The following is a 71,893-nucleotide window of genomic DNA, read 5'->3' on the forward strand; positions in this document are numbered from 1 at the left end:
ATCTCATGGTGGAATTGTTGTAGGACTGTTGTAAGGACCCAGGCCCATCAGTTCTGAGGTCTGAGCACCATGGGCTGTTTGTTTTAAGGCTGGCTGCTCATTTGAAATGCAGTATTTACCAATAACTAGGAAATATTATTGGGGCATCTTGCAGGGCACATAAAAGAAATCTGTGTCCTGCCCAGTTTAAATGAATTCAGCTGCTGTGTTAGGGAGGATTTTTTTATCCACAGGTGAACCCTGTGAGATTCCAAAGGCAGATACTGAGGAAAGGGAAGGAAGGCTGTCAGATACAGGCTGTTCTGCAGGGTAGGAGAGAAAAGGATCAGATACCTGCAGTGCATGTAAAGGAACAAAGGTGTGTGTTAGGTTAATTATTAGGGCTGAAAATACATTTTCTGTGCTGCCTTGGAAAAAGTGGCAGGGGAAGGAGATGTAGGAAAGAAAAGCTTGGCACTCATGGGCACTGTGGCACAGTGGAGAGGAGTCTGGGTGCCAGGGGGAGATGGAGAAGGCCACCAGTAAAGAGCTTCCAGTTCTGAGGCTCTGTTCTCAACTGTTCAGCTGCTTTGCACATTGCAGAAATAACAATTATTGTTTATCAGGAGCCTATCCATCAGCTGATGCCTCAGCTGCCTCTCGAGATCAGACTCTAAACCAAATTGGGCTGCTGCTCTCAATAAAGAGATTTTTAATCTGTTTCAGAGCAACTGAGTGACACTGAAGTCATTCTAAGGTTAACTGGGAAGGAGTTCTGGGAAGCTGAGGTTGTAGGAGAATTATTTGTACAAACAGTGTCTTTTTTCAAATAAAACCAGTCTGAGGGTTATGCCTGTGCTTATTAAGGCAGAACAGTATGAAGAGAGTTTGAAGATTGGAAGCAGATCTTGGTGCCTGCCCATTAAACGCCTGAGACATGAGAACCAACTTTTTAAACTCTACTTTTATGATCGTCAAGTCTGTGACAGGTCAGTGTTTAGTCTATTATCTTATCAGCTAGTGGCTACATATTCATTGGAGAGAGATGAGCTGTCCATTATATGTATTTTGTACTTTTATGATGAAAGATAATTTGTGTAAAAGCATCCAAAGCGTAGGCATTTTGGGATGCTTTTAACATATCAAAAGAATCTGATCTGTATCTGTCTTTTTCCTCTAGCCAAATTACTCACCAGGAATACTGATTCTTTTATTTCCTTTTCATTCATTTTCCATGCAGACTGTGTTAAAAAAAAAATCTATTTTCTTTATTTTCTTTTTATTTTTTATATAAGGGCTGCAGAGTAGGCAGTGGAGGGTAAGACACAAAAAACCCCCACAGAAATAAGGGCTTTTTGTATTGTCTTTTAAAATTTGTTCCAAATATTTATTGCATCAAATGTTGGTATAGATGGAATGTTCTTCTGCTCCTTCTATACATTTTCCCCAAATGTTCCTTCATATTTCCCAGAGTAGGAAAATTTAAAGTAGCAAAACAATCTGGAAGGGATTGGCTTCTTTATAAACTTCTGGTTTGTTATCAGGCTGTTTTGATTGAATTGATCTTAGCATGTGTCTCCAGTTATCCAATAGAGAAGATGCTTCTCTGTCTGCCAGATTGGAAGCTTGGAGCAGTGTTAAGTAGCCAAGTGAGTTAGGTCTTGGGGTTGAAAATCTCCTTTTTCTGGAGATTTTTTGGTGAAGCCAGAGTAGTTTGGAAGGATGTTCAGTCTTTTGAATCATGTGGGGTTGTGGAGCTATGCCACAATAAAATCTTTGACCAGGAAAAAGTATTGTTTGACTGGGAAGCTGTCTTCCACTGTTCCTTCTTTTCCATATGTGGAAATACACGGTTGCCATGGAGTTGTAGCAGGCTGGTCTACTCATTTTGCAAGTCTCTCAAAGTTTTAACCCTTTTCAATTTGCCAATCTGCCCCTTTTTTCTTCTTGGACAGGAACTCTTGGGTTTAAGCCTTTTGACAGCTCTCTTGCTTTCTTTTTTTTTTTTTTATTTTGGGTTTCTTAAAGTAAAATTACATAGATGTATTTCCAAGGGAACCATGGATACCATGGGCTGTGAAGACCATTGAGATTAAAATCACAATATAAAGGATCTAAAAAGGTTCAGAGCACATCAGCCTGGTAATGATGATGTCAATAGTTATTGTGTTTATTTTCAGATGTTTTAAAGAGCACACACAATATGTCTAATATGTCTAATATGTTGTCTTGAGGAATATATCAGGAATATATCATAGGAATGGCTGATGGCTTCACAAAGCAAGGGAATTTGTAGCTGTGAGCTTGAAGTGTTTGTTTATGCTCTGGGTCTTTGTGTTTTAAGAAAATGCTTCATTGTCTTATAGCACCTTTTGCTCCCGAGGGCTTGCTCCTGATCAGTCAGGATGAGGAGTAACTGCTTGATTTAAGCCAGAGATTCATGGCAGTTTAAATCCATGGTGAGGTCAGTCTCTGGCTCAAGCAGGTGAGGTTTTCCAACAAGGTTTAGCTGCAGTCTGCAGCTGCTGGCCAGGGGAAAGAAGCATCTCAGTGGAAAAAGGAGAATAACAAACCTCCTCCACTCTGGGTCCTTCCTCTCTCCTTCCCCTCTGATTTGGGGTGACAATCAGAGTTCTTCCCTCAGTCTCATCTTCCTACCATGTCACTTCTCTTGATTTCTGGTTTCCCCTGCTCCCATTTCTGCATGTTTTGACATTTGCCTTTGCAGCTCAGTTTCCTGGTTCCTCTTCTCCTTTCTCAAGTTTGTCTCCTCCCAGAGCCATGGAGTTGTGCTGCTCAGATCTGCTCCCTGATTGAGCTCACCCTTGCTCTTCCTCAATGTGCCTGCAGACAGGGCTCAGTCCATAGCTCCTCCTGAGCTTCTCTTAACCCCCTGTAGCTCTTTTCTTGTTGATTCCAATCTCTTGCTCACTGGCCTTATGGGTGAGGTTATGGCCTTTGTGTGAGGTTTGGGACTGGCTTCTCCAATTTTTACCTTCTCTCAAAGGGCCATCCATCAGAACAATTAACCAGCTCTCCTTCCCATTGCAGTAAGGAGGAAAGGTGTTCCTATCACTCCATAAGTGCTTGCTTTACATGCAAAAGTGCATGTCTGCATTTTGCCTTCTGTAAATAGTGCTGCATTTTTAATGAGCTTGTCCCTAAGTAACAGATTGTGCCGCCAAATGCTTTAAATTTCTGTCTTTTCAGATTCTAAAATAAGTTTTTGCTGACTTTTTGTTGGTAATGGCTGAAGGGGATGGTTTTCAAAATATGCATGGCTGGCACCAGCTGAAGATTGCTTTTTATTTTCCTCATGCTGAGTGTGCTGGCTCTTTTCTCTCATTTATCCCAGGGAAGCTTGTTTAAATGTCCCTTGCATACTGTAATTGAATCCACTGTAGGAACTCAAGCTTGTAGCATCTTTCTCTGGGCCTCTGGAACTTCCTGGGGGTGAAAAATCTGCGTTTAATGATGAACTCTGCAGTCTGAAGCCTTGTGTGAGAGACTACCCAAGGAGTAAGACAGGAAATGTGTCACTGTGCTCTGTTTTAATTCAGGAGGTAAATGAGGGCAGCGTGGGTCATGGCCATAGGTGTCAGCTCCAGGCTGAAAGGCTCAGCTGAGCTCCTTGGCTCAGCAGTTGGAACAACAGCCCATGTGCAGCCTCTGCCTAGAGCTTGTTCTGAACTGAGAATTCAGAGTGAAGAGAAACATGTTCTTACTCTGGAGTTTCTGAAAGAGGTTTGGCAATGTGAAATCCCAGGGCTGCAATGGTGCCTTTGGAATTGAACTCAGAATTAGTGAGTTAAAGCTATTCAACTGTTTGATTGTGGGGCCAACTTCCCAGTGCTCAACACACTTTAATAATGCCAGTTATCCTTCATGGATGTCAACAAAGTCTTATCAGCTTTTGCTTTTTAAGAATCCAAACCCACCATGCTTACAGATATTTCATTTTAAGCACTGTAATATGGGAAAACGGCTTAAGGTTTTGCTTTGAAACAGGGAGTTTGAATAGTTTTAGGTGAAATATAAGAAATAGATTTTAGAGAGATGGTGCACAGTTGCTAATGATTGTATAACCCTGCTAGGCCCAAAAGGTGTGAGATCTGAGAATAACAGCTTGTCACCTGAGGCCAGTGTGAGCATAAGGCTGGGATGTAACTAAAGTAAACACAATAGTGTGGCATAAATTTTATTTTTCATGGTGGTAGTGGTTATTTTGATGTCACAAAGTGAGAAAGAACTAAACTTACTCATAGACATAAGAGATATGGGTCTGACCTGGTAGAGAACTGTAGCCTGATAAGGTTTCTGGCATATACAAGAAACTCTGGCATGAGATTGGAAGAAAGTGATGAACAAATTGTCTCCTGGGAGAACTGAGGAGGGCCAGGATGAAAGGGAAAAGAGGGGGAAGTGGATAGAGTCAAAAGAAAAGAAGTTGTGCAAGGTGCTGAATGTGAAAACAATAAGCTTTGATGTGATGAACATTGGCTGGGAAGCAGAAGGATCTGAGGATGGCAGAGAAGGTAGGTGACTCTGGATAAATGGACTGGAGGGGATGAGGGCAGAAGCCTGGAGGGGAGAAAGCTTCAGTGAGGCAGGCGTGAGATGACTGAGCCTTGGCTGAAAGGCTTCAGCATTGTAAATTGGGCAGGAGGATTTAATGGCAGCTTTGACGTCTGGGAGAAGAGGGAGGAAGAGCTGAAAATGCCCCCAAGAATTTGGATCTGTGAGAAGGACATCGCCACTGGCAATGTGGAAAGGAAGGAGAAAATGCATTAAGCCCCCAAGGCTGAGAGTTCAGAGGCTGAAATTCTGAGCACACATGAAGAGTTTGGGGGCAGCAGGCGCTGACTGCCCCATGAAGCCCCTCTGGAGCTGGTGCAGAGTGTGGGTGGTGAGCAGCTTTTCCTGCAGTGGGACAGGGGGGTCACACTGGTGTCAGGTCACTGTGCCAGCCACAGAGCTCACTGGGGAGCTGGGAAGGAGGTGTTTTAAGGCTAAAGTGGATTTCCCACTCCCAGAGCAAAAGGGGATGTCAGGGAAATAATGTGGCTCCCTGTGACAGCGATTTACTCTGCACCTGGAGTGTTGTTCTCATGCTCTGTCCTCATCTCCTCTGGCCTGGCCGACTCTCCCTGCTCCATGTGGAAGCAGGCTCTGCCTTCCAGGCAGGACCTGCCTGTGGGGAAGTTGTGCCAAGGCTCTGCCTTTCCTCCAGTGTGTGTGATGCTGCAGTCCCTTGAGTGCCTCCTTCTCCTTCTCTTCACCCTGTCTGGTCCAGGTTTTAAAGCTCCAAACCTGATTTGGTACTTTGAGGGAGATCCCCATGCCCATCATGTGGGTGCTGGGAGTGTGCACATAGAAGGACATTCACTGCCAGGCCTTGGGGACTGTGCTCTTCTTCTGGCACCATCCAGAGTTTCTGTCTTCTGGGTACATCACAAACTGCAATTTTTCTTCTTTTTTTTTCCTGTTTTGTTAAGCATTTTATGGCTTTTCTTAGGCCACATGCAGAGCACAGAATAAAACATCAGCTGTGAAAAGGAGACCAAGGTTGACCTTAGGACCCTGAACTTTTTGTGCCTTTCTCCTGTGGATTTCCCAGGCTGTGACTGTAACAAAGCTACAGATCCCTTTCCCTGCTCTTTTTCCACATCTGGTGTGTTTTCTCTGGTTCACATAGACCAGAGGCTGCCCCTCTCCTTCTTCCAATGCACACCTGGCCCTGCCCAACCTGCACCTCTGCAGGGCACTACTTTTCAGTGCAGCTGTTGTCAGTCTGGGTCTTTTAAGCTCCAAACTTTGAGGACCACAGTGTGTCAATGCCTTTGAAAAACTTGGCTAAATGGCTTTATAAATGCAAGAAAATGAAATGGTAAATGTCAATATGTCTGTGGTGAAAATGTGAGTGTTCAGGGATGCTGAAGGATGGCATTTCACAGGGAGCTTCTCCCACTCCTTTTTTCTTTTCTAAGAATGCCCAGTTTTTTCAACAAGCCACTTTCAAGCATGCAGACAGTGCAAGATCCTGAGTTAAATTTATCCTTTCCACAACTCCACCGACTTCAATAGAGTTGCACCAACACTTGTCCCATCTTTTGTAGCTGATTAATTTATGTTCATTTTACTTCTCCAGTGCCAGTGAAAGAATTTAATAGACTCTTATTGTTCCCTGCAGATTCCCCCCCTCTGTGCAGAGAGGCATCAAGCTCTTCTGTGGGTTGGCATTGTTGTTCTTTCTCTTTTTGATTTCCTTCATGGAACAGAAAGAGATTACACCAGGGGAGCTAACTGTGTACTTGGCTCTCCAGGGAATTCAATACACGCCTGCAATTAACCTGCATTGAACTGGCCATTGGATGTTGCTATTCCCCCACAATAAACACAGATGGGAGGCAGTTTTGACTGAGTATTTGTATACTGCAGGTTGGCACAGCTCAAGTCAAAATAAATACAATTTCCAGACGGTTCCGATCCCTGCCTCTCCTTTCTGCTTTTTTTTTTAAATTTTATTTTGTTTTTGACAGAGGAAAGGAAAAATCTGAATAGTATAAAAAAGCCCTTCTTGTTTGTCCCCCAAAATAAATATTTCACCTAAAAGCCGAATTTATTTCAAATCTCAGCCCCATCAGTCTGTCAGGAAAACAGTAAAAGGGGAGAACAATTTTAATCAGGGTTTAGCAGCAAAAATAATTCAGTGGGAGGGAAAGTACAGTTTGGATTGCACTTAATATCACAAGCTCTCATCTTGCTGGTGCTTGGAACATTGTACAGCTTTGCTTGTCTCATGGGCAGCTTGAGTTCTGAAGATTAAAATAAGATTCTGAAGGTTTGTGGGCGAAAATACATCTTTATGTGTTTCTCAGGCTAGAAAGTGAAGAGAATATGTTCCAACTGAAACAGTTTTTTCTTTACTCGTTTGAGCAGGGAAGGCTGTGGGTTGGAATGAGCACCTCATTAGCTATTAATTATTTTCCTCATTCACAAAAACAAGAGGCTTCCTCCATTGCCAAAAAATGGCTTGTCTGTAGGAAAACTTGAGTTCTGGGAAGATTAAAAAAAAAAAAAAAAAGTAAGCAAAACAAAGCACAATTGTTTAGTTTAAAGAAATTGAGCTAAGCATATAAAAAATCTGCCACCAGGGTCAGACTTGATGCCATGTGTATTTTTTTTTTTCATTAAAGGAGTGCAGATTTTGAGCCCAAGCTATTATTTCAGGTGACTTGAGGCCCTCCGGGGGCAGCAGTGAAATGGAAAAGAGCACGGCAGCCTGCTCTTGGAACTGATGCTCACTGAATCTGAAAGGTCATGTCATGTTTTCTGGCAATTGACTCAATGGGTTTGGATTCTACAACATAAGGTCGGGCCGTTTTCACTCAGCACATGTTTACTGGGGAATGTGCCTTCCAGTTGTTTTCACATTGACCTTATTACCCTGCCACACTGATGAGCCTGGCACAAAACCTACTTCTTGTATTGCTGTGTGCAGCACATTCCCTCTCCCTTTCCTGCCCTCCAACGTTGTTACTTTGGGCTGCAGATGGAGGATTTGGTGTTTGCATTTCCCCTCACTTCCCGTGCCTCTGTTACAGCACAGATGTGCAGCAGCCCCTTGACTGCACACTTTGGAGGAACAAGAGGGTGCAGTGGGATTGCCTGGTGTTTGGCTGCCAGGTTTTGCAGTAGGAAGGCTGGGGAGGAGAGGAGACTCAGGCTCTGGGCTGTACACTGGAGCAGGAGGGTTCCCAATCCCTTCCCAGTGCTCCTGCAGGAGATGTTGGCCACGAGCTGGACAGGCGCTGGCAGGGCAGGACCCACAGCCCAGGGCTGGGATGGGCTCCACACTGAGCAATGTTTGAAGGGATGGAGGCAGCACTTCCCTCCCTCATGGTAAATCTGCTCCTTGATGCAAATAAACTGGCCAAGCTTTGCAGGGATAAATAAAATACTGCTGCTATTTCTGCGAGCGCATTGGCAGCTCTCTCTCATCGCAGCCACACAAGTTCTTGTGCTGAGAAGACAATATGTGTCTCTGCCACCTTTTCAGGCTTAAAAAAGTGTTTTGGGCTTCTGTCAAGTTTAGGAGTTATAAATTAAAGACAAGAAGTTTATTATTACTTGGAACGCTCCCATGTTTTAAACAGTTTGAGACAAAAAGGAGCTGAGACATTTGAAAAACGTTGGTAGAAGGAAGGAAATAAGCCCATGAGTGCTTTCTTCTGTGAATGCATTGCTTAACCTTGTCCTGCCACCTGGTTGTCAACCCTGTGGCTGCGCCAAGAAGGAAAAAATGTTGTGGTGCTTTGTCATTGTTTGGACATTGCTCTTTCAGTAAGGTCAGAGCACACTTGCAGCAAGTCCACAAGTCAGAGAGCGAGGCACACTGTGATGTTACATGGGAGTGTCAGGACCTGGAGAGATGAGAGGTTTGGCTCTGGCTTGGACTTTGTTGTCTGGGCATGGCACTGACAGGTTATTTTTGGAGACAACCTCACAGCCTGCAGCTCAGGAATGCTGTGTAAGATGTAGGGATCAGTTTCTACCCTGGGCATCTTTCTGTCAATAAAATGAGAGCCTGCCTTGAGAGAGGCTTCAGGAGTGGCTGCTACAGCTACCAGGATAAGGGCAGTGGCAGTGGTCTCTGCCGTTGACCAGGTGGATTTTAAACCAGAAAATGTCCCAGGCGTTATTTGCCATCAGGATAGCTTTTGTCTGAGTGTTGCACTCTAGGAGGGAAGCTGCTGGAGAACAGTGAAGGAGAATTCCTGGATGCTGTGGGTTGACTGGATTCCTAATGCAGCTATGTCCTGCACATGCTTTGTGCTGGTGTTTCAGTGTCTTCTCAGGGTGCAAAGCTCCATGTGGACATACTCAGTGAAGCACTGGAACAGGAACCTTGAGCTGTGTCAGGCTCCTGCTGTGTCTCAGGCCCATGCACAGGCTAAGGGATTGCTGAGGAGGAGGAGGGTTAAGGCATTAGCTTAGCTCAGAAGGTGCTGATCATGCTGAGGAGACACACCAGCCTCTTTGGGACTGGCTTCCTTCCCACCAAGGCAGTGGGCAGTGTAGAGAAGCCTGTAATGGCAGATTGTTCCCAAAGTGTCACCCAGCATGTGGCTGCTCATCCAGAACCTTTTTAGAACCTTAATTTTTGCAGGACATGCAGGCTCACCTGGTTCAGCAAATCTACCTTGGGTAAACCACTGCCTGACTTCAACCCTCAAATGAAACTTTCTTGAACAAAATCCTGGTTTTCGTCTTTACGAAGTGAACCCTGTGTAGTGAAGAGAGTGGACTGTGTGAGCAGAACAGCTCTAGAAAATACTTCTGAAACTGTATATTCTAAAGTCTGGAAATTAGTATTCATCTCAGCAAGAGGACCAAGGCAAGGCTTGACAAATACACGCCCATTTAAAAAAGGAATAAAGAGTCAGTATAAATTCCCCTTATTTTACAGTCATATTCATGATACTATTTGCTTTGACTCCTAGAGTTCAAATCTGTTTTCCCAACAATTTTGTAGTGCTGCATAACATATTCACTCTGAGTGGAACCATTTTAGTGGATCAGCCTGCTGATTTTGCAAGGGCCTGAAGGTAAAACTCCTTGGAAGAGTGTTCAGGACTGAAGTAGTTTGTCTTGGTAGGAAAAAAATCCAGTATAAATGGTGCAATAGCCTTTCTTAACTAAGATTGCAAATGCCCTGTGGCTGGCTGTTCTGTTCTCACTTTAGGTGATGGCTGTGGATTAAGAGCCTGAGGCTTTGGCTAACATCTATAGGCAAGGCAGTGCATCCCCAGGGTCTAATTCAAGGAAAGTTGTGCAGGTGTGATAATTAGCAGTTTCCTGTTAAAGCTCCACAAATAAGCTCTAATCCTCAAGGCACTAGTCTCCAAAACCCCTTGCAGGTTTGTTTTCAGACCAAGTAATATTCATCTGTAACCGTTTTTTTTTTTTTTTTTTTTAATTGCCCAAGCTGCCCATTTAACTACCCTGGGCCCACTGGCTCAGATTTTGCCGAAAATCAGATGTGAACAGGGATTAATGGTTGCAGTTGCTCACACTGCCAAGCCACCATGCCGAGTGCAACCTGCCCTTAAATGAGGCTGAGGTGTACAATAGTTGAGTCAGAGCTGAATGGAGCACCTTGGTTTCCTCTGTTATCCCTCCTCGCCCTCCAAGGCCAATAAACATGTCATAAAGGGAGGAAAAAGTGTGAAAAGTTAGGAAGCAAAACACAGCCCTTAATGGTCTCTACATGTGCTGCAGCACCTCCATGTGAAAGTTGAGGTACCAGATTTTTTTAGCACTTGGAGGAAAGCCTGGCTCCCCCTCCCAAGCACAACAGAACAGAGACTCCCAACACAAGTGTTCCTGGGCAGAATAACATTGGGAACGTGTGTGCACAAGTGTGTGCGTGCGTGCACATCTGCAGCCAGGGAAAAGAGAGAGAGGAGTGTGTTAATTGCAGTGTGAGCACATGTCAGGCAGCAAAGGGAAAGTTTCTCAGATCCCATGATCAGCAGGGCATCTGAGGACTTTAATGTTTTTCACAGTACAATAAAACTACCAGTGCCAGCTGGAGTCTCCAGCCAAGCTGTGTGCCTTGGAGCTTAGATGTTTCACATCACTGAAGGCTACATAATACTTTCAGCTGGCATTGCATTCCGTTTGATATGTCTGGGGATGGAGATAGTTAGTTAAATAATCACATTGGCTGATGTGGGAGCTCAAACAATGGGCCCTTCCCCCTCTCTCCAAACACGTTTTGGGAATATTAATTTGGGAAGAGGGGCACCAAAGCTTTTTATCTCTGTTTTCTTGATCTGTTTCTTTCTTTGTTTAGCCTCTAAGTGTTGACAGGTTGTGATGATGTTACTTCTCTTGGTGTGAATTTTTGTGAGACAAAAAGAAGGATCTGGTCAGGTTTTTCAAACAGATGAGAGATAAGTCAGAGAGAAATGAGAACTTCGAGGCTTGTTTGTGCTGAAGTGGAGAATTTAGCCTCGGTACTGGATAGTGTGGGTTCAGGGGGTTGACTAGGAAACCATTTAAAATAAATTCAGTATGTGCTATCTCTTCAAGTTGCAAGTAAAAAAAAAAACTCCAGAAGTTGTAAACATGCAAAGCACATGGCAAAATAATAATAATTTTACTATTTAAATGTAAATAAAATATACTTTTTCCAGCCAGGACCAAGTCCTTGGTCTTTTAAAGTCCCTTTAAACCATGAAAACAGCACTGGGGTGCTGAGGTATTCATGGAAATATCTGCCTGGTGATGTGACTCCGGCAGGTTTTGGCCATGCCATTGTTTAGGTGATCATAAGCCAAGCAGAGATGGCGAGAGAGATGCTGCAGGGACAAATAGTTCTCTAGTATTTTATTATCTAGAGCCTTTGTTGAAGTATATTCCAGATATGTTTTCTAGTGTTTCAAATATGCAAGATTATAATTCTAGAGACAGATTTATGGGTCTGTTGCTTTTGGTGTAGGGAACTGAACTGGAGATGATGGATAATTTTGCTTTCGGAAGTACTGAGCTACTCTGTCATCTCCATCAGGATTGTCTAGCTGTGTCTTTTCTTTCTTCTAGAGTTTTTGTGTGGGGATTTTGCAGAACCTTGACAACCTAGACAGATGACATAAAAGAAGCCATCTAGCCATTCTTGGACTTGCTTTCTATTTATTTCTTTCATGTCTCCAGACTTCAGTGTTGCTACAACATAAGTTGTAAGTGTGCACTTTTCCCTGACACAGAGAATTTTCTTGCAAACTTTTGACAAGGTGATAAAACCTGTTTTCTTGGCCTCACTTTGTTGTACAGTACTGTGTGAGTGCATGTAACCCATGAAAATCCATTGCAATCTCTGGACTGATGTTATGCAAACAGTTCTACACCTTCCTGTTTCTTTTCAGTGCAGGAAATTACTCTTACAAACAAATACAGATCATAGCTATAAACGTGTGAAATACAGTCTGCTGACATTGCCTGCAAGTGATTAGGTTAGAAAGCCAGCTCCTCTTTGGTTCCTATCTAATCAGTGGAGAAACCTGAACTTGCTTTTAATGTCAGGTTTTGAATCACTCCTTGGAGAAGCCTGTGTCCTTCCACTGTTAGGTAATGATCTCCAGGTGAGACACCTCCAGTCATGCCAAATTTAGGTGGTGTGCATTCAGTTGTACCTATCCTGTCTGAAGAGACTGAAACATTCATCTGATCACAAGGAGGGTCCTATGAAGAAAATGAGGGGTTTCAATGAGGTGTTGAAGTTGTTAATCTCTCACTGCTCACTGCCTGCATGGCTGAGTGTGCCCTGTCACACACTGAAATCACCTGTGCACATGCAGTCACAAGCTCTCTTGAGCTGTAAGGCATGGCATGATATTTAAGAACAGCATTAAGAATTATGCATGAAAGACAGGACACTCCTTATTTCCTGGCAGCCCTTCAAGTCTTGACCTTGTTCCAGGAGGAATGCAACCTGTGAGAACATCAGCTCCTGCCAGCAGTGGCAGCTCGGAGAGAGCAGCACATGCTCCATATGCTGGAGGAGTTGTGAAAATCCACAGAGCAGCATGTGCTTGTGCTTGAAAAGCAGCTGTCCCTACACCTCCACTGTGATGGCAGTGCCACTCTTCACTTGATATTCTCCAGCTCCTCAGTGCAGGCGTGGTGAGACCTTGGGGTGTTGGAGCTTCCTCCCCACAGGTTTTCAGCAGAGTGTGTGCCATCAACAGCCTTCTGGATCAAGGTAAATATTCAAGTGATCAACTCTCATTCTTCTTACCCCTGGAGGTTACTGATACCAAAGGACTGCAGTGGGAAAGGAGCTGATGAGGTGGTGCTGGGTCACACAGATCTGAACAAAGGACTGGGATTGTCTCAGTTCACCCTCGATATCTGATGGGATTGGGAATATCTTCCCCTTCAGACTCCAGCAGCTTGTCACATGAGGCTATATAATGTCCAGCTAGGTCACTCTGGAACCCCATCAGATGCCCTTTATATTTTTGCACTGACTGATTTAAAGGGTCAATCAATGAAATCAATGGCAATGAATATGGGACAGCAAAAAATAAATGTTTTATCACTCAGCACAGGAACTTGCTGTCATAGGAGGTTACAGAAGCAAATGCTGTGGATGGATATCAAGACTTGAACTGTTTAGTGAGATTGCTGATCTTTGGAAAAAGTTACACAAAAATATCTCTAACACATCTGTTCTGCTATTGCTTTTTTTTCTTTTTTTTTTTTTTTCTGGTACTGTGTAGCATAATGTACATTAAGAATAATTTATTTTGTTCTGAAACTTCAGGCATAGGTTGCCCTGAAAGGCAGGTCAATGGCCTTCATGCCCTCCGGAGTGTGAACTGGGGTGAGTGTGATGTGCTTGTCCAAAACCTACTGGCTCTTTATTGCAAGAACGTTTTTCCCCCTCCATAATCTACCCTAAGCATCCCCTCTCTGTCTCTGCATTACTGAGAAATTCTGTGAGCAAAAGGCACCTTTGGATCATCAGTGCACAGTGTTTCTCTGCAGCTACTAGATGTGAACAATAAGCCATTTTCCCTGAGTTCTATAATGAAAATGCCCTCTTGCATTCCTAAGTTTGAGTCAGTATCTCTCTGCATCTCCTTTAGGTTTTTCAGTTTGTGAAGCCATTTTGATGGACTGGAAGTTATCCTGCCCTGACCTAGGTGCTGTTTTGCTCCAGGCTCAGTGTGTCCCTTGTTGTTAATCTTATCATAGGAAGCCTTGAATAACCTGGCTGGAGTCTCTCAGTGATGAGCAGTAGGAGGTTATGCATAATTTTGGTCATGAACTCTTGTACATGGAACTACCCTGTGACTGCTGGCTTTGACTCCGTGTATGTAAAGAATTACAAGATTCACAGTTTCTGCCTTCTGGATCTACGGGGAAAATCTTAAATTCAGCAGAGAATTCTACCTTTTAAATTTTTTTTTCCCTACTACTGAATCATCTTCCAGCTTGTAAACAAGGTCTTTTATCAGAAACAGGCAACACTTCCTTGAACTTCAGAATTTCTTCTCCCTAAAATTCATGTGTTGCTACATAAACATTCTTCCCCAATGCACTTCTGTCCTGAGGCATTTCTTGTTACTAACTACCCTTCAAAGAACTCCTAATTTCAGAGAAGAATTAACTCATCTCCCAGGCAATTTTTGTTTTTCTTAAGTCTCCTTCTCATGCTTGAATACTACTAATCTGCTCAAAGTTGCTGAAATCCCCTTTGAAGTCCTTAATGATATCAGTGTGTGACCTCTTCTTACATTACAAGCACTGAGGTTGCTATAAGAGACAAAAGTGAGAAGAAGAGAAATCTTCATTTGATCCCTGTCCTTGATAAGCACAGGCTCTGGCATTCTGGGCTGTCAGAGACAGAGGTACCATTTAGCAATGGTAAACAGCAAAAGAACAGCAAAAGCTGTTTGGAATCAGGTGGTATGGTACATGCTGAGGAAAATGCTCTGGCAGGCTGCAGATCTAGAGCCACTGATGGAGGTGGGTGAATTCAGAATTTCTGGGTTGGATCTCTCTTCCCAGTCATGGCCCAGCCTCCCTCTGAAGTTGTGTAAATTCTTTGTGTTCAGAGTGCCTTTGGTGGAGTTCCACAGGTTTGTTTTCTGTTACTTGAAGAACAATCTCCTTTTGCTTGTTCAAACGTAGCTTTCACAGGCTTTATCTCATGGCCTCTCATCTTTACATTGGGAGAGATACTGAACAATCAATTTCTCTCCAAGCCCTTCAGACCACTCATGATTTTATAGACTCCTAAAATAAATTGCTTGGCATCTCTTTTTGAAGCTGGAGTCCTGAAGAGTCTGTGTGATCCTTCCTGATAGAAGTTTTCCCTATTGTCTCCCTGAGTCTTTTCCAATTCCCTTTCTGATGTGAGTTGTCCTCATTGGAGAAAAGTGGGATTAGAATCTGGATTTTCTTGTTGTGGTTTTGACTCTAAGGATGTGTGATAGTCCCCTCTAACATCTTCATGTCTACATTTGTGTTCTGAGGGGTGCACTGTGTCAGTGGTGTCAGATAGCCCTTGTTAGGTTATCCTTCATCAGTTTTTAGGACGCAGAGCCAACCCAAAGGAAGATGAAGGTGAACGCTCCGATGACACCCTGATCACAAATCCTTGAAAATGAGCTGGGATGATGATGTTTCTTTAAACTGGGCTACACTAATGATCTTAGCAGCTCTAATCTCAGAGCCAGTTTTACAAGCAATCCTTTAGAATGGTTTCAGCAGGACCTGCTGACCAGGGACCATCTGCAGTGGCGATGTGCGACGCGCTGGGTAAACGCAGTTTGTTTTCTGAAGTCCTGTGTCAGCCATCTGCAGCCATTTATCTTGGTTCCATCCCCCTGCATGCAAAACACTGTAAAAATGAAAAAGCCTACAACTGGCACTGTGTAATTTTTGTGCTGCCAGCACATCCCAGAATGTGGACATAGTGCCCTAAGGTGTTTTTTTTTCCTATGGGAGGCTTCATTCCACAGCAACCAAAACACAACTGGATCCCAAAAAACATCCTAAGTATTAAAAGACTCTGGCCTGTCTGCTAATTGAATCTCCAGCTCCTATGCTACTTGTTAAAACCCTTGAGCTAATAAAGCACTCATCCAAACTCTGACCTTGGGCTGACAAATGCAAAAAATCATCCAAACACAATCGAAATCCGTTTAAAGATTGAATTCTGGAGAAATTAAAAAAATAAATAGCTGAAACTTGAAAATAAAGACATGGCCTAAGGTAATGTTCACTAAAACTTATTTGAAATCCTCAAAGTTTTCATGGCAAAGACAATTTTTAGCTTTGCTATTAGCACTGGAAGTTAAATCTCACTGTAACTTGGCTGAATGAGATGGATTGCATACTGGCACCTCTAGTGTAATTTGAACAAGCAACCCTGGCATTAAGGACCAATAAAACCTGGGGTTGTTTCTGTTAATAACCTTCACTGATTAAATGAGAGATAAGGAATGAAGGGCTTCAGAAATGGAAGTCATTGGATGGGCCATTCAGACTGTCTTTTCTCTGCTTCTGAATTGTCTTTGGCAGTAGGAAATGTTATTACAGTTTTCAGATTTACAGACAAAACATGAACCAACAATGACCAAACCTGCTGGCTGCAATTCTAATCAACCACTGGGCTTACAAAAGGAATCTCTGACTCTTTTCTTCTCATAGCTAAATTTTTTTTTCAGTCTCAATTGTGTTTGGGAACAATCCACAGATTGATGACTTAGGCTGCTCTGTGAGCCAACTAATCTTAACTCTTCTTCTGAATTCTTTTCAGTGCTAGTTGGGTAATACTTGCATTGAGTTATAGCAGCCTCTTGCAACCCCTTTTCACTGGTGTGAAGCTGTTTCAGGTTGCTCAAACCTTCTCCAGCCTCAGGGTAGGACAGGGAAAAGCTTTGGGTGTTTCACCTGTTCCAAGTGCTCTAAACATTGTGCTAAGATGATTGAGGCCTAAGCCCCAACAACACAGTGTTCTCCTGTCCTTTTCAGTCTGTCCTGCTCATGAATCTCCTCTTTCAGAGCCCACTCTCACCAGTCTGGCTCTGAGTTGCTTGGCTGTTCCCTCCCTTTTGGTTCATATTTGCCCCTTCTGAAATGAATTTGTCTCTTCTGAAGTGTCCCCACTCTTGCAGCACAGCCTTGTGTTTCCACTGCATCCCCTCACTGCCTTGCCTGGCCACCCTTGCTGGGACAGCTGCACCATATCTTCATTTCTGACCCCAAAAACCTGGGGAGGATGAGGCTGCTCCATGACAGTACTGGTACAAAGCTATTTCTGTAAAAATGACAACAGTGATAAAGTAATGTGTTCTGTGCAGAGACTTTGCCAAATGTAATGTTGTGACTGGCTATTTATCAGAGCTAGAGGCTATTTATCTGTGATGTTATCCACACAATTTTTTTTCCAGGAAAAAGACATTTCTATTAAAGCTTTCTTTTATTAAAAAAACCCAAATACCCACAGAGCTCTTCCACTTCCAACATGGGGAATTTTTACCCAGTCCTACTTTTTCTTTATCTGTTTCTGTAGACTTTATTTACCTGGTAGCATTTTTTGCTATGTGGGATTTTTTAGTCCTACTTAATTCAAATTATAATAAAGTTACTTTGGAGACTTGGAGTTGACTCCCATCCTTGCCAGAAATTTCGTGCTCTCAGTTCTTGACCTTGAAATGAGGGACAGAAACGATTCCTGTGTCCTTTTGGGAGATTAGAGGATGATTTTTCAAGGTTTTACAATCCCGTAGCTCATGAAATGTGTGTGGTGCCAAATTTAACAGAATTTCTGTTGTTGGTCCTTCTCTCTGCTGTGGTAACCTGAGAAATACCTCAATAAGGTGGGACAGGGTGTGCTTTCAGTAAAGGGTGGAAGTGAAGATGGCTCTTACCTTTCCTTGAGACCATTAATTATTGTTGATGAGCTTTTCAGAGTCTGGATTTTCACAATATTCTTTCAGAGCTGGGGACACAATTTGGTGACAGAAAAGGGCAATGGATTGCTCAGCCCCTGCTAGTGCAAGAAGTTTGGCATCCCAGTTTAGTTTGCAGCATTTATTTCAGTGCAAAGTGGTTTCATGGCAAGCAGTTTCTTGCTGTCAAAGGTACTTTCCATCCTTGTCATAAATTACAATGAGCTTTGACAAGTCCTTCAAATTTGGTTCCCCCTCTCCTCGCCCCAATGTGTTGCAAAAATGGCTTGATGGATATTTTGAAAGTTGACAGGCCAGAGGATGTTTCTGAATTAAAATACATTCTGGCATCACAGAAACCAAGAGGGAGAAAAGGGAATAATATGAAATGTTATTCAAGGATGTTTTTGTTCTACAGCAACAAACTGAGCTTTTGAATATTATCTTTGATGAGAGGAGAAATCTGGGTTTAAAAACACAATTCTGATAACATTAGTGAAGCTCTGTTAAAAATACAGCCTGCTGTGGTTTTTAAAATGTTTTAAATGACACTTTGATTCTGTACATATTTCGTGTATTTAAAGCAGTGGGATTCTTATTAATTGATTTTTTAACTCTTCTTTCTCTGTTGCATTACAGTATTTTTCAGTACTGTGTGCTTACTAACTCTGAGTATTCAGAAACAGTGAGATTAGACTGTGATTTTAGTTTCTAATCACTGTTCTTCTTGTGTGTTTTTTTTTTAAATTTCATTTTTCAAATGTATAATTTATTTGGTTCATTGTTATACATCAGGAAGATGCCTTGATTATCTTCTTTTCATCAAACCAGAGCACATGTTCTTCATATGAATCTCTGCTTTGATGTCATTAAAATTGCATTTTCCCCTTAGAAAAGGTTTTCTTAAAGTTATAATTTCTTTTGACATGAATTTAATGCATTAACATCACTTCTATTAATGTAGCTGGATGCAACATATAATAAAATCCAGTAAGGTCAATGCCTAGCAAAGAATTTTACGAGAAAAGGCATTTGAAATGTGATGTTTGAAAGTATGTATTTATTTCCTTATCAGTGGTTCTAACAACAGTTAGGCCCAGCTGACAAGCTGGAGTAGACTCCTCAATTTAAACCTTAATTCTAATATCTTGTGGTCCTCTTTCAGCTTCAGCTGTCTTCCTGCTGAAGGCACCAGCCTCCAGAAATGGGGCTTTTAGTGAGAAAATGTTGCAGGGCAAGGGGAATCCTTGCATTAACTGGGAATTTCACCCAAGTGGAATCTGAGCAGGAAGATCAGGGTGTGCCCCATGAGCCAGGGAAATAACGGGGACAGTGCTTTAGGGGACAGCAGAATGTGTTTGCTGGGAATTCACAGGCCAGGACATATCCCTGCAGTTCTGAGTGTGGAATTTTGGTCAAGGCACCAGCACTGTCCCCTGTGCTTTTTGAAGAGTGTCGTGCCCTCTTTGGTGTCCATCTGGATGAGCAGGAGAAATGCAGATTGGCCAAGTGTTTAGTTTGCCATTTGAAGGGTGTCATTTCCTCATCATGCTGCTGACACACACAGAGCCTTCTGGAGCTCGGTGTGGAGGGGCAGGGAGTTACCACTCAGCAGCATCAAAACTTCGTTTCCAGATTTTCTTTCTTAGGTTCCTAATTCCTGACTGAAAGGTTCCTAATTAGACATTCCTAATGTCTGGAAATGCAAATATGAAGCATTACTGAGGTGAAAGGAGAAACTTCTCCTCAAGTTGATGTACTGGGGTATCAGCAGATGGAGAACAGAACCCAGGCCCTGATTTGTGCCTGCTGAGAATCCATCCTGTGCTTTGCTTTGCCACTCATTGCTCTGTAAATCTAAGTGGGAGCTTTTCTTTGCTTTTAATTTCTTGATTTTAATTTCTTGATTTTATTTGTTGCCTTGGCACTGCAGCTTACATGACTGGACAGCTTTCATAAAGTCCCTTGCGAAGTCTCAGCCTGGTGAGGTGCTAATTAAATGAAAGTTGTGATTAAAGTGGGACAGGGAGGGAGAGTTCAGGGATACCTTGTTTATGCACTCATTTAGCTGATGACTTTAGGGAAACTAAACAGGAAAGCTTCAAACAATGAAACCAGAAAACTTCTGCTAACTCCTATTTAGTAATTCTCAAAGCTTTATTGATTCAGTTGGGATGCATCCTCAAATGCCAGGGATGGATCTAAGGTAAGATCTCTTGGGTCTTCAGGAGTGTGTAAAAACAATAGCAGCTCCAAGGTCTTGGGTACAGAGCCAGTCCTTCCTGCCTTCAGCACAGTGACTAATCTCACCAAAACTGTCCTCATCTTAACTCTTCTCTTTTGTAGCTGCTTTGTTTCATGCTGCTGTTACCACTCTGCACAATCAAAAGGGCCTTGTGACTGCCTGCTATTGAGAGCCAGCTGAAATTCTAAGGTCCAAGGAAGCTATTCAACAAATTTATCTATTCATATCTCTAATCTCCTAACAGTTCCTGGAAGCTTATTTCACATTGGCCTGTGCATCTTACTTTATATAATCATTTCAGGTCAGTCAGAATGCATCACTAAATGTCATGCTCTTAAAATTGTAATGGCAATCAAAAAAGGGTTATTTGTTCTGAGTCCTGAAAGGAAGAGGCTCAGCCATTTGTATTCACCTGGTGCTTTGTAAACAAAGCTTTACCCTTGGGCTGGTCAATGTAATGTCTTTAGATGAAAATGAAGATCACAACTTGTTAGGTGGTGAGAGAATCAAGTAAACACCCTGCACTCTGAAAGCTTTATGTAAAGGACTTATGTGTGTGGTTTTTTTCTTTTAATTACGGTGTTTTTTTAAGTTTGGGTGTAGAGCTTAATACATAAGCAGATGGAGTAAGAAGAGTAACTTTGTAAACTGCTGAAAGGTCAGGAACTTATCTTTCACTGAGGTGAAAAAAAGAAAAATGGTAAACTGATTACGTTGAGTCTTAGTTTTGAATTTGCTTTGAATTCTGGAGGAACTTTTTAGGTTGTTGGATTCATTTTTGCCATGGTACATATAAAAAAAATTCCAACAATTTGGTATTTGGTTCTATATCTCAGCAGTGTTGGGAGCACTGATAAGTTTGGCTGAACTACCTTTGCTACACGAAGGCTAGAAAGGGTGAGACAGCCCTTTTCTGTACTTAGATCTGAGGCTGCAACAAGGAGAGACAATCAGAAATCAGAGACAGGAACCAGAGCAGAAATGAAGGGTCAGGACAGAGCCTGAACAGTCACAGATCTCTCAGGTTCTCCTGGGGTGGAAGAAGCTTCAGAAAATCTGTTTTCTCCAGTCTGACTTGCTCCTCTGCCTGGGTTGTGCACTCCAGAGATGCTGGTGGCCCTGGCCTTGATGATGAGACAAAAGGGGTTTCATCACTTACTGTGGCCTCTTAGCTGGAGAGGGTGGTTTGACCATTTGTAAATAAATCTTCAGTGCTGCTGCTCTTCCCTTTATCTGTATCAACTGAGAACTGAGGAGTTTTATTCTGCTGTGTTAGAAAGATCAATGTAGGCAATAGGTTGAAATGGCACTGTCACAGCATGCCATGACAAAAGCCAAGAACAAAAGTGAGATGGAATCTGGGAGTTCACTTTGAATCTGCCACTGTTACCAGAGTTTGGGCCTTGCTTTTGTATGTCCCCTGCTCCCTCCAGGACCTGCAGCTTTCCATCATCTTGTCTTCTTAGTGATGGATATTGCATTTGCACAAAGGAAAAAACCCAGCACATCAGAGTGAGAGGAGGCCCAGTATAGTTTTTTTTCTCCCTCAACACTGTTTTCAGGACCTGAAATCTGGTAGATACAGGGGCCCAGAGCTGTTACATGAGGACAGGATCGATTCAGTCAATCAGAGGGAAAACCTACTGTCAGGCTCCCAGACCTTTAACCTGCTCCTCAGAATTATTAGAACTCCCAAATCTCTTTGCAGGCCTTTTCTATTAGACAGATATTCCCATGTTTTGATTTTTTTGCTCCAGAAGTAATTTTTTTTATAATTACCTTCATTGAACTGCACTTACCATCTGTGAAGTGAGAGGCACTTAAATGATTTATTAGCCTGGGTTCCTAAAATGTGCTGAACAGCCTGGGATTGATCTTGGCTAGTGACAACCACGGGATACATGACAATGGGTAGGTGGCCAGTGCTTGATGGAGCATCGTGCTGTGCTGTGGGTCTTGCTCTGTGGGACTGTGTTGGCTCCCTTCCAGTTGTACAGATCAATAAAAGGCAGGTGTGCCTTGGCTCAGAAATACAAAGAAATGTCTTGAAGTACAGTTCTCCTCCCAAAAAAAAAAAATCATGGGGCACTGTACCTCTTCTTTCTGAGATAACTCCCCCATAAAAGGTTCTAAAAAGCTTTTGGCAGCAAAGTAAATCTTTCTGGAGTAAAAAAATGGATTCAAATTCATTCTTGTCCGTGTTCTGACTAAAGTCCTGAAGGCTGATTTTGGTCCTTACTCTGTTTCTTCTCTTGCAAGTGGCGTCCATGGAACGTAAGAGGCTTTCACAGCTTTCCCTTAGCCTGTACAAGGTGGTTAATGCTCAGTGGGGTTTGGCAGAGCGTGCAGCACAAAGTGGATCTGGCTATGAACATCACTGGCAGGCAGTGAAAGGCTGCAGGTGTAAGCACTGCTCAGGAGGGGAATATGGTTCCTAGAGAAGCAGGACACAGGGAAGAGGAGTATCTGCCTTTCATGCAAGCAAAATCCTGCCTCTGGTAACAGGCAGGGGCTCCTGACTTACATCTCCAGCTGCAATCTCATCTGAGCAGAGGCTGTGAGACCCTGCTACTCACTGAGCTTCCTCTTGTAGCAGAGACTCACAACTTCTGCTGACCTCAGAACTCAGCAGGAGCTGAGATGAAGCAGCTCCAGCCCTTCACAGGGATGAGATGCCACCAAGCAGTTGATCTCACAGATGCAAGTGACTGCAGGTGAGCCAGAGCCTGCTCCGTGCAGATTGCCTGGAGGATCTTCACAGGAACATTGGCAAGGGAGAGGAGGCTGCAAAGCTGCTTTTAGTGGTGGGACCCTGCTGGGGGTTAAGCATCTGCCTTCCCCCTTCACTCAGCACAAGCTAACAGAGCAAAAAATCCAATTCAGACACAGTGTTAAACTCTCTTCCCCACCCAGTTTAACATATGCAGAGAAACGCAGGACTGAGCCCAGAAAGAGTAACAGGAGGGATGTGTTGGTTGAGTCCAAGCCATGGAATAGCTTGGAGCAGTGCTGTGGTTTCACAAGAGGGCTCCAGCTCTGGCTGAGTGTTGCAGTGGCAAACAGAAGCTGTCCTGTGGCTGGCAGCTGGCAGAGAGGGGACCTGTGGGGCTCTCTGAGGACAGGCTGCAGACAGCTCGGGGGCTGAGATGATGCAAGCTGGCAGGGATCAGCTACAAAGCCACCCCAGGGCGTTTCTGTGCCCCCAGCACTCCCCTGCTGCCATGGGCAGTACAGACCATGTGTGCTGTCCTGCCTGGCACTGCCACAGGGAGGGCACAGGGCTAAATCAGGCAGCAAATGAGCCAGGAGAGGAAAAGGAGGTGTGAGAAGGCTGCTTGGAGAGGGTGGGGTTGGTAGGGAGCTCTCCCTGTGCTTGGGCTCAGCCTTACATTTGCAGGGTGGTTAAAGGCCTGGAGGTGAGGGGGAGGAAAGCCTCACCATGGGAAGTTGTGCAGTGTGAAGGGTCTGATCTGAGCTCCTGAAATTTCTGGGATTTAGGTGCCATGCAGAGCTGCACAAACTGGCACAGCTGTTACTATGTTTGTACTCTGTACTTAGATGATATTAATCCAGGTTTTGGAATCTGAGCATGCATGTCTACCTAGATACAGGGCATTCCTCTGTCTTCTTCTGATTGCTCCTAGAAGCTCAGTGCACCACTTCTACTTTAATCAATGTACAGCTTCACCTGCCAGACAGTAGATGCTGATGAATTTGTTCCTCCACTTTTCCCATGGTTATCTTTCCTAAAGCCAAGTTTCTCTTGTTTTACACTACCTGCACTGTAGTTGTTTTTCCTCTATCCTGAAATGCCCTGAACTTGGAGTTAGTTCAAACTCAGCTCCGTGTTTATGAGGGTGAGGAGAGGTCAGACTTGGTTACCTTAAGGAAGCACAGAAAGAGTAAAGGGAAAAGGAAACCTCAGGTAATGCTCCTCTCTGCTGGCTGATCCATCCATATGCCCTAAAGAGCAGCATGTGGCCAGACAGAGTTGGTGAGAAGCAGAGACAGATGGCAACATGTGATCTGGAAGGAGCACAGGGTTTTACACCCAGTCAGAGATGCTAAACCAGAGCCTGAATGCTCGTGATTCTTATGGTGTAGTTGACATCATTCAAATATCAAGATTTAGGCTGGCCCCTACTCCAAGGATTAATTTGGTTTCCTCTTTATTGCAAATCTGGCCTTGTGCCATAAAATGCTTTTCCTTCTGACCTCCAAATGAATGAGCAGGTCCAGTCACAGTGGACAACAGCACAGAGGAGACAAGTGGTGGAAGGGACAGATTTTTGCAGGTAGCAGTTGAAAACTTTAGAGGATATTTTAGCCAAAACTCAGGTCTTGTCCCTTTCATTTCACAGATCCTCCCCTGGCCCCTCAGCCTGGGCTGCAGGAGCTGATGTATCAGTGGAGTTGTGTTTGCTGGAGAAATTGTTCCTGAGTGACACAATCCATCCCATTCCTGGGAGAGTGATGGACGCTCTGTTTGCCACAGCTGGGCCCTTCCTTCCCCTGAGCTGGGTCAGCAGCAAGCTCAGGTGAGAGGTGCAGGAGGCTTAGCAGACCCTTCCTGACCTGGGCAGGCTGGGGGTGAGGGGGAGGCAGCACAGCTGCCAGCTCTGTTCAGGCTTCCTTCGTGCTGCTGCTGTCCTCAGATGCAGAGGGCTTGGCAGTTCAAGGGAGGAGAAAAAACAAACCAAACAAAGAAGTGAGAAATGGCTGAAGAAAGAGAGCAAAATATTTTTGAAGCTCTGCAACATCAACTCACGAGCTCTGCCTCTGCAGGGCACAGCCCAGTGTGAGCTGTCTTTGGGAGGGTGGCTCACTTATCCTCAATAATTAAAGGAGGGATCCTTTCCTGCTTGCTGCACTAAAGATGAGGGAGGTTTTATCTGTGCTAACAGTGCCAGTGACATGTTCAGAATGCTGTAGCACATTTCTCTGCACATGCAGCAGAGGAGAGGGCTCGTGGCAATGGGCCAGAACCACTTGGATCATTTTACCAGGGGCACCCCAGAGACCAGGGAACCCCATCAAGGAGTTTGTGTTTCCAGTCTGTGGCACCCCACATTGTGACATTCTGTTGTACCCCCACCTCCCCCATTACTTCTGATGACACCAAAAATCATTGTTGTCTTCAGACATGAAAATCAGTTTAACTCAAGCCAGGGTCAAACTGCTGTCAGTGTACTTGGATATATGTTTCAATTTTGTTTTGTCACCCTGTGAGTTGGAAAACTGCAGATCTAGGTGAGGTGAAGCCAGAATGATAAACTTTATTTGAGACTGTGAAACAAAATTGGATTTCCACAGATACTGGTAGTGTGGGGCTGTATCCCTCTCCTCTTTAAAGTGCAATCCTGCTTCTCTATATTGGTTTTAAATAATTCCATTCTGCAAAACAGGAGGGCTTGAGAAATTTCAGAAATAATTCAGGCAAAAGCAGGCTTTCATGCTGCTGCTGTCCATGGGATTCTGCAGCATCCTGGTGTGATGTGTGGCTGTGTGTGTCCATGTGCTTTTTTGTACTTGCCTGCAAATGCACAGACACACACACACACACACCCACCCTCTCTTTCTGTATTAATTGGTTATGTTACCCAAATACCTCCTAGGGAACTCTCTCTTTCTGTGGCTCTGGTACAATTTGTTCTTGAAACTACTCTAGGAATTGTACAATCCCATGTTAAACACCCCCAGCCTGACACAGATACAGATTGAAAGCTGATACACATTAAGAAGTAAGGTTTAAGCAATTGTTTTTTCTGCTCTCAGAATATTTTCTCCTGATAATTCATTTCTCAGGAGTGATTTAGGCCCTTTCTTGGGCCAGGAGGAAGAACTGGATGACCTCATATGGGGTTCCTTAGAACCTCTGCATCTGTAATTTTAAACAGAGTAAAAACTGAGGAGTTCCAGCAGAGCTGTTCCAGGTCCTCACTCCTCAGTTCCACCCCTCAGGCATGGGCCAGTCTCAGCTCGTGGTGCTGCTCTGTGGCTGCTGTCACAGATCCATCACAGTTAACACAGGTTCTGCAGGGTCCCAGAGGAGCTAACCAGGGTCAGCATGGCCCAAATTGATGGGGCTGCTGCACAGAGGGCATGGAGGTGTAGTGAAGATCCTCAAAAGAGCAGTTCCTCTTGCCAGCATGGGGAGAGGTGTAAAGACAAGGCTGTGCAGAGGTGAGAGCTTGTAAACTCTCAGCTCCCCCTGTCAGTCACCATTTCAAGTGTTGTTTCCTCATCTCCTGGGGCAGGACATCTGCTGATGTTAACCTTTCAGTAATACACTGCCCACCACGGCATGTTAGCTTCTTACCTAGTGTATTATTTCTCTTCTATGGAATTAATGTGTTTCCCAAACTGCCAGTCTCTTCTCCAGCCCAGAACACCTGCATTTAGCCTTTGCTCTGCTGTTCTGATGGCTTGGGAAGTGTGTTGCATTCAGCATGACAACCCCTGCATGCTGAGCATGACCCAAATGCTGCTTAGAGGTGGCAGCATCTCCCAGGGGAGGTCCTGAGTGCACCCAGGCACAAACCCTGCTTTTGTGCCTTAATGCTGCTGCCAGAACACTGCTGATGCATCTAGTATGGAACAAATATTAGCCATTGGGCATTTCTCCCAGAATGTCTTCTCTTGTGCATGGAGAAAATCACCCCATATTTATCTGATTTGTGCATAAATGGAGTGGGTGGTGTGTGGGGAGAATATTTCAGGTTGTCTTCCATCCTCCAAATTTGTGAAATACACATTTAGCTGATGTCTCCACCTAATGAAGATATTCCAGATTTCCAGCTTATTAGATTTCTGTCATTTTGTGTCATTGTTTTCATTTCCACAGTACTTTGCACAAATGGCACCTACTCTGTTTGCTGTCCTTCTGTCTGACTTGCTCTGTTCCCTGCTGCATCCTCTACATGAGAATAGATGATTTCTGGGGCTTTGTCCTCAAAGAAGCACTGGCCAAAGCTCTTTGTGCCTCTGCACTTGTTTGCTTCCCTCTGCTCCCCAGTGTAAAAGCCTCCCTGGTTTGAACAGCCATTGGGCAACACAGCAGAGACATCTGTCCTTTTAGCATGAGCCTCCCCCATTGCAGAAGTGTCCCCTTTTCCTGACAAATCTGCTCTTTCAACCTTCTTCTCAGCCAGGTATTAAACCTTGGCTTTTTTTTGCCTCTCTTTCCAGTCCTGCACTGAGTTACTGGGAGTGTTTTCAGAGAACACTCATTGTCTCCAGTTTCCTTTTCCCAGAGCCTTAATTTTGCTTCCAGAACCTCTTTCCTGCCTTTCTGTGTATCATTTGTGCCAGCATGGACTGGGCTTTTCTGCAGTTCAGACTCCCAGGAGTTCTGCTGCCCCAGCCTTGGCAGTCGGTCCCCGTGTCCCTCCCTGGGGTCACAGTCCCAGCTGCCTCTGCTGATGGTGGCACTCAGCTGCAGGTCTGGCCTGTGCTTTTACAGAGGAGCCTTCTGTCTGTCTGTGGGGGAGGCTGTTCCAGGTGTTTGCTCTTGCTTGGCACTCCTGTGGTGGTGCTGGCTCTCATGTCTCAGACCTGGGTCCTGCTCAGGGTTAACTTAACTCAAGTCTGCAGAGCCCAGTGCCTGAGTCACTTTCTTGAGTGCTGGCACGACTGATTTGAAACCAGAATCAGCTTTTGGAGTGAGTGATTGCCTTTGGCAGGAGGCTTTGGCTTAGCAGCCCACCCTCTGTACATTCTGACACCTGGAGCAGCTCTTACCAGGCTGTTCTCCAAGCAGAAACCTGCAGCTGATGGGCACCTGGATCTCATGGACAGGCTCCACATTCCCTGCTCCTGAGAGGTGTCACAGCCTCACCTCACCAGCCCTGTGTGGCTGATGTCTGACATCTCCTGCTGCAGGAGGTGAGCTGGGCTGTGACCTGAGCACAGGGATGGGCCCAAGGCAGTCTGGCACTCTGGTAGTCACTGGTTTTCTGCAGGATTTGGTTTTCCAGGTATGTATTCTTCTGGGATTTCTGACAATGTCCCATTGGGACGTATGGACTGTTGATTTTTATAATGAGCTGACCTGTAGTCAGACACACCTAAAGCAGAAGATCCACTTAATCTAAACTGAAAGGTAGAATTTGTGGTCTTCTCTGGTTTGTAGTCACTTCAAGGTGTTCAGGATCCTCTGTTTTCTGTGACAAATCTATGTCAGTGTGCAACTGCTGCTTTTTACATTTTTCTTCCCTTTTTATCCTTATTCTCTTCCCTTCCTCCAAGCTGCAGACTATGCACAGAGTCCCTTGCAGAGTCCTACCAGCCTTGAAGGCTCATTTGAATTCAGCACACCCCATTGTCCTGCTGAGTGTTCTATCAATGTGCCAACTCTGCTGTATTAACCCAGGAGCAGGGGAAACTGCAAGTCAGTCAATCCTTGGGCTACAACAGCTTTATTTTATTTAATGAATTTTGAGTCATTTTATGGTAGAACTGGGCTGCAATTCCAGCTGAGCCCTTTGTAGCCTGCACATTCCTCTCTGCTGCACACCTCTGGGGTGTGCAGCCAAAAATGTAAATTAATGAAGACAAAGAGGAGAGATGTTCCTGACATGGCTATTCTTCTCTCTTGTTAGAGCACTGATGCTCAGGCAATACTGGGAGAAGCTGCAATATTATCACTTTACTCATCAGAATAACCTTAGTCTTTTTCTTGGGCAGACCAGTGGCAAGTAGCTATTGACCAGCTTAACATATTTTAGAATTTCTGTCTCTCAGGAAAATCACCATTTCCTTCAGTACTTTGGTATGCAAGATCGTAAATTATCTTGTAAGACTTTTCTTTCCTTCTAGACATATCTAAAACATCAAAGGTATCTTGCTGAAAAAATAAGAAACAATGAGTCAAAATCAGAGAGGTGCACAACTGGCATATGTCTGTGATGGTGGTCCAAGTTATTTCTTTTTTAACTTTGCCATGTTTCTCTGTCTCGTGTAATCATAAATAAGTTAAGTACTTTGCAATCTGTGGAATGTGTTTTTTCACATGACCACCATCTGGGCTGCTATTTCTCTGCCCTGTTGTACCTCTCTGTTTGGGTTACTGATAGTTGTCTGTCTGGTACTGTTTGATTTTAGCTTTCTCCCTTGGTTCCTCAACAAGTTACAAGTAGACACTTTCCCTAATTTTATCCTCGAGGTTTACACTTCTCTTAGCCCTAACAAATGTATCTGAATTCTACAGTTTATTCCTGTCAATACACTGTGTTTTACTGTTAACAAGTGTTTGTCTGCAGGAGGAGATATCAGTCAGGAATAACTCTGGATTATCACTCCATGGAAGCTCCTTTGCCCTTTGGAAATGGATGCAGGGTATTTGTACTGTTGTTCCAGAATCTGTGTCTTGTCAGGGAGCCTTCAGACATACTTAATTTTCCTCCCTCCTATTTGAACTCAGTGCCCTGTGTTGAACAAGCCTTAATTTCAGCCTTCATCAAACCTGCTTTCTCTTTCAGCTGAGATTTTTTCCAGGTGCAGTGGTACCTGAGGTATGGTGGAGATCCATCTGTCAGGCTGGTTGTGTGTTAAGGGCTTCCTGAAGTTGATGGAAACCACTCCAAGGACAATTGAGCCAATCCCTCAGAACACTGAACCAAGCAATTACCAGATGTATTCCAGGCTGACACTTCCTTAACCCTTCTTTTATTCTATTCCTTATCCCTGTATAATATCAGAGTATCTTTTTTTTTTTTTTTTTTTTTTTTTCTCTGAGCAGCGTGTTCCTTTTGTGCCTTTTATGATTCTGAGAGGAGAACAGGTAATTTTGAACACTGAGTCACTCTCTTATGCCTAAGTACAAGGTTCTTCCCCCCAGCTGAGGACAGGGAGTTCTGAAGCTTCCTGAGGCCTTGGTTCTTGGTTTGGTGTGTGTGAGTGTGATGTGCTGCTCCACTTGGCTTGCTCTGCTCATGGGTAATTTGATAAGTGATAATCATGGCCTGCAAGGAGTGCCAGCCCTGTCATTCATGCCACTCCAGCTCATGTCTTCATTTTGTCTGGAAAAGCCACTGTGCCAGCTGCTGATGGACTTTCTGGCCTTCTCTGCTTAAAATAGGCACTTGTCCCTTCAGCTCTTTTGTGTAGGTGAAAGGAGTTGCACAAGGTTTCAAAATTAAATGGTTTTGTTTATTTGATTTTATTATGTTTTTTCATTCCATGATCTGGGGAAGGAGATGTGTGCCACAGGTCTGTGGAGGGTAGAAGCCTGCCCATGGATTTAAGCAGACTGTCAGAACTCAAAGTGGTCTGAGGTGTCCTTACAGATGAGGGAAAGGACAGAAAAGGTAGCAGCTAAAAGCACAGAGGACTCAGAAACACCAAAGGAGCATCTGTAAGCCCTGACTTCATTCCAGCAGAGTGAATCTGCTTATCTCAGTTGCCCATCCAAATGAAAATACTTGCATTATATTTTGTTACAATAAAAGCTGAAGCTGGAAGATTCCATGGCCACAGTAACAGCCAGTTTGGCAACATCCTGACCACTGCTCTTCAGCTCTTTCCCCTTCTCCTTTTGGTACCTCTGTACTCCCACTCTTACACTAATTCCTACCATTCCCATTTACCCTTTGCCTTTCAGCTTCTGGCACGTCACTTATTCAAATTTTGCTAGTCCAGGTTGATCTTTGAGGTAGAGGATGTGAACCTTGTGAGACTGGAGAGATGAGGTTTTACTGCACATCACTGAAAGGCAGACATGGAGATTTTGTGCTGGACTTGTCCCCCAAGAGTACATGGGGCCCTTGAATCTTCAGGTACCTGAACTGACTGTGGTGAGAAGTTTTGAGAACATTTTGTGGTCATCTCAGAAAGACCTGCTTGAACTTGGCTTACATCAATTAATGCTGTATTGTCCTTATGTCCCTACTGAGAAGATCTGGGGGGTTTGCTGTTGCTGCAGTGTAGTTTTCCCCTGCTCCATGGAAGTCCAGTGTCCATGGTTACTGGGGACAGTAACTGATAAGAAGGAAGATTCAAAGCTATTTCTTTCTTTCTGTGATCAGAAATGCAGCTCCCAGCCCAAAGGGAGCTGTGCAGAAAAGGAAAACCTGCAGGAATGATTGTCAGGAGGTGTGTGACAATGTTCACTCCCAGCATTTGTCCCTGTGCAGTGATTCAGTGACCTTCCCTTGCCTTGGTTTGGGTGTGCTCAGTGCTGATCCACACTCAAACAGAAAGCCAGGCTCAGGAGGTGCCACGTGTCTGTCCCCTCCTGGCAGTGTGCTGGAGCTCCTGGGTTTCCAGATTGGATTGCAAAGATGCAGGAATAAGTAGCCTTTGGAGGATGCTGCTACTTTAAACAGCAGGTCTGTTTTGTTGCTTACAGACACCTGGGCTCTGCAGGAAATAGATTCAAACCTGTGCACTCGGCTCTGTTTTACCTTTCTGCACTAACATTCTTCAGGTTTTAAAAATTCATTAAAACTTTTGTGTGCCAGTTAGTAAGAGGAGCAGATTGCTCTCACAAGTGGGGAAGCAGAAGACATAGGAAGGGGTTGTATGGGGCTTTGAGCACCCTGCTCTGGTGGAAGGTGTCCCTGCCCATGGCAGGGGGGGACCAGATGAGCTGTAAGGTCTCCTCTAACCCAAACCTGTCTAGGTTTCTATAACTAGGCTCAACATTTTCAGGTTTTTGGGTACTTCTCTATCATCCTGCCGTGGTACGGAGTGCAGCAGAGCTGGAGCAGGCTCCGGGAGGTGTTTCCTGCCCTGATTTCAACCAAGAGAGCTCCGGGAGGATGCCAGGTTAGCCCGGCTGGGAAGCGCTCGCAGCCCCTGGGCTCGGCCCGGTCTGCTCGGCTGTAGGGAACACTAGAGGTCACTCTGTGACCAGGGATGGAGCCTGCCGGCGTTCGGGGGCCTTGGGAAGGTCAGCGGCTGCTAATCCATATAAATTGCTGAACTACGAGCAAAATTTGTAGCTCATTATGAAGCGCTTTGATGCGGCATCGCTTCTATCCTTCAGATGCCAATTTCCTACGGGGAACACCCCCCTCCCTTCAGTGCCGGGCTCATGTGAGCACCCAGGGCAGGCCTGGGGTTTTTTTGGGGACATTTCTGCCGAGCTGGGCTGGGCAGGGTCCCCCCTGCACCTTTCCGGGCTGTACCTGCCCTGCTCCTCTCCCGGCTGTCAGTGTCTGATCACTTGGAATGATCAGGAATTCATTTGGCTGATGCTGCCTGGCAAGCCTGGGGGTAGAGATGGATTTACCACGGTCACTAGACAGCTGTGTGCTAAACTCACTGGCTGTGGAACCTATAACGAAAGGATTTAATTTTATTCCCTAATAATCCCTTTTCTCTCAAACAGGTCAGACTATAGAGGCTGCTGCTACTGCTGCAGCTTTCAGCCTCCCTGGTGTTGTTATTGCTGGTCAGTCAGGCAAGACATTTCATCCTGGGGACAAGTTTTCCTTTTAGTATTATTTTATTGAACTTGTTTACTTGGGACACTCATATAAAATTTTCAGTTCCCCTGAAATACCTCTGAAGAAGTTATTCTGAGTGAAAGATTTCAGTGATTTCCTCTCCTCCTCCTGAAGGGAACTGATAATTCTGGGTCAGATAAACCTATTTGCAAGTTGGTTGCATAGTTAGCAATTAATTCTGGTTGAAAAGTAAGGAATTAAAACATAATTTAAAAAATAATATTAACATTTATGCCTCATTTTGGCCAGTAAATAAAGCAAGTTCTCTCCCTTCCCCCAGTCTCCGAAGGGATCAAAGGTGAAACACCTGATATTGGGTTGGACTCGATGGTCTTAAAGGTCTCTTCCAACTTGGTGATTCTGTGTGTGATATGAGACTGAACAAAATATTTTACTTGACCTAAAGCAGTTTTGGGAAGTTCATTTTTTCACTTTGGTCATAAAAGGGAAAGCTGGTTATTTGCAGAGCTTTATTTGTAAGCCTTCTCTTAGCTCCTGTGGAGGCCAGGTGTCTGCTGGCAGGGCAGGGAATATACCCCATGTATACCCCCTTGTTCTCCATGGAACATGCCATTTTAGTGGCTCAGTTTTGCTGGAGGTTTCTAATGTTCTTACCAAGGTTTCATGGCATGGGGAGGCTTTGCACTTGCTCCATTAGGGCAGGTACCTGGTTGTGGCTGGATTCCATGGCAGTGCAAACATTTCACAAATCTAGTCAGAAATAATTGGGGTAACAGGGGCTCCTTAGTCTTCGTTCACTCGAGGGTCACAGGACGTCAGATTTGACTTTGCCATTGAAGTCAGCTAATGTACTGGAAATGCCTTCATTTTCCCCCTCTGGAGGCATGGGTTCAAATCTGCCATAAATTACAAGTGACACAGGTTCAGTGGTCTTAATTAAATCCCACGAGGTTATTTTCGTGTGTCAACACTCCCCTTCTCCTCCCTTCTGCAGCCTTTGGAGCAGCTGAAGGGCAGGGAGGACTCCAGCACTGCAGGTGGAAGTTCTGGGTGTGGTGTTCAAGTGCTGGAGTTGGCTCTGGGCTGGGGTACAGCCAGACCCTGACTGTGCCTGGTATCAATCTCCATTGAACTTGTGATGGAGTGGATATTCCTTGTAGATTTAAAGGATTCCAGTCTGTGCAGGGTCGTTATTCCTTGTAGGGAGATAACTGGCTATAGAGGATTTCTGTTACCCACAGCATCTCTCCAGCCTGCAATTCATTGATTTCCAATCTACTTTGTAAAGGTGCAGAATAGGGGTGATCAATGCTACAGTGCTGATGTGAATAAAGTGTGTCCCCTAATCTGCATTGCCAACAGCCCACTTCTGATATCCTGAGCTGACCTGGTCATGACTGTCTCTTACCCACATAAATGTGCTGGCTGTTGCTAACCTGCCTTGAAAGCCTTTGGAATTGGAACAAATCAGATCCAGTGCAGCTTTTCCAGAGAGTGGCTAGGCCGATTCAAACCTCTTTTAAGCTAATGCTTTTGTAAAGGCACTATATGTTGCTAAAATTTCTCTTAGCTTGGATTTAAATTAAAAGCTTTAATTGGTCTCCTGATTCTCCTAGAAGCATGTTTAAAAAAACAAAAGAAAAAAGAAAAAGAAAGCTAGGAAAAAAAACCCAAGCCCCAAAACTTGCCATTTAGAGAAGAACTGTTTAGAGAGCAGGTTTTTATTTAATAAACAGTGATCAATTGAATTGATTAACCATGAACACATTACAGCAGAGTTTGTTGTTGCTGCTGCTGCTGATAATTGCAGTTCACGTGCATGAGAATATTAAATGGCTGTTTGCAGGATCATTTTCATGCTCTTCTCATTTAACAGAATGGAGAAAACAACAACTGTTGACAGTGATTTTGGTTAGGACTGGAGTGCTGCAGACTGTGCCCTGAGGATGCCTGTGCAATAACTCCATCAATTGTGGCCATTTACTCTGCACTTCCAGACATTTCTGCAAACCTTGCAGCTGTTTTTTTACTAATTCGCTTGGTAATTAGATCTTATCATGCTGGCTCCATGGCTTTACATAAACTGTAAGCATTTGGAGCTGCCATCTGAGACATTTTAGAGTTGTCTGTGTTGTTTTGTGCTGCTCTGCAAAGACCAAGGTGCTCTCAACCCAGTAGAGACAGGGAAGTAGTTTTAACAAACAAGTTCCTGCTGATTTGAGAAGGTTTCCATAGAAGATAAGAATTCCTTCACTCAAATTAACAACTGGAAGCCAAGTGGCAGTGATGGATTCATCCTGCTGGATTCTGAGCACAAACTGGGATCTCTGCTTTCTCCCCTGCAGTACAAATCTTTGTTTTTAGGAGGAGTTGGGGGCTTCAGTAAAAGCAGATATCTGTTTTAGATATCCCATTGATGTCAGGGAGAGGAAAACCATGGTCCTGTGAGCTCAAGGTCAGCAGTTGGTATCAGTCATGCCCAAATAATGTGAAGGGAAAGCCATGAGCTCTTCTGTGGCAGCAGGCCACCTTGGGATGGCTTCATGCAGTGCTGCAGGTTGGGAACCATGGATGCAGGTGCCACTGCTGGTGGGATGGCCTGGCTGACACAGACCTACTGACCTCAGAGGAGAAGGTGCTCTGCCAGTGGCTGCTCAGCTGGTCAAACACCAGAGCATCTGATGAGCTTCCCATGCCAAGGGGAGAAGATGAGTCACTCCTGTGAAGACTAATGATTTGCAGTGAAAGTTTTGTTTCATGGCTAAAGAAGTTGTGGCCTCTAAGATCTTTTCCAGTTTGATCTCTGCACTGTGGTGAGATTGTAGAACACATTTCTTTATGGTATGTGCACACTGGTGGGTCCGGCCACACCAAACCTTGGGGCAATGAAGATGAAATATTTTGGAAAGGAGGTGCAAGGCATCTGAGAGCCTGATTCAGAGCCCACTGTGTGAAGAGAGGCTGCATGGCTAAACAGAGATAAATCTCTGCTGGTGGCTGGGGTCCTGTGGGCTCACTGACATGGTCACCCTCTGCCACTGCTGCCACTCTATCCAGCTCCTGGTGCACTCTAGAACAGGTGCAGCTCCAAAGAGTGTCACATGTGCCCCTGGTGACAGACTCTGAACTCAAAAGCTTTCTATTTTCAGATCACATCTTTGTTCTGCTGGTTCTGTGCCGTGCCAGTGAGAGGTTTCAGAAGATGGTTTAGGTTCAGGGGTACTTTTGCTGTTTCTGGGTCTCTTCAGTCACAATCTGGTTTTCTGGTTTGCACTCTCTGTGCTTTGCACTTCCTCTGGGAGGACAAGGCAGGCTGGGTGTGCTGCAGAGAACTGTCCTTGCTCTTAGGAGTTGACAGGGGTATCTGCAATTTCAGTGCAGGTCCCATAAATTGCAACTTTGCAAGGTTTGCATCTCTAGAATTCCACCTAGTTAGGGATGAAACTTGGTTAACAGGACCCCAAAGAGAGTTTGAATGTAACAGATGTCAGTGTAACACGCAACTCTTCCGCTTTTTTTTTGTGTTTAAACAAATCATTAAAAAATTTTGCAAGAAAATCTCATGAAGTATGCAAAAATATTATGGGGAGAAGCAGCTTTTCCAGATGGGCTTTGGTGCTTGTGTCTGTCAGGTGATACTGGCAGATGTCATCATAAAGGTACTTTTGGCACTTGTAAAAGTAGTGATAGTAATGCAATAGCTGTGAAGGTCTAAAGAAGGATGTGAGGCAATGTCTGTAGGGAGAAGGGACACATTTTACTGGGTAACTGATATAGCTGGGGAAAACCCATGAAATTCTGGGGACAGGACGCCCCCAAACTTTCTGGAAGTTTTCTGGAGTTCTGAAAAGAGGCAGGTCAAGGGCTATAGAGGTTTAGGCATTTAAATTTTTTTTTTAAAGCACAACTCCTGTACCATGGCCTTAAACTGGTGCTTAAAATTTAGTGCTCCAGTGGAGCTGATTTCTTAAGACTGACTAAGATTTCAGCAGCACAGTGAAGAATGCCTTTGGAACCCCTAGGGCTGGTCCCCTCAGAGGAACTTTTCCCTGATTCCCTTCTTTCCATGAAGGATACCAGTGAAAATGGCAGAGGTGTTCCATTAGAACCATTAGGAAAGTCTGCAGAGGTGATCTTTTCTCCTTCAGAACTTCATAAAAGTTGCTGTAAGGTGTTTTATGCAGTATCGTCATCTCTGTGAAATCATGGCTATAACTTAGTTTGTACTTGTGCCAAAAATGATATTATGGGCCCTTGGGTGAATTCACTGAATTTACACTGCAAAGTGCAATAATTTCAGAAACAGACAAGTTTGGACCAAGTGAATGTGCTCTGCTTACAGCTGTGTTCCAGACCTTGGCATCTGCCAGCAGCCCATGCAGTAATGGGCTGTGCGTGTGCATTTTTATCCCCTTCAGCCCCAGTGCAGTAGAAATCTAAAGTTTAGTTTGAAATCTATAAATTAGTGCTCCATACCTCACAAATAAATCCTCCAAGTCACTTATGGATGATGTGCCCATAAATTTCAGGGTTGGTGGTGAAGCAGGCGCTGCAGGTAGATGGATCTCAGGACACCTGAATGGTGACAGCAGCATATGCTACTGGGATTTTAATAATAGCAGCAATAATAACAACAATGATATCTTTTTAAGCATAGATATATAATTTAAATAAGGGGTTTCAAACATGTGGGGTACATATCTGTTCTGCAGAACACAGAGGTAGTTATTGTGGCTCTGGAGAAATGATGATGTGGTCAGACCTGCATGACAAATTAATTACCCCAGGAAGTAAATGCTTTAATTTGGAGGTAACTCTGTGCTGTGTAGATATCTTGGGTCATTTGAAGGGACCTGGGAGGTGAGTCTGTGGCAGGACATGTCCCTGTGGACGTGGTTCTGGGGTCCAAGCCTGGCTCTTTAATCAGGCTCACATCTCCCCTTGGCAGCAGTGCCAGCGGCCATGGGGAGGGTGCTCGTTTCTCCATTATGTGGGAACATGTGGAGAGAGAATTTACTCCTCAGGTTCTGAAAGCTCTGTGTGAACTTCAATATAACAGTGCCAATTTTAATCAAAGAAATGTACTGTGGATGTCACCTGCATTTTTATCCAGTTCTCTTTGACAGAAATAGAATTCCGAGTCCTGCTAGCGATAGAAAGGGCAGAACAGCCCACTCCTAGGCTCATTTTGCTTGCTGTTATTCTGCTACCATAATTACCTCTAAACATAATTATGGGCAAGACAAATGACATTTTTAGCTTTGGTCTTTAAAGACAAGAGTTAATTTCAGGCTTTGACCAGAACTATGTTAATTAGCCTCTACTCACTCTCTTTGTATGGAATTACATCACCCAGGACTTAGCATAGGTTGCCTTTCCTGTATCTTTGAGTAATGAAAGGACACGGCATGGCAACCAAATCAAGGGCTGCTGCATTAACAAGGCCACTTTTCTGCCCATTTATCATCTATTAAAGGTGCACTAGTTTGTAAAGTAACACCACCTTCAGCAGGGCCGCCAAGAACAGCTCCTCATTTATTTTCTGCATGGTTTAAGTTGGAGTTAGACCCACCTTGTAGCTCAGAGGTGACAGCCAGTAAGAAAAAGTACACTAATTGAGACATCTCAAGGGAGAAATAGAAGAAAACTGAAAAGGTAATTAGAATGAGAGGGTTTCAAGCTGGGTAAGTAAAATCGAATGGAGGTGCATATTAGGGGCTGTTATAGATGGGAAAGAAAGTACTTGGAGAATAAAAAAAGAAAAATGAATATTAGAGAACAGAGCACCCTTTTCACACATGAAGAATAGAGGATAGAGATAAAAAATAATGTAACAGTGGAGATACAGGCTAGGGAAAAAAACCCTCCAGAAGTATGAAGGACATATTTAAATGTAAGAGAGAAAGAATGGGGAAAAATAATAGAGCAGATCAATTACTAGAGCTGTAGCCAAGGAAAGAGAAACTGTCAAATGAATATTTCTGGAGCTGTAGAAAAGTCTCCTTCCTTTGTGGGAGATGTAGCATGTGTTTAGTCTGTGTGGGAGGGGTTTCTTTTGGGGGCTAACTCAGTATTTAAATTTGCTGCAGTGTCAGTAGCTCAGCTGGAGTGTTGGGGTGAATGCCTGCCTGGACAGAATTGGCTTAATAAGATGTTGTTTGGCAGAGTTTGTAGCTGATACTAGACCTTCTTCTAGTGGTTGAAGTTTTTGCCCCTCAGTGATTTTCCCTGTGTGTCTTTCATGTCCATAGTTAGGGACATGCTAAGGTCCAATCTCAATTTTTTCCATTTTAAGCCTTCCCTCATCTGCCTGAAAAGAATCACCCAGGTTACCCCAAGGGCGTTTCCACCCCCACACAAGGCAGCTGAAGTTGTTCTGTATTCCCTCAGGCAGATGCACACCCACACCAAAGCAGTCACATTTTTTGGTTGAGTGGAAGATGACCATTGCTTGCCATTGAGGTCACAGATAGTTAAGCAGGATTTCTCCTTTTGCCTCTGCTGGAGGCAGGAGGCTGGGAGTGAAGAACTTCTTCATTGGGAGGTAGAGAAGTTGGAGCATGGTTTCCTCTGGCTGCAAGGCAGGAATCACAGAATGGTCTGGGTTGTAAGAGACCTTTAAGCCCATCCCATCCCACCCCCTGCCATGGGCAGGGACACCTTCCACTGTCCCAGGCTGCTCCAAGCCCTGTCCAGCCTGGCCTTGGGCACTGCAGGGATCCAGGGGCAGCCACCGCTGCTCTGGGCACCTGTGCCAGGGCCTGCCCACCCTCATAGGGCAAACTTTATTTTGAATAGCTAATTTATATCCACTGTCTTTCAGCCTGAAGGAATTGAAATCTTTCCCCTTTCAGGGAGGTGGGACCCCAGAGCCAGGACCAGGTGACTTATTAACCCTAAAATACCCATGGGCTCAGTGTCCAGTGGGCTGGAAGGACCCAAGTGCAGCTCTGTATCCTGGGGAAGCGCTGCACAGAGGGACCTGAGCTGACTCTAACCAAGAAAATTGTGTTTGCACCCAAGTTAAGGAGTCAGGGGAATTCAGCAGGAGCTTGTATCTGGTTCTCTTGGTGGGACTGCACCAAGATCTTGTTTGTACAATGTCATGTACAGCAACCTTGGGGTGTCCTGGGCAGGGCCATGAGTTGGACTCGATGATTCTCATGGGTCCCTTCCAAGTCAGGCTATTCTGTGACTCATTTAATGCTGTTTATAGTTACTAATTTGTATCCTTGAAATTAATATCCACTCACTGTGGAATTTTCTGAGCCAAGTACAGTATTTGTGGTTTTAATTGATAGTCTCAGTGTTTTTCTTATGCATTGTCTGTTAGATCTTTTCTTTATAAGCTTCACTGATAAAATTGTCAGAAAAGGGTTTCTTGTCTCATAAAAGTTCTACTGGATTCTGCTTAAAATTTGGAAAACTTTGAAGTTGTTAATAACACTCTTTTTTTAGCCACTGAAAATTTTGAACACTTGAGCAAAACCTATTTTCATATTTCCATTTTCTTTTGTTTTGTATTTAAGAAAATTAGCCTAGAAGCTTTAAAAATTCTAATTACATTTCAGAGCCTGATTCTGTTCTTCATGAGAAATAACTAAGAGCTTTTGAAAAGTTGCTAAACTGAAAGAAGAAAAACACCCCAAAATTAAAAAAGGTAAAACCTTCAGATATTTCAAAGAACAAAGGCATGAGAAATTTAAAACAAAACAGAAAACCAGTATGTGAAGTTAGACATGCTCTGGCTATTTCCCATGATTTTAAAAGCCATTTGTGTGACAGGAATGTTCATGGACAGTCAGGACTGTAGTGTTTGGTACTGGTTGCTGCCTGAAGAAAGGAAAAAAGTAGATCTTTGCCCCACATTGATTACCTGAGTTATGGAAATGCTCTGGCCATGTACTCCAGGATATTCTTCTTTTCTTTTGTAAGACACAGCCAACCTTCTGCAGAAGGAAACGGTGGCAAGTTCAGTGGGAAATGACTGAGCTCTCAGTCCCAGAGCTTCAAAGATCACAAACTCCCTCTGAGGACTTGAAAAACAAAGAAAACCCTGTGACAGAGAATATTCTTCTTCATTCATCATTTGAAACCCTGCCTCTAAAAGTGTTAAGAACAAGTTATTTTCAATATGAGTTAGCCCCAGGGGATTTGATAAAAGGCACTTTTCTTTTCCAGCTGGCTAATCAAAAGTGGTCTGCAGAAGACTTTAGTGACTTGGAAGGCAGTTCTGAGACTCCCCCAGACTCAGCAAACTTTCCTGATCCAAGGAACCAAAAAACAAAGATGTGTCACAGGCCTGACTGAATATGGGAGCTGGGAAGAGAGAGCTCATTCATCAGAAAGCCTGGAAATCTCCTGGGGAAAGGTGGAAAACAAATTAATATCTCATCTGCAAGCTCTTATAGGTTCTCCAGTACTGAACTATTCCAAGTAAGAAAAACAGGTTTCATTTTTGAGAGATATTTGTGTCTCTTCCCCTCCAGATAGTGTTACACAGAGTTTTCTCAAAAAGAGAGCTGGAGGACTCACAGTTTGTGTTTCTTAGGCAGAGCCTGTTCTGCCAGAGCTAAATGAGTATTTACCAGAGCCTTCTTCTGAGGCTGGTGCTGAAGATTTGGGATTTGCAAAGTTGGCTTTCCTTTCTTGGAAGGAAAGGCTGACCTCTTTTGTCACATCCTGTTCCTTGTGGACATCTCCCCTGACACCAGCTGGGGATCCACTCACAAGCAAGAAGATGGATAACTCTGAGGAAAAGGCAGCAGGCACCAGTGTTTGCCTTGCAAATCAAGGAGTCCTAAACGTAGGGATTTTTCTCTCATGTCAACAATTTTGTATTTTGCTTCCTCATGCTGCACTGGGGTGATTCCTTAGCCTTGTGTCCAGTCAGTGCATGGGATTCATTTGAATATATTTTGATTTCCTGCAGTATTGGTTCATGCACTCAAATCACAAATACCACTGTAGATGGCTGTGAGCATATATATACACATTCAAATTATCTGTTTTATTGATAAAGATCAATTAATGTGATTCCATCTTCAATAACTGCTGCTTGGTTACACTCACAAACAATCTGAGTTGGAGCCACATGTGTCAGAATAGGCCCAAAGTATTTCAAGGTTCACTTATGAGCCAATTTAGATTTAATAATCAGGGAGTTGCTCAATGAACTTCCCTGTTCTCAGAGCAGACAAGTGCCTGGCAGGGACTGTGATCCTGTCACCAGCCTGTCCCTGGTAATGTTCACTTTGTGTGGAATTTGTGAGCCACATTCCTCAAAGTGCCTCCTTTTTCCATCTGTCTCTTGTTACCCATGTTTCTGCTAGGGAATTTCATCAATAATTTCCTAATACTTAATGTCTGCTTTTTGTCTGGGTTTTATTTCTTACGGACAATCGTGTATGGTATATATATATAAAATATGTCTCTATGTTTGTCTATTTATTTTCTCCATGCTCTGTCCATGTCCAGACCTAGGCAGACAAATGAGATGAACAAATGGAAATCAGTGTCATTAAATATCTGCAAAAGCTTCACCCAAATGTTGTTAACAGGTGGAGAGAGCAGATAACATGTGCCCTCTCTGACTTCATGGCTGGAGGGGGACACATGCAATAGGGTTTGATGCCCTTCAGCAGATAATCTCCTGATTTCTCATCTCATCAAAAAAACCTGTCTGGCTTTGAATTTCTGCCTGCCCTTTTGAAAAGTTTAGCTTGAACACCATCATTAATTGGGCTTTACAGTCCAATAATAATTACTAATATTTGGCATCACTGCCTGCCAGCCTGTTTATTTCCAGAAACCTGACTGCCTTAGAGGTTCTGTCTCTCTTTTCTTCTTTTTTTCCCTTTTTTTCGTTAAACAGTGGGAAAAGCCCCTAAATAATTCATCAAGAACCTTTTACATTATGAAAAATATAATCAGCTGGCAGCACTGAGATATCTTATTTCTACAGGATGCTAACTCAAGTATTACAAGTGACTGCAGGACTGATGTCAGAACACAGTAGGTGTGGATTCACAGAGCCCTCTTTGTTCCAGGCAGTCTCAGCCCGTGTGCAGGGCTCAGACAAGGCTGGGTATTCCTCACCATGCCTACCTAGTGCCAATTAATAATTTAAATCCATTAATCGGTTAAGATGAACACTTAGTGTTGCTTGACTCACCACCACCAAGTGCAGGGGGTTTTTCCAGGTTAAATAGAAGATCTAAATTCTGGCTTCTTGCAAAGGAGCTGGGAGTGCCACAGCTTCCTTCGTGAGAGGCTTCAGTTTTTATTTGGGAGGTGGGGGTGGGTGTTACTATGCCAAAAGTGCTTAAGTAAACAGTAATATCCATACATCATAAGTAGATGTCTGAGAATATTAGCTGTTTATTTCCCTGACATACTCTGAGGAGTCTATGGGGGGCTCTTGCAGGAGTCAGGACCTCGATGTAATATACAAGCTTTGATTCTGATATTTCCCTTGATAACTGTGCTCTACCATATTGGGGTCGGAAGTCAGCAAAGGTTCATTGGCTGTTGTAATGCTCACTGTCACCAGTAATAAGTACAAAGGACTTGCTTTAAAAGCTGGCTTATAAAACTTTAAGGAAACTTGGATTGCTTAAGTGAACTTCCAAGGCTCTTCAGGGGCCAAGTGCACTTTGGTTGTCTACTTATATTAATTTCACAGAGTTTAAAGGGTCAAGCAATGCAGTTGGTGATGCTTATTAATTTATGAAACACAGAACCTTGCACTATCTCGCTTTGACCACTTTCACTCTCCTTTTAGAAAATTTAATATACATTAAAGCTTGCTAGACAGGGGCGCCCTAAAGGATTAAGCCCAAAGTTCACAGCTGGACTAAAAGGTTCAAAGACGTTGTATCTGCAACACTGATTTGATTCCAAGTGACGTTCAAACAACAGAACCAAATTGGACATGTTTGAATGTGTAAGGAAACAGCAATTAGAGGAATACCACAGAACAGCAAAGGATTAGGATTTATTTTCCTTAAAATGGTAAAACTGATTACAGCCTTGTTCTTTCTTTCGTGGGGGGATGTGTTTGATCGTATCAGCTTTTGGGGTCAGTGGTTGTCAAGAGCATATTTTGGTGTTGCAATACAGCTTGCCAAGCTCTGGAGGTTCATGCAGACTTAGCAACTTTACAGAATATTTCTGATTGCTGTGGCAATGTGGACTGAGTTCTGGGGAGGAAAATTTTAGCCAGAAGGGAAGCAGGAAAGGAGGAATGGATAACTACTGGAGAACCAGGGTTAGGATTTAGGAACATGGTGTAATCCAATTCAAAGGTATTTTTGCATTCTGTTTACTTGCCTTTGAATTGCTTTGGTGTCTTGCCCAGGGGAGATAATTCCAGAAGCCGTTCACACCCAGGCTGCAAATTTCATATACTGCATTCAGGTGACAAAAGGAACGTGATTGCAAAGCTACTGGGAAAATTGGAAAGCAAATTGGCCCTGATGGTTGGTCTTTGTGGTGTCCTTTTGGAATCAACAAGAGGGAGGGGAGAATGAAAGACAGGGAAATGAAGAGTGTCCCACTGTAAAGAAGATGAGTTTATTTAGTTTTAGTTTGTAAAGGGAGAAGCAAATTTCATGTTATGCCAGGTCTGATTCCTGAGGCCTTAAGGAGCCTTAAGGCAGCAGTTGTACTTCACTAGGAATTTGCAGTTGCAAAGAGAGACTCTAAACCTTGTAAGGGAGTCCCAGTGGTGAAAAGTGTTTACATTGCAGCTGGGTCCAAAGAGCCTCAGATAAGATTGTGGGGCCCTGTGGTGCATCACATGCTGGGAGACTCTGTGGCTGGAGATGATTCATAGCTTTTATGGGTGAAAAAGGACAAAAATGTGGGGGAACAAAACAGCCAGGAAGAATTTTGTGTGATCTGTAGCACTTCATTTCCAGCCAGAGAACAGAACTCACATGTCCAGGACTTCAGCAGCCTTACCCTTGTATTTTAAACCCTTTAAACCAAGAGAACAATGCAGAAAATCCCAGAGGACACATGAGAAAGGGGGTTGTACCTAATCCCTTTATCATTTCTTTGCATTTACTTGCTAACAAAATATATTTTTCTTTAGAATGGCCTCTGAGATTTTATACTATGGGGTATTTGGTTTAAAATATACTGTAACCTTCCTCTTTTTAAATTGATCAGATCAGCCTTGAACACTCAAAGAAAAATCTGCCTGCTCTGAATATTGCCTGAGGATTTAGAAAGGTCTTTCTTGGAAACAGAAGAACAAGATGAAACAATTATCTGTAAAGCATGGTAAGAGAGAAAAAGAATAAAGGAACGAGTTATGTTTGACTTGTCTTCTTCCAAGAGACAGGGATTTTTTGGTTTTTTAGAGTAGACTTCAGATGTGGGAGATTTGTAGTGTCTTGCTAGAATGAGTTTCAAAACACAGGCAGTTTTCTTCCTGCTCTGGTAACTTGTAGACCAAAGAAAGTCTTTGTTTTGGCAACTTTGTTTGCAGTCAGGCTGTATTATTTGCTGCTTCACTTGTAGGAGAAACTTTCCTAATGACAGGTGTCAATCAAATAAATGTTATCTTCCACCTGAGCAGAAGCAACACTAAAATTTCAATGGTGTTGTTAATAAACAAGGAGCCAATGGATGTGATTACTTACTCTGAAGTGTCAGTCACACCTCGATGGCATCTGCTTGCAGGTATAATGAAGAAAGATTATCATTGCTGTAAGTGACTGCAGTGACTCTGGCCAGCAAATAATGAAGGCATTGTCGCAGTGACCAGCCCTGCCTCCCAGGTGCTGACACTGTTAAGTGATATCTCTGTGGGATTTGGGTCCTCATTTGTGTAACTGTGGTTGAAAACCAGAAAAAAAGACCCTTCTTAATAATTAATTTCATGCCATTCTCTGCACTTCTAAGTGGAAAACTCAGTCATGACCAAAGTCAGCTTATTTGTGCACTGATGAGTTAGAGAAGCAGCAGTTAAAGACCTTTAAAGCAATGTCCTTGGTTTAGTATTGACAATGCAAAATGCTGGCAATAAATTAGTTTCTCCAGAGCTGATTTTGGATCCTGATGGGGTGAAGGAGGAACGAGCCATTCCCCGTGTCCTTTGGAAATGTAGAAATAAAATATTCTTTTAGTATTCCAGCTCTTCCTGGGGTGCTAGCTGCTGTTGGGAGTTGTACAGAATCCAGAATCCTTCTGTGTCTGTCCTTACCTTAATTTGTAGCTGCAATTAAAGGTGTGTGAAAGGAGCTTGGATGCATGGCCTCATCTGCACAGAAAGGGACAAATGTGAATAATGAAATGGACCAGCCCAGTTCTGATAGAGCTTAGCCAAAGTGAGAAGTGAGGAGACTTCAAGACCTGCTTGTCTTTTATAGAGAACCAAGCATCCCAAAGGCTGCCTTGTTCAGCTGGCACTGACCCCTGGCTCTCCAGGGAAGGGCACTTCAGTGTCTCTGTATGTTTCCAAGACTGGAGAATATAAAAGGTGCAAGGGAAGTTTCTGACTTTAAAATCCTTTTATCATCCCCAAATTTCTGTTGTGGTCATGGATGATGCGATACAGAGTTGATAAATTCAGCTGCTCTAACATCAGGCAAGTGTAAAAATTCTAGGTTTTGCTTTGGATTTCTTGCCTTCCCATATTCCATCTCAGTCCAGAACAAAGGGCTAAATCCTGCTGAAACAATTAATCCCCAGGGGCTGGATGCTATTGTCTTTAATGCACACATAAAAGTCAGTCATATCAGCTGCAGATGAAATCACAGAACTAATTAATTGCATGAACTTTATTTCTGCCTGGTTTGAGATTCTCTCAGCCTTGCAGAAAGATCTGGGCACCCATACTGTACACCTCAACGGGGCTGTTGATTTTCCAAGGAAGACTAACAATTTTTTTGTGCCTAAAATAGCCCTGCAATTACTTCTGCTTGCATGGTTTTGCAGTTACAAAATGGTTTCTGAAAACTGGTTTTGTTCACACGTGATTGAAAAGATGCCCTACGTTGTTCTGCCAAGTTAGGCACTGATTCAGGTTTATGACCATATCATTAATATTTTAGTACTGCATCAGTAACTGGTTGCTATTAATATGTAGTGAAACAGTGATATAAAAAGGGAGATGTTCCCAATCATTTGGCAGAATTTGCATTACAGCTGGATGAAATTTATAACACATCTCCTGCAACCTACCAGTCTGAACTCCTGTTATTAATTTCTGCTGTGTTTATTTCTCCTTTATGTTCACTTTGGGCGATATTCTATCAAGTTTCCTGGCAAGCACCGCAGTGGATATAGCTAATTTCAGCTGACTGCAGGGGAAGGATTTTGCAGAAAGTGAATTTTGAATTAGCACTAGTATTTGCAGCAAAAATCTCCCCCTGAGAAGCCTATTCCCCTCGGCCTGGCGTCAGCAGCACTTAAGTGCATGTGAATGGCCCTATTGACTTCAGGTAGGCAGCTGTTTAATTACCTTCCTGAATCAAGGCCAGCCAGGAAACAACTCCCAGCACAGACCTGGGCGCCTCCTCTCCCAGTGCTGGACTTCTGAGAGTGACCCACGGACTGTTTGACTCGGTAATTTGGCAAATCCTTTCCAGCGGAGAATAAATTTGAGGAAATCATCGTTGGACGCGCCAAGAGGCGAAATTTGTGCAGTGTATTTTTCATGACGAGGCAGCTATTGCCCGGATTTATTCAGCCTGCTTGGCTCTTCCTGTTCCAGCAGTCCCAGCAATCCCATTTTTTCCCCCCCACGTTTTATTTAGGAGCTGTGAGCTGACAGGTCTCTTGCCTGTGTACCAGGAGGGTGGTGTGCTGCACGCAGCGTGCTGCGCACAGGAGCAGCAGGATAAAGAATGACATGCTACTCTCTAAGCCACAACTATTTTTTTTTTTCCCCGGCTCGCATCTGCTCTTGTCCCTCTTCTGTTCTCAGATCACTCTTCAGCTTCCCTTAGGAATCCAGCTGTGTCATCACATTGTGTGGCATCCTAATATTTCATACTAAGCTGTAAGCCAATTAGGAATGACTACTTACCATGCTGAATCATAGGAAGAGAAAAGGATAATGTGTCCTTCATATAACGAACCTCCTCTTTTTTGGCAAGACAGATCACCTACACCTTATATTTATAAGCCCTGTGGCTTTTCACTCTACCCAATTAGGGTGCAGCTTCTACTCACACTGCTGCAATATTTTAAGGGACTTATTTACAGATGGATGCTTATTGAAAATGCTGACCTGCTACCATTGTACCTCATGGCACCTTTCATCTTCAGAGACTGAAACGCTGGACAAAACTTGATGTTGTAATCACCTTTAACAGGATGAGAACACGAGTGCAGCAAAATATAAATACCTTGTCCTGAGTTCCTAAATGAACTGGTGACCCTGCATGAGGGTATAACATTATCACATGCTGCAAAGGGTTCAGGGAGATGTTGATTAAAGCCAAACTGTAAAATAAAGGCTGTTAACATCTAAAAGGCAGAAGAACAAACCATTGAGGTGCATTTGGGAACATGTGAATTGTTTAGCAATGAGCATCAAAGATATTAAAATATATTTCCCATGCTGAAGTAATTAATGGGCTATTATGCCAGGTGTCTACGATGCTCAGGGGTCTGGGATAAATTGCATTCCAGCAGAAAATGTGAACTATGATTTAAATGGAATGGTGTTAGTTGTAGTGGAGCTTTTAGGATGCCCCCTTTCCTCCAACTGGTGTTTCCTTTTCCCAAGCTGCTTAAGGAGCTATTGGTGGTGTTTATTGTCCAGGAAGAGATGCACTCCTTTAAATTTGTCTTTGGACCCTGGCAGTGTTGCAAACTGAGGACTCTGGGGCTGGTACCTGCCATCCTTCAAACCTTGTCCAGCCTTGTTAGTCCTCACTGCAAAGCCAGCAGAGCAGCTCAGAAGCCAGTCAAGCCCCCCTCAGGTGACAGATTTTGGGTGCAGTCACAGCAGGGACTGCAGCCATCTGAGAGCCCTGGCTGTGCATGCCTCCAGGGAGAAAGGACAGCCTTGGGTTTGGCTCCCCAAAATTTCCCAGACCAAGTCCAGCCATTTTTGTTTTTATTGCCTCTGTTGCTAAGAGAGGTTGTTGCTAAACAAAATGTGGGAGCCACTGGTTTAGACTTCTTCAGTGAGGTCCAGCCATATCCTGCTGGGGTTCAATTTCTGCCTCACTGTTCACATCCCCTTGGTTTTACCCCCTGATACCTCTGGGACAAAGAAGTTCTCCCACAACCTGCTAGGACAGAGCAGTGGTGAGCTAAAACACCAACATGTGGGGCTGAATGCCCAGAGCCAGGCAGCTATAGGGGATCAGGGAGATCCCTCTGCTTTCCAGGGTAACCAATCCCACCTGTGCTGAGCCCATTAGAGGGCTCAGAAATACATGGTGGGCTCTGAGGGTAAGGTAGAGCTGAGGATGTTGCAGTACAAGAGCTTTTGCAAGTAGAGGATGAAGATTTATGAGATTTTTCTTGCTAAGAGAAATCATGAGTAAGTTGAAGTTAGTTCTGCTGTAAAGGTTTTGTGCTTTATCTGGAATAATGCTTGTTTTATAAACACGGGGGTTTAGAAACCTTTTGGCCTTCAAGAGAAAATTGCCTGTTTAGGAGCTGTACCTTTTGTATTGTTATTCAAAAATGTCTCAGTTAATCATTACTAAAGGCCTTGCCAGCCTGTGTTGCAAATTTCTTTTTTTTTTTAAATGCAGCATGAATATAATTTATAAGGTTCCTCTCCACATAGATAAGGATTCATCTTAAATGTCAGGGTGGGGGAGGAAAAGATACATGACCTAGGGGGCAAAAATATTGAGTGCACTGGTGCTGGACTTGACATTCCCCCAGTATTCCCTGTGATAACATCAATCTCAAGGAACCCTCCTGGTATAGATACAGAGCTGCTGTGCTTAATATGTATTTCCAGAGGAATTTCATAGTAATTGAGCATTAAATGATGTCCACTTATTGCAAAGTGTTACTGTTTTTATTAAAAATTATAAATGGGCTTTAGCAGAACAGAATACACCAGATTCACACCACCATCTCTATTAGTCTTTATGTTACAATTGTCATTCACCAGCTTTACTGCATTATTTTTAGACGGTTCATAATTTCCCCAGCTGATGAAATGAAGATTTGTGAGCAAAGAAAGGCACTGGCTGAATTATGTAGTGCCATTGATTTTTATTCTCCTTGTTTCACAGAACACACTTTAAAATCTCCCAGTGTCTGTGATGGGGCTCCTGAGCACCTGGAGGAGCTGGTGTGGCTGGAACACGTGGGCTGCACTGGGAATCCCAGCTTGGGGAGACAGAGATGCCAGAGCTGGCCTTGGGATGGACCTGCTGGATGTCCAGGTATGAGCTGGGCAGGTGGGATTTGGGGTCAGTGCTCTGTGCAGGGCCTGCAGTGAACCACTACAGACCTGTTGGCAAAGGAACCACTGACCTGGGGCTGCCTGAAGGGATTGGGGCTCCGTTCTGCAGCCAAAGAAGTGCCTGTGTGGGCAGCTGTGTCTCATTCCACAGCATTTGAGTGAAATGGTGGCAGATATTCCATCTGTGGAGATGTTCCAGGCCAGGTTGGACAGGGCCTGGAGCAGCCTGGTCTGGTTGAAGGTGTCCCTGCCCGTGGAAGGGTTGGATCTAGAGGATGAGCTTTAAGGTCTTTTTCAAGCCTGATCAGTCCATGACTCTATGAAATATTGGCATTTCCCTTCTCTACAGACAATGGTTCTTGCACAGGGTACCAAATCACCCACTCACACAGCCTCTCCTTACTGTGGCCTTCAAACCTTTTCAAGTTTGAAGAACAAAACCAAAGTAAATGTGATCAAAGTTTGGTTGAGTTTGTGGGGAATGTTGGTTATTTCACCTTGCTACTTTGCGCTATTTGGGGATGCTTGCCCATTACAAATTGCTGAAAAATAGGTTAACTGAAAAATGGTTTCTAAGATTGAAGAGAGTACGGTTTGAAAAGTGATGTTTATTTGCAAAATTTGACCCAAATATGTTAATTATTTTAGCCCTCCCAAGTTTATAAAAGAGGTCATTAGGTGTTCACAGCAGAAATGATCTTACAGAACATTGGTACTTTTATTTTATTGTCAATAAACTACAAATAATGAGCCTGAAAGAAATAGAAGGGGAACTGTGAATGGAAGTTAAGGCAAGATTCATTATTTTTGTGTTTGTTCTTGAGGCTTGAAAGAAATTACATATGTGTCTAGAAATACAGCTCCTTCTATCCTTCAGTCAAGTCTGGTGTGGTAGTATTTACCTCTTACATATGTTTTATTGGATTTCGATGATTACGTAGTTTAGGTTAGTATTTTGGCTTTTTAATTAGCATGACTTTACTATGGCCTGTTTGCTGCTGGTCTCTGCATTATCTGTACAACACAGCCCATGGGAAGATGACCAGGAGTGCCTAAAACCTTGTACAAAGCATTAAATGCTCTTTCTGTATCATGAAAAAGAGAACAAAAACTCTCATACCAATATATGACTTTCTGGGAACTTTCTGGAGTTCTCTTACAGCTCAAAAAGGGAAATGCCTGTCCAGTCATTGGAAATGAAAGAAGGTATTTTCTGACCATGGGAGTTACAAATGCAGCCCTATCTTTGCCCTAATTGTTTATTAATGCAGCCAGTGCTCATACACAGCCCCTGCTCCTGCTGAAAGCCACAACTGTCCTGTGTGCTCTGGTTTGTATATGAAGTGACAGCAGTTACAGAGTCTCACTCCACAGACCAAACTTTTCACACAGCTCGGGTAGAAATGAGCCCCTGGGGACTCAGGATGCTGCCAGAGCTCTGTGAGACTCTGTGATGGCAAAGCCAGCTACCAGTTGTTAATCCCAACACATCATAGGAGACACTTTCTATCTCCTCCTGTAATGTTAATGCAGCTGGAATTCCATAAATCAAATCTCAGCAGTAAAAAGGTTAATAAGTTTACACTATATAATTGAAAGCCATATTGGTGATTAAAAGGATTTTATATATCAGTTTTCTGGGTCACCAACTAATTATTTTTGGTGGCCTGTAATAAAACATAGCACCATAGGCAGATAGAGGCTGTAATCACATAATGTGTGAAAAAAGCATTCACATTTATTTGAGATGAGGGTGTGTACACCAGCTTGTTGAATAGCCTTTGAGGTATCTCTCTCCTAGTTTGGAGACAATGGGAGAAGTTGCATGTTCTGTGCAGTTGGTGAGATTCATCCCAAGTTATTGGGTTGGGTTTTGAGGTCTGGCAGTGTCTCTCCAGAGCTGAGCCCAAGGGAACCAGCTGTCACCTGTGATGGAAAGGTTCTGCAGAGGCACTGGGGATCAGATTGCTATTATAATTCATTTTAATGCATTCTGCACATACTAATCATTTATTGGAACAGGATCTTCTGTAATAGGGACATGACTAGCAAGAGACAGAGAAAATTGATCATCCTTGCCCAGAAAGGATAGTTTAAAAAACAAATAAAACCCCCTCCCTTCTGTACAAGGGGCAGGTGTGTGTGCATGTATGAGGGATTGGGTATTCAGTGCGGAGATGGAGAAAAATTGGACCCAAAAATTGCATTGAAGTCTCCACAGTTAAAAGGAAACCTTCTGTACAAGGGGCAGGTGTGTGCATGGGCATTGTGCATTCAGCATGGAGAGGGAGAAATTCTGAACTGAAAACTTGAATTTCTACTGTTTTATCAGGGTGAAATGCCCTTTCTGGAGCCAGAAATTCAGGCACAGACATTCCAAACTCATGCCTCTGTTCTGCAGGTTGTATGGTTTTAGTGCATTTCTCTGCATCAGGAAGCAGCTGAGGGCAGGGGCAGACGTGGGGTGTGCAGGTGGATTTGCAGAGGGGTGTTTGCATAAATAATTCACAGGTCACTTCTGCAGTGTCTGGGACCTCCTGTGGTCCTGTGTGAGGTGACACAAGCACAGCCCTTCTAATGGGTAAACAATCCACTGCTGGTCTCTGTTTTGCTTGGTGAGGAAAGGGCACAATACAGTGAGTGTTGGGCACATCGTTCCCATGGTCAGGGATCTGAGATGTGACCAAAAACAAATGACCTGATGTTCAAATCCCTCCTGGACAAGGCTTGCAGAAACACTTGAGGGAGCAGGATCTTCTGTGACAACTGCTTCTGTAATATTTTTTAGATCTTTTGGCTACAGCTGCTTAATTGACAAATCATTAACTCTTGAATGCCCATTGCATAAAATCAGTGCCATGACATATTATACTGTAACGAGTAAAGGTTCGAGTCCTCTGCCACTAAAATAATTTGCTTGTCATCTCCTATATCTAAATAGGAACTTTTTCTGCACTGAAAAGAACATATTTTTATTCAAATGAAGCTCTTAATGTGTTTCCTAGCAGCATAGCTACAGGGTGTGATACTCAGTTTTAAACACAGGCTGGGGAGGTTAAAAGTGGAATGGCAGTTGGGTGAGTAATGGCCTGTGAGTCAGCTGCTAAACTTGACTTGACAGCCTCCATGTCACCACCAAGTCAGAAGTCATTCGTGTGACATTTTTGAGGGTAAAGAAGTAAAAAATAAGCTGGTAGTTTCCACTGGTAGAAGGCCATGTCCTGGCCCTCTAAACAAAGACTGAGAAGGGGGAAAGGTAAGCAGCAGCAATAGTGCAAATGAGGAAAGTGAGAATATAAATTGCACCCACAATTTTAGGTGGATATCTACGCAGCTGTAGAAAATTCAAATACATCAGGCGGGCCCCTCTGAAGTTCAGAGGAAAAGCAATGTGGTTAAAGGGTCTGAGTGCTGGGGGGGCTGCCCTGTCTGATGCTGAGCAGGCTTCCTCCCAGGGCTCTTTGCAGCTAGAACTTGGTTAGGTTTGATTTGACCAATCTGGGCCTAAGAAGGCCAAATAAAACTTCTGCAATCTGCTGCTGTTCCGGGCTGGAACAGCAGAACTGCTCGCTTTGCTGTCACTGTTCAGCCTTTCTCTTTGGAGAGATTTTTGTCACTGGATTGGTAATATCACGAAGTTGTTATTTTTTCACACATAATCAGCAGCAGAAAGTGCACGGTCCTGTTTCAGCCTCCAGGTGCTTACAGGCATCTTTGTTAAATTGACGAAGAGGGTGAGAAAGGAATGGAAAGAGATGACGAGGTGACCTTGACAAAGCCTAGTGCTAAGGGAGAGCATGGGAAAAGAGGGATCTCATGGCTATCCTGGGAAAGAGCTTCTGCCTCTGACACACACACCGTCCAGTTCTTCTGAAGAATAAAATCACAACAATATCTAGAGAGAAAAAACATATCCTGTTGATAGCCCTGACAGAGATAACAAAAAGGAATTTGAGCATCCTCTGTGTTTAGTACACCCCTTGTGACGTCCATAGAATGGTGTCCTCTGGATGGGGCTTCTGGGTGATGTATTTTAGGTAGCATAGGCAAGGAAGGGAGGATCCAACAACTGTTCTGTATCTGACCTAGAACAAGAGGTCAGGACCATAATATGGCCTCTAGTACTCCTTGTCACTGAAATCCTTTCACTTCACGCCTTATTGCATAAGTTCAATATACTTTTGGGCTAAAGCTCTCCCCAGCACTTAGCTCTCTAAACTCCCTACTCAGCAGGTGGCTTATTTAAATGTGGCTGTCAGCTTGGCCAGTGGCCAAAAGCAAATGGCTCGATGCTGAACCGCAGTGTTTGGGTTTAATCCTGCTCTGCTCCTGCCAGCACAATCCCCCTGGCTCCGGTGGGGTTGTGTGGGGTACAAGTGAGTGCAATATAGGGCTGTCTGCTCAACTGTTTGTCAAATAAATCTATGGCCAGTGGCTTGCATTATGTCAGCTAAACATTTGCCTGGCACTTTCGCATCTGCGAGCCAAGGAGGAATTCTGGGTTGTTTGAAATGAGAACCATCATTGTCAAGTCTCACTTAACCAACAAGCATTTCTTCCGTCATGTGTAAGTAACTTATTTTGCAGCCCACAGCCTCAAAGAGGAAATGTAAAATTTTTCTAAACATCCAGTGCAAATGGGGATATTAGCTGCTTAATTGATTCTTCGAAATTTGGGTCTTATGACTGAGCAGGTGAGATGGAGGGAGAGGGGAAGCACATGGTTTAAATTAAATATATGGAGAAAAACTGCCAAATGATAAAAATATATTTTAAAAGTAAGCAAACCTGTTTTCCCTCTGCCTCTCCATTAAATGTGTCAGGAAAGGGCCTTTACAACTAGGTGGTAATTAGAGAGGAAAAAGCAATGCTGTCAGAGCAGTCAATCTATCACATCCTCTACTGCCTAAATGTTACCAGCAATTAAACAAGTTAGTAGGGGAAAAGCTTGACAAGCAAGTTTTATCACCGAATCATCTTGGTGGCAAAGTATGTGGGTGCTCTTATTAGATTCCCCTGTGTAACCCCAAAGATTTAAAATCCAGCCCCAGGAATGCACGTTCAGACCAAAGAGACTATTTTCTTTCCCAGACTACCCAGGCACAGGGAAGATTAGAATGCTAAAAATAAAACAACCTTTCCCACCTCCCCCTTCCTCTCCCCTCCAAAGTCAAATCTGTCCAGGTTGACTGCTCCATTAAATTCAAGAACAAAAAGTTATAAATTGAACATAGGGAGAGCAGTGCCTTTTCTTAAAGTGATGTTTCCTCGCCTTAATGGATTTAGCTATGGCAGGGAGTCAGAGAGAAGCTGTCTTAACTAAATCTTTGACTGATTATGCATTTTTTTTCTATTCATACAAGATAGATTCATCATTCCAATTTGTCAAGCTGGCGAAGTTCCAATTAATTACACCAGGAAAAGCTCAAGCTGCATTAGGCCTCTGTCAGGCCTAATCTAGTGCTTCATTTACTGGAGCCCCAAATGAAGAGATATCAGAGGTGTTGTTCCTCTTGGTACTTAATTTGATGAATGCCCTAGCAGCACGATCGGTGGCAGAGGTGTGTATGTGTGTGTCTCTTCATCAGCCACCTCTGCTGAAGTCGTCATGCTTTCTCTACTAATTTGAGGGCTCATCTGTATACTGGATGTTTTTTGGAAGGTCTATTCTTCATCGATGTGCCAAAAGGTTTCTTCTGTGTGTGTGCATGTGTCTGGGTGCCTTTCCAGATCTGCTGGACCCGATTCTGAGCTCGGTGCTGCGATGAGCTGGGATTCAAAGCCTTGTGTGTGCATATGAAGCAATATCAGTTAGACTGGATGCTGCAAAGGGCTCTAAATTTTGACATCCCTGTTGCATGTTTGCAGGGGAGGGGCAGCTTTGCACATTGCTCATAAGGAAGTCAGGGTTATCATCCATGTCCACTGTAAAGAAGTGTTCAAAATGCTTGAGTAATCCATTTGTTTGCTAAATGGATTTGAATCCTTGATATATTTATATATGTGCCCTATCAACACAGGGAAGGAGTATATAAAGGTACAGATAGACTCTGACACCACACTGGTGGGCTGCTATTGACTATATACATCCTATGCTAATTCTTAAATATTTTACAGTAAAGACACTATGGACCAAGAACATATGTTTCTTTTTTGCAGCACTTTACGTATGAATTATTCAGCATAAGGTGCCAGAATGCCAATATGTTTAGCTTACTTTTGGCTTTTAACCACTGCTGTGATTAAAGATGTAACTGCAGCAGTGCTGTCACTTTGCACGTAGGTTTAGGTGTCTCAGAAAGGAGGAGGCATTAGCCAAGAGTAAAGTAGCTGTGTACTTTGGCTGAGTAAAATGCTAAAAGTCTTCATTTGCCAGCAGTTCCCATGCTGGGTTCCTGAGTTTATTTTCCACTGCCTGTGTTTGAGGGACTGGTGTGTGCAATGATGATTTTTAATGGCAGCTATCAGACATGCATATGGTGCTCAGCAGGAGCCTGTGCTCAGAGCAAGCAAGGAGAGAATTGATGCACTGATGGCTGTACTACGACAACTCTGGAGACAGTTTGGACCTCAGCTGATGCTCGTTTTTGGGAGGAGGGTCTTTGTATCTGTTAATACATCAAATTTGCATCTGCCATTAGTGTGTCAAAATGAGATAAGCTCAGTTGTAGAGCAACAGGGATAACACCCTAAATCTTGTCTAAGGTGAGATTTTTTTTAAGCGTTTCTCCTTTGCTTCGGGACAAAATCAAATAAAGATGTTTTAATCTCTGGGGAAAATGTTGAGGGAAGAGACAGACTGGTTGTAATGATCTCTTTTCATTCTGCACAAGAAGTCTTTTGCTGGACTTATACATTTGAGATTGGTTCTTAAGTGTTCTGCTTAAAAAGTCACTGAGGACCAAAACCATATGTTTCATTTCTGCAGTACCTTATGTATGAATTATTCAGCATAAGGTGCCAGAATGCCAATATGTTTAGCTTACTTCTGGTTTTTAGCCTTATGTTTTGTGTTAAGCAGGTTGTTTAAACTCACCTGTTGAACTTGAAATAACTAAAAGCCTTTGTGTAGTCTGGGCCAGACAACAGTGAGCTCTTGTAGTTTCCAAGGCTCTGGGCTGGGCTCTTGGTTTTTGTATTTGTACCCATGTGCCATAGGCTGCCTTGGCTTTGCACCTGGCAGTTCCTTTACATTTGCTGGTATTTGTCTCTGGTTACAAGGCTGCTGGAGTGTTTTGTGAGTGGTTTCAATGTATATTAATGCCAGTAGGTACCTGAGGCTGTCCAGAGCTGTCAAGAGCAATGTACCCATTCTAGGCAGAGATTGTCTTGACTGGTTCTTTTTCATATGCACCACTAAGGTGGAGCTGGAGAGAGATGGTGTTGTTTTCTCTGTCCTTTAGAGAAATGGGAAATGCTTTTTTGTCCTGCGGAGGAGGCACAAGGTTGGAGGCTCAGTGGCCATGGACTGCCTTTTCCTATCGTTGTGTGTTGATTTACCTCAGGGTTTAGCAGAAGTGTGTCCCTGGAGCTGTATTGGACTTGTGCTGTTACAAATTAAAAGTAACAAAAGGGATTGCACGTGACATACTACCAAAGATCCTATTCACCCGTGCTCTCCTTGCTCTGGCACCAAGATGAGGTTCATTCACTGCTAAAATCCCACTTAACCTTTGAAAATGTAGCCTACACAGTGCAATCATCTCACTCAGTGGCTTAAAGACTCTGATGACTCCTGAGTCATTTAGACAAGACAGAAGTGATCTCTTATGGACAAGTCCTGAAAAGGCCATAATCCAACAGAAATTTCTCTCTGCAAGGGTGTGACCCTGAAAGCTAAAACTGTTCTTCCTTGGTTCTCAGTGCATGTTCATCTGCATCCAACACTGAATGCAAACTCTGCAGTAGTTTGGGTCATCATATGAGCATCTGTCTCTGAGGAATGATTACAGATGATGAGTTATTACCTTTAAATAAGGGGTAATTAATGCTTTCCACTCTGGCTTTAATGAAAGGATTTCCTGATGGAGGCAAGGGGGAAACACAAGGAATATATTGTATCAGTAATGCCCCTTTGGGAGTTGTTGGCACAGTCTATGGTTAACAATTTGGAGTAACAAATAAATGTGGGCAACTTGTGATATATGTATGGAAGAATAAGTGTCAAATTATTCTTTATGAATTATTCTGCCAGTTCTAATAATAACCCAGCTGTTGAGGAGGAAACGAAAGCTAGATCTGTCAGTGCAGACAGACCCTTTTGCAGTAATTCTATCTCTTTCAAATGGAAAAAATATAAACTTCCTCTGAGAACAGAAAATTAGATAAGAGAGAAAGAATGAGATCTCTGCTCCAAATTAATTTTTTTTAGCTTAATGCACACTAATGGATAATAAAAATGGTTGATTAATGAACAACCGGCACACCAACCAGTTGAAAAAACACATTTTGGCAGTCAGCACTTGCAAAATCCATAGGTTAAAGACAAATTCAACCTCTGTCACTGGTCTCACAATGGTCAGGTGCCCTTACCAGGGAGGAGTGTTTTCATGAAGGAAGGCAGACTCTGTGGGTGTAGATACACACACATTGCCAGCTGTACCTTTGGGCAGGTTTTGGGACACTGTGTTTACATGCAATACCTGAAGAAACTTGATTGAGTAGCAAACCAGTGTCTAGCAACAAGGGAGCAAATCTGGGACTTGAGAGAGATCAGTCCCAAGGCACATCCACAGGTTGCCATATGACTTCATGACTTCAGTTGGGATCCTGTTCCCTTCTTGAGTCTTTTCTCTTCCCCTTTTCTACGAAGGGGCTGAAACATCTCCCCTTAGTAGTTACAAGCTGCTATCCTCCTTTCAGATAATGACAGGCATAGATGGTGCTTTTTTTTGAGAGGATGGTGCAATTAATTTCTTTTGTATCAACCTTGATGCCATTTGTGAGGAGTGATGTGTTGAGCCACCAAAGGTGAAATTGAGCAGAGTCCCTAGATTTGGTGATTTGGTCCCAGTCTCAAGGCACAAAGGAGATTTTGCTCAGCTTTTCTAACTCTTAAGACAGTTAGTACAGCCTGAGCTAAAGCCATCAATCTGAAACCATGTGAATCAAAAGAAAATAATTATAATATTTTTTTGTGGGGTTTTGTCATTTTTGAATATATATATGGGAGGGAAAAAAATATCTCTGCTATGTGATGCTTGCTGAGGTTTAACACTTGCATGCCAAAGGGTCAGAAAACATTAATGCTCCTTTACTGATGAACTCTTTTCTAAAATATTAATAAACTCACCTGGCAGCCTGTATGTCATCCCTGCTTTGCCTCTTGCATACTGTGCTCACGTCTGATTAAAATGTGAGCTGTCCAGGGCAGGACCCATGTGTTCAGTGCTGGCTTGCTTACTGGTGCTATTATAAATAATTAAGATAATTATCCAATGTGTTTATGGCAACTGACTGCTTTGGGTCAGCTTCTCTGAGGACTCCTGTCATCAATGAAAATTTTGCAAATGGAAGGGTTTGCAGGCTCCAGTGCCAAAGATGGATTACCTGGAAGCTTTCAGAGCAATAAACAATGCACTTTCCATTTGCCTCTCCATCCTGTATGGAAATGATCAGAAACTGTAATTTTACAGTGCAAGTAAATGAGAGGCATCAACAGCATGAGTGAGACAGAGGCATTGTCTTTCCTGATGCCAAATCCCAGAATATTAAGAGTTTGCCAAAGGCGTTTCAGAGATAGGTTTCCTATCCTCATCAATAATTTAAAACATTCCCAAGTCTCCTCTGGGTAGCTTGGAATAAGAGCTGAAGGCACGGATGTCAGAAGGCAGAGTGACTCCCAATTAGTCAGGTAGAGTGCTTTCCTGTTGACTCAGCCAGGGCAAGGGTAGCTATAAAACCCAGCCTCACGTCCTTATAGATTCCTTAATAGTTTTTTTTTCCTTTAAATCTGTGGTAATTTGCAGGAGATGAGTGGGCAGTGCAGTCCCTAATCCACCGGGGTGCTCATTAGTGCCATGGAAAAACACTGGGGCAGGCAGGGAAGTTGGGGGATGAAGCTGCTGACACAAGATGGGTTGGGGAATCAGCACCATATTGTGCATGAGCCAGACCCAGAAAGAGGGGGCAGCTTTTAAAACCTGCTGGGAACCATGGTCTGACTGGTGGGCATTGACAGCCAAGGAGAATTTGCAGTGATGCCTTCTAAATTTGTAAGGATTGATTGTTGTACCTATGTGGAGTTTTGAGGGAGTGATGGGGTTTTGTCCTTGCACACAAGGGTGGGTCCTATCAGAACTTTTTTTGGTGTCATGCAGAAAATTGCTTGTGGGGCCCTAAAACTGGGCCATGTGAAGGAGTTGCCCTGAATCAGCCAATTTGCAGCAGCTCTGTGGCTGTGTCTATCTGGATGTGTCATAAAACTCCTGAATGTCCTATCTGACCAGGCTAAACGTGTTTATTTACCACACAGCTTATTGTGCACTAAACTCATCCACATGGCAGGCAATTTTCTAGTGCTTAGGCCACGATTTGACCCAGCTGCCATGGAGAAGGCTATATTAAGTCCAGCTGATCAGGGCTGTCTCCACAGTGGAACAGGAAATTAGCCTCTATAGCTATGTGACTCTGTCAGCTTTTTTACGCATTTCACACAACTCATTTCCTATAATGTGCAGCTTTTTCCTACCGTTTTTTTCCCTGCTGTGAGTAATATTATTTTGATATTGCATTCCCCAATGTGGTATTCAGATCTTGGGCTGACACTAATTATGTGTTATTGTTTTTTATTCTTTAAAATTTTCTCCTGGCATTGCTGACTGCACCTGTTTATGCCTCAGTGTCTCTAACTGCATGTGATTCCGTCCAAAACATGCTGGTTCTTTGCACTTGGTTTGGAATTGTGTTTTGCAGCACACTTCTACATTTAATTGCAGCTTTGCAGTGCTTATCTGGCCCAGTGGCAATGCTTGACTGAATTTTTCCTCCTTTGAAAAAAAGTGGATTTCTCAAAGCTGTACCTTTTACTGTTGAGATCATATTTTTAAAGAATTGGCTACTAAGAGAAAGTTACAAATGCCTTGAAAAGAGACATTTTAGAAATTAGAGGAGCTCTGGAAAACTGCAAGTGAAGAGAGAAAGAAGATGGGGTTGCAGGGAAGTGGGGATTTGTTTCCCCTGTAGGCTTCTGTTCCAGCACTGACTTCAGCCATCATGCAGGTATTATTGCCCAGGCCTTAAGTTCTTATTGTATCTTTATTACATCAGGATAAAATTGGGGATCTCATTCCAAGAGGAAGAGATTTTCAGCTCTGCAGCTTGGATTTTCAAGGGCTGGGGGGTTCTCAGTGGTGCAGTGATGCAAGAGGTGAGGCAGTGTCCAACATGTGGATTGAGCTGTGTGGGCAAAACCACTCAGTGGTTCACATCAGCTCCTAGCTGATGGCAAAGGCAAGGCAATTCACTCATCTAAGACTAAAGCTCCAGATATTTGATGCTCCAGGTCTTCTTTACTGTTTCTGTTAAGATGACAGAATTTAGCCAGCTGCAAAACATGGTTTGATGTTCGGTCCCTTTGTCCTGCATCCTTAAACTCCTATGGAGCTGTGTGATCCTTGGCAGGGCCAAATTCTCACCTAAATTGCACTGCTTTGGGTCTAAGATGTAGCTCCTCTACACTGCAAGGATTTTATCCCTGCTGTAGAAGGCCAATATGCCTGTGCTTTATGCCTTGGATTTTACTGATCAGCTGGCTGGAGAGCTGGTAATATGCCACTGGACCAGTGGCTTAATGCAGGAATTACTGGAAGCAGCAATCTTGGAGTGCTTTTTATGAGGATAACAAGGCTTTTGCAGACATAAAAAGCAGGAGAAATGCTTATTAGTTATGGGGAAGGTGAAAGGCTTAGAAAACTGATTAGTGTAGCAGTGTGGTCAGATTGAAATGAAAGCTCAGTGGCATAATCGTTAATTGGGTGCTTACTTACCTACTAATTTGAGCTTGGATGTCAGCAGTACTGCACTTCATCTCAAACCAGAGGTCAGGCTTTAATGCTACATCATAAATTACGTAAAGGCACAACACTAACAATTAGATAATTATGGAGACCCATGCTGTTGCAATTTAACTGGGCAAGTTCAGGGCAATCATGACAGGAATAGTGCTTAACCCTGAATCTGCTGCCTTTCTTTCAACCTGACAGCCAAATATATGTGGCTGAGGAGGTACCCAGCTGTCTGGCAGCCCACAGGTTAAAAGCATCTTCCCCTATTAGTCAGATTCATCAGATGGCCCAGGCGAACTCTGAGGCAATATTGCAAAAACATTAATTATGGTTCAGAAAGAAAAGCCTGCATTTCACTCTGCAGGAGCTTCTAGCAGCAGTCAGAACAGTTTCTGTGTTCAAGGCACTGTTGTGGTTTTTCATTTGTTTCTAAGCCAAGCCTATATATATCTTCGGTTTGTTTACTTAGCCTAAATAAACCACCAAGCCAAAAATAAGTTTATCTGCAGGGATCTCTTTCCATGCTGCACAGGGCAGACCCAGCAGATCTCCCATTTGCAGCTCTGGAGCCATTCCACTGCCCACAGCTTGTCTCTGCCCAGCTGCAGTGCTGCTTTCTGGGTCACTGCAGAGCAGAGACAAGGCCACTGCAGAAAGTAGCTTTTCCCCAGCTGTTTTCCTGCTCCAGCCATGCTGGAAGGCATTTTACCCACCTGCAGCCTCTGGTGGCTTCTGCCTGCCCTTCCCCAGAGCTTTCAGCATGGATCCTCTTGCTGCCCACCATGGCTTTAATGGGGAGAGAGTTTGCTCAATGCTGGATGCTTGAACATTCAACCCACAGGGAAGATATGGGAGATGAGGGTGGAAAACCCCAGTCAGGTGACTGAAAAGTGACTGACAGTGGGATGAAATGAAAAACATACAAATCCTGAGCTGTTTGGCCATTTGGCCACATGGTTTTAGACATAAGCAATGTGCCCTCATTGAGAAATATGTAATGAACAATGGTTTCTGTGGGGTCTTAGAAGCCTACAGGCTTTATTTGATTTGGGCCTGGGACTTTTTCTAGTGCTGTCCCTTTACTTTTGTTTCTGATCCTTTTGGTAATCAGGTAAATTGCTCACACTGTGATATTTTATTACCTTTGTTAACATTGGGGTTTTTTCTGTGCTTGGCCAGGGCTGAGTAAATTCTGTGCATTAAAACAAAATAAAACTGCCCACTGCTGTCACTTTGGCACCATTTTCCTTATTCAGGGTATTTTTTATAATCAACAGAAAACATGTCCTTGAGGAAATATCTCCTATTAATAGGAATGGTGTCTTATGGTGTACTGTGCAGTGTTGTACGCTGACATTTTCATTTTTGGGTTGAGGGACTGTGTGTTTTATATTTAGCCATGTTTTGCTTCAGCCTTGGTAGGTAAAATTCCTTCAGGTGCTAAGTGTGTTATAAAAGTGCTAGGAAACCCTTAGCAGTGGCACATTGCTTTGAAAAATAATCTTATAACCTTTATATATGTGCTGCAACATAGCATGGTCAAGTAATGACACATCTGGTTACCTATTATTAAGGGCTGAGTTATGGTATGCTTTTTGTTTTAATTAGTTTGTGATAAACAAAAACTCAGGGGCTGTTCTGCTCTGGTAGTTCTCATTTTTCCTGCAGCCTTCCCTGCCCTTATGGGTTTATTAGTGTAGAAAAAGTGCCATGTTGTACTTGCAATGTCTAGACTGCTGTGGTACACCAGGCAGGAGGCTTGGTCTGAACCAATTGTCCATCATGTGGTGCTGGGGAGCTCTGGGTACGTCCATGTTACATTTAATTTGGTACCTAGAGGCTGTGTCCATGCCCAAATTCCTCACCAGCCCTCCAGGACAGGCTGTGTGGGTCAGGTTATCCCATTTTTGGGTGCTCTAGAAGGATGGAGAGAGGAGATGAACTAATTTGCTCTTGCTGCTTGATAACTAGATTTTTTTTTTAATTATTTTTTTCCTACTGGTACCTTTAAAAGAGGAAGACAAAGCTAAATTCTACCATGGCTGGGCTATGCCTGGCTGTGTGAGTCTGAGAGCTGTGAGTTAATGTTACTGGGCTCAGTCCTGCAGTGACCAGGAGGGATTTTCTGGCCTTTGGAAAGAGAAGTCTCAGTGCAGAGGCATCAGCCCTCCCTCCAAGCAGTAAAATCAATCCCAGTTTTGGCCGCCATCCTCCCAGCTCTGCCCAGGGCTGAGGGGTGTTGGGAATGGCCACGTTACACAGGGTCATGCTGGGTCTGAATCCAGGCCTTAAAAAGCCTTTAATGGGTTGGAAATGATCCTCAGTGCAGGGGACATGCAGGAGCAGCCTGGCAGGCATATTGACAGTTTTTGCCTCCTAACAAACGTGACACTGCTCTCCTGCAGCGTTGGAGGGTTTTTATTGCTGTACATCGTGGCATGAATCCTTTTCCAGAGGGGCTGATGCCTTGGGTCTGTGACAATCTGATCAGCCCTTTGGACCATGACATAAAAAGACCAGCAGTTCCTCCTGGCAGGCTTTACTAGCAAAAATCCATTTTATAAATAAACCCTCTTATGGGAGTTGCAGAAGAAAACTCCATCCTTGAGGCAGTGCAGAGCCAGAGGAGCTGCTGTGTCTGCACGTGTGGCTCTGGGGGCAGCTGCTCACAGCTGGCTCCAGGACACAGCCTCCAGGTCACAGCCTGCCCAGGCAGCCAGGGACAGACCTCTGCCAGCCTTGGAAACTTCACTGCAGGGTTTGGTCTTTCTCTGGAAGCTGCAGCTGCTGGCTGGAAGAGAAGGAACTAGAGTTGCAGCTCTCCCTTCAAAGTTTCTGGAGCAGAGAAGGAAAGCTGAGCAGCATAAAGCAAGTGTGCCCTCAAGGTTCAGGAAGCTGAAGGTGAATGAAAGGCACCTGCAGTGATTTCTTTTAGGAGGATCACTTGATGTTCCACCTTTTCATGTGGCTTCCTGACACTGGTGTCAGGACTTTTGCCTCCTTGGAACTGGTGCCAGTGTTCACAGAGCAAAGAGCAGAGGCTGGTGCTGTGGTTCACTTATCTGGGCAAGATCCCAGGCAAATGTGACAGTGAAGTGCTGTGCCTGAAGCAAATCAACTGTTTGCACTGTGGATTAAAGGCACAGTGTTGATGAAGTGCTTAATTCTCACATAGTTTAGTGTACCACAGCCCTGGTGCCCAATCATGGGCTTGATTCTTTACCAGCCATTAAAAATCCTGGCCATGCTTTCGTTATATCCCTTCCCTCTCACAGAAAATACCCATAAAGTTAACTTTGATCACTCTGTCTGCAGAACCAGGGATCACTCCCACTGTAGTGCTTTGGTGCTGATTGCCATGGGATTTACTGCTGGTGGATTGGGAATGGGGTTGAACTGAAGAACACCTCAAGCTGGCCAGGCACATTGTGTAATCTCTGCACACTGGGAATAAAACTACAGCTCCAGTTTGCCCAATATCTGCACAGACCTGGAAGCTGTGGCTTGTTCCTTGCTCATCCTCAGTCTCTTTGGGCTACACTGCAGCACTGATAGTGCAGGAGATCACCAGCTCTCTGGGATTTCAGCAGCCCTAGCACACAAAGCAGGGAGAAGAATGTTGGCAGTTTTACTGGGGACTTTTTTGCTTTAATCTGTGGTTTGCTATTCCTTTGTGCAGCGAGGCTCTCATATAAAGTAAAGACCATTTGGGATCCTCTCTCTGGAGAGAAGTTATTCTCCACAGGCCTCTGGAGTTTGGTGTTTCAAGGTAAAGTCACCTGGGTGAGCAGTGGCATTGCCAGATGGTTGGATTCTGTCACTGAGGAGGATTTAGGAGAGAGGGGAGTCTCCTGGTGAGACCTGCAGATGGTCTTGGCAGAGCCAGGGGCATGAGATCAATGTCTCATCTCCTCTTGCACAGACAAGGTGATTCCAGTCAGCCAGTGTAAGATTTATCACTCACCTCCTAAGCCAGGGAGCCATGCCCTTCCCTGAATCTTGGAGGGACAGGCAGGCCAAAACCTAAATCTTGTTCTCTGCTGCTTGGAAGGGCAAAGGTCTGATTTCCACCCAGCCTGGCTGTGCCCCACAGGGCATTACCTGGCAGGTTATGCCAAGATTCACTTTTTGCTCCCAGGGGCAGTGCAGCATTTCATGCCCTGTGCTGTGACCCCTCCATCCAGTCCAGATTCCACCTCTGCACACAGCTGGAGCTGGGACTGGGCTCCAGAGGGCTCCTATGTACAAAGGAGCCTCGCATTGATTTTCCAAGTGAGCCTCCAGTAAGGGAATCCCATCACATTGTCACTTACTTACAGGTGCAATGCTGCATGCACTCAAATTGAAGTTTCCTTTAAGAAACTTGGCTCTATGAAGCTTTTCCATGGTTGCAATCAGTAACAGCAGTGCTGTTTCTAGCAGTACTATTGCTCCATCTGTGACAGAGGGAGTGGGGAATTTAAACTGGACTGTAGTGCCTAAATGCAGTAACTGCATGGCCTGAGAAAACAAATTCTGTGTTTTGGTGGTACAGCTGCCTCTGAATCAAAAATCTCCTGACTGGTCTGGACAGGCTGGGACTGGAAGTCAAGCAACATCATCATTTGGGGCTTGATTTCACTTCTTGGTGATAAAAAAATTAAGAATTCCTATTGCATTAACGTTTATTTTGCTACAAATGACAAAACAGCCCTGCAAAACAGAATCGAATCTTTACAGCTGAGAGATTGAGTAACAAGGGGAAGAAAATGTCAATGCAAGTTAAAGCAAATTTAATAAAGCAAATAAAAACAACATACTGACACTGAAATATAATCTTAACGCTCTGACTGCATCTAACTGAAGGCAGGAAATTCTCAGCTAAGTGTTCCCTCAGCCCTCTTAAATCAGCCCAGTTTGCTTAGGCATTGTTGCACATAAGCGCCTTTATGAGCTGGCCCCAAAACACTGGATGATAATAGGAGCACTAAGAAGATATTTATTTTGTCAGCTGTGTGTTTGGATGTGTCTCTGATGGATGCACCAGCCCTGATTCTGCAAACCATGGAGAAACCAGCCCCACTGTCAGTTTGTGCTCTCACACTTGGCAGAGTTGAGGTTGTGAGGAAAAGTGTGATCCACGGGGTGGGACTGGAGGCACCACCTCAGTGCTGCTGAGGTGTCTCTGTAGATCCTCTAATGCTGCTTTTCACAGGCTGGAGAACAGGTATTCACAAAATCTATGCATTGAGGAGCCTCCCTTTGCCAGATGAGAGGCTGAACTGTGAGAGGTTGTGATTTACCAGCAGAAAAAGTGTGTGTGGCAGTGCCAAGACCTGATCATGCACTCTGTGCTTCCCCTGGGTGTTTTCTCTCTGGGATGTCCTCCTCATGGACTGGAAAAAATGAAGAGCTTCAAAACTTGAGGGAACTGCCCTTCCCTGCAGGTGTAGTGTAATCTGGTGGATTTTAGGTAGAGCTGAGAGGGGGCTCACCATTTGGTTTTGGGAACTGAAGGCCTCCAGAACCAGAATTGCCTGGAGTCCCACTTGAATTGAAGATTTGGAATGAGGGCTGGGTCAGGATGGAGCTGCTGCACACACCTGCTTTGGAGCTAGGAGAGGACACTGAGAGGGGTGGTGAGCTTTTTAAGAAGCATGTCTTGCTCCCTAGCAATCTTTTTTTCCCCTAAAAAAATTACCAAAGAAAATGCTAGCCTGGAAAAGGATGATAAAGATTGCCACCTGTGTCTTTTCTCCATCTTTTACCAGAAATCTGGCCCTTAAAATATATTTGCAGTTCTGAATCTTTATTTTTTGTGCAAAAAGAAGGTCTTTCTCACACAAGTAATCCTGTGAAAGCCTTTAGAGTCTGCTTGAGTTGTTAGGTCTGCAGGTCTTCTGGGTGAGATAATATAAGCAATGGTTTGTGCCAAGTGTTTTTGTTCCCCCACCTCTAAGGAGTCAGATCAGCCAAATTTGAACTTCCTGATACTGTTTGCAGTTGATTAAGAAAACACAGATATCGGCCAAATACATGCCTTGGTTGTTCTTCTCGCTTATGTTCAGAAAATGCACCTAATATTTCTCTTTTAGAAGCAGGAACAGATTTCTTGCCCAGATTTGCCTTGTTGCTGGGTTCCACGTCCAAGAGCTTTGTCCTGCTTCTGCCTCCCAAGTCCTCATTGCTAGTCCTGACCATCTCTTTATTGAAGAGCCTTCACAGTCCATATCCATCCTGCTTATCACTCTTACTCAGTATTGACAAATCTATGCCCACTTCTGACAGGCCACAACTAATTGATTTTCTACCAGCCAAGTTTTCTAGCAAATGCTTTTGCAGTATCTGGCCTTATGAGTTCCCCCTGGGCTCAGGGAAAGGTGGGAAGTATCATCAAAAGGAGCTGTTTTTGTAATATTTAAACCCTAAAAGACTGTGAAAGACAGTGACAGTGACATGGTGCTGATCAAAATTTCTGAATTGCTTTTTCTGTTTTCCCAGCTTTTTTTTTCTATTTCTCATGCTCAGGCTGTGAGATCTGTGGGGCTGGGGCTGACATGTTGTGCAGGCCCCAGAACACTGAGATCTTAATCTGTGCTTAGGGCTCCCACAGTGTGTGCAGTTCATGTATTAAACAGTCTCCTCTGCTTGCGTGCAGGAAAATCCAGTAAACCCATCTGGATGCAGCTCAGCCCTGCGTTTTAATTCCTTGCTGGTGGCCCACAGTGTCTGTGATGGGCTGCTGTGGGAAGGCTCTGAGTGCTCCTCCTGCTTCCCAGTGATGTGGGGAGGGTTTGCCTGCCCTGCTGAAAGGGTCAGATGCAAAAATAAATATCAGCACCTTTCTCGCTCCTGTAGTCTCAGGGTAGGAAGCTGTTTTCTTTCCTAAACCCCCATTTATTCACTGTACTAATTCAGGGCCTGACTATTCTTAGCTTTTACCTTTCTGTGTCTACAGGACCACGGGGCTGGGCCAAATCACAGCACAGCCCCAGCTGTCAGTCATTTTAATAATTATTATTAACCCCCTGCTGATGCTTTTCCACATGAAAGCAAAAGGTTCTTTGACACTTTTCTTACTTTCCTTTAAAAGATGGAAGGTGGAATAACAAAGTTCTTAATTAGCTGAGCTGGTGTTGAAAAGCTCAGTGTCAGATTTCCAGGTCAGTGTTTGATGGAGGAATGATAGTGGGAAGTGATGCATCGACATTGATTAAAGAGCAGTGATGAAGCAAGATAAAATTGACATTTCATTCTTCCCAGCTAAAGAAATGTGACTGACAATACTTAAAGGTGAACAGGCTTATTCCTTGAATCAACAATGCAACCTGTAAAAACATCCATCACAGCAGTCTTTTCTTAATTACTAACATCTAATTAGCCCCAAATCACTGTGGTGCACTGATTACACTAAAAGGTGCCTGCCACTCTTCCTAGTTTGGGTATAGCCGAGGAGGGTAAAGGATGTGAAATTAACTGGCACTTCCAATTGTTTCATCTGGAGACCCTGCCAAGAGTCCTCAGCTTTTCTCTGTGTTCTCCATTCCTTAGTCAAACAGAGCAGTAATCCCAGGTGAGTGCTGCATGCTGACTGGGGACAGCTCCCTGGAAGCACCAGGAGCCCCCAAGAGAGGTGTGAGGATGCTGCAAAAAGCCAAACTGCTGCCTTTCCTGCCATTAATAATGGGGGGAATTAATATTTTATAGGACTAAACTTGTTATTGTTGGCTTTTTTTTTCTCTCTCTCTCTCTTTTTTTTTTTTAATGTAGTACACTTTCAAGCTTCTTTAAAGTAGCAATTTAATGTTTCCTCACTTTAGTATAAGACCAACTCAGCCTCCTTTCTTCAAGTTGACAAAGGGCTTTTGATGATTGTTTCCCATCCCTTAGTTTTCTTCCCCTGAAAGAAACAAAGGGAGTAACAAATACAAATCCCCCAAAACCTTCTTTCCCACAAGGGGTCTGGAGTGCAGCTGATGCCTCTGTGAGTATTTGTGTTGCAGAAAAGAGCGTTCAGATGCTGAGGCTTGGAGCAGCAGTCAAATGCTCATTTTTGAGCTCTGATGGAGTTGAAATACTGCTTGTTGCACCAAGGTGATGAGGACAGGAGGTAAAATACCAGAGAAATAGCATCCTTTTATCAGTAGATGGTAGTATAACAACGTGGAAGGAGTGCAGCTGCCCTGAGGTTGTCCCAAGTTCCAAGCTGTTGTACTCGAATCTTAAGTGAAAAACAAGACAAAGAGAGGCAGAGGATAAGTTCAGGCTCCTGTTATGTTCTACTTTTCACCAAATAGTAGTTTACAGCAGAAGGAATGTATTTATGTTTTCATTCATGATTTATGCATGGTTTATCTAGAGCGGTGCGAATAATTGATTATTTTTGTTCTCTGGCAATGCAAAAAAATTAAAATAAATATTTTTTTAAGCAAAATGAAAAAAAAAGTTAGGAAATCAAATAAAAGGGAAGGAGCAGACTCTTGTGTCAAAAAAAGTATTTTATTTTTCTTCAAAACAACTGTTCTATAAAATGCTTTGCTTTGAACGATGGTTTGAATCATTTAACATAAAGGAAATTGCCAAGTGAAACAGTTGTAGTTTAGTTCTGGCTTGTACATGTCAAAATAACTGTTTTTAAACATTATTTCCTTTCCTATCTGTAATGCAAAGAATTTGGTGAAACTGGGACAAGCCTCCCAGAAGATGGTGCTGCCAAAAATGAAATTATCATGAAGATGTTTCAACCAAGGCAGTCACCATCCAGGCTCTTGGTTTGGCCATGAATTATTTGCTGTGAAAATACAAATAAACCAGAATAAACCTGCAGAGGGGCCTTCTCTCTCTGTAAGCTCACATTTGCAGAGCCTTTTAGTTTTGTTTTTTTAATTAAAAGCAGACTTTTCCTGCATGTGAGCTCGGGGATCCCAGGGGCCAGATTCACAATGTAAATGCACTTAGGCTAAAGAGATCCATATTGATTTGTACCAGCAGAGGATCTGGCCCAGCAGGAGCAAACTCCGTTTTTTGAGGTGGTGTTGAATTTATATGTGTTGAATTCTGTGCTTTGGAATTTAAATAAAGGATTTGATAGCAAAAAAAAAAAAAAAAAGAAGAGGATGGATTTGTAGAGATGTGGCATCCACTGTTTTCACTCTCCATGTCATCTGATTAGCAAAAGCGCTGTGGTAGGGGTGATGTTGATGAAGATAAAGGGCTTTTTGGTTACAACTGGGTTCTAATCCAAGCCCTAATCTATGTATGTGCTAATGGTTGACAAATGACAGTTCTGAGGGGGAATAGAATCTATGAGAATTTTAGATTTCAAGCACATTCTGAGTGGGTCTGTAGCTCATTGAAGAGCGATGCTGTTTTTATTCACCAACATTTTTTTCCCTCTCTTTCTTAAATTTTTCACTGCTAAAAATACATTAGAAATATTATCTATTCTTAAATCCACTCTAATAATCAGACCTGTGAATTAAAAGCAATACTACAGTGGAAATGTATGAATACTCTGGAAAGTGGAGCGTGACCTTCTGTGCAGGGCTGAGAATTGGTCATTTGATTAAAACTGCACTTTTAAAAAGTTTATGTAGTGGGGCCTGTAATTTCAGAGCAGGAGCCTCTTTCCAAAGTATCCAGGGCTGGGATTCTGTGATCAAAAGCAGAATGGGGAGGTCTTGATGGTTCTCCAGTGAGGGGGTGGCTGTTTGTGGTGAACCTGGAATTGCAGCCACAGGGGATTCCTTCACTATCACAGCAGGATTTTACTTTGTCTTGTGTTACAGAACAGTTGGGTTGGAAGGAACTTTAGAGATTTGGTGAACATACCTGAGACATGGCTAATTGTGCTGTGATGGGTTGGGATGCAACAAGAAATGTTTTTTTATCCTTGGTTACTTTGTGGGTAGAGGTTATTGAGTGTGCATGAGGTGTGTGTAAATATGTGCATGCATTTATATATATATATACCCCATATTTAGGTATTTAGTGCCACTCAAAGACACCCTGTGAGGAAAGCTCTGTACAAGTTCCCATTGCATTTGTTTTCCCACATTTTCCCTGTGCTCTCCCCTCTCTCACTCTGCCTTCTCCAGGCCTGTGCCAAGGGTTTGCTGCCAGACCTGTGATGTGATTGCAGGAGCTCTGGAGGGGCAGGCAGGGCAGCTCTTCCACCAGCAGCATCTTTCTCTGCCCGAGGAGATGTTTAAGGTTTCACACAGTGCTGGGGCTCAGGAACAAATCCTGCAGAGCTGTGCTGGGAAACTGTGGCTGAGTTTGGCATTTTGGGCTGCACGTGACAGAATCCATCAAAGTGCAGATCCATCCAGAACACGTGAGAAGGACACAGGAAGGCATTTCAGAGCACTGGAGTGCATAAAAAGTGTCATTGTGTGGTGCATTCTGTA

General features: G+C 43.6%; 1 long non-coding RNA gene across 1 annotated transcript; it reads left to right on the forward strand.

Annotated features, from left to right (window-relative positions):
* The first annotated feature begins 894 nt into the window (after positions 1–894).
* On the forward strand, positions 895–49,430 carry LOC143695164 (uncharacterized). The gene is made up of 3 exons (XR_013184140.1): positions 895–968; positions 44,280–44,393; positions 49,328–49,430. It is a non-coding gene; the product is annotated as an uncharacterized LOC143695164 (long non-coding RNA).
* Positions 49,431–71,893: the final 22,463 nt, after the last annotated feature.

The sequence above is a fragment of the Agelaius phoeniceus genome, chromosome 13 (assembly GCF_051311805.1).
Source record: "Agelaius phoeniceus isolate bAgePho1 chromosome 13, bAgePho1.hap1, whole genome shotgun sequence".
In the NCBI taxonomy this organism is placed as follows: domain Eukaryota; kingdom Metazoa; phylum Chordata; class Aves; order Passeriformes; family Icteridae; genus Agelaius; species Agelaius phoeniceus.